The 72089-nt window shown below is 38.2% G+C and overlaps 3 protein-coding genes and 1 long non-coding RNA gene across 6 annotated transcripts in view; 1 reads left to right on the forward strand and 3 right to left on the reverse strand.

The window, feature by feature from the left end:
* LOC121631966 (cadherin-related family member 1) overlaps nt 1-4935 on the reverse strand; it is a 14186-nt gene extending 9251 nt beyond the window's left edge. Inside the window, exons 1-7 of the mRNA XM_041973080.1 lie at nt 4724-4935; nt 4161-4256; nt 3723-3868; nt 3581-3631; nt 3328-3417; nt 3111-3197; nt 2009-2125 (exon numbers count right to left, since the gene is read on the reverse strand). Of these exons, the coding sequence (XP_041829014.1) occupies nt 2009-2125; nt 3111-3197; nt 3328-3417; nt 3581-3631; nt 3723-3868; nt 4161-4256; nt 4724-4784 (648 nt within the window). The 5' untranslated portion in view covers nt 4785-4935. The remainder of the gene's footprint in view (nt 1-2008; nt 2126-3110; nt 3198-3327; nt 3418-3580; nt 3632-3722; nt 3869-4160; nt 4257-4723) is intronic.
* Nucleotides 4936-11987: 7052 nt separating this feature from the next.
* Nucleotides 11988-13511, reverse strand: LOC121632599. Its single transcript, XR_006008930.1, has 3 exons — nt 13469-13511; nt 12505-12576; nt 11988-12389 (listed from the first exon to the last, which is right to left on the reverse strand). It is a non-coding gene; the product is annotated as an uncharacterized LOC121632599 (long non-coding RNA).
* Nucleotides 13512-15760: 2249 nt separating this feature from the next.
* Nucleotides 15761-21143, reverse strand: ghitm (growth hormone inducible transmembrane protein). 2 transcript variants are annotated; one of them, XM_041974519.1, is made up of 9 exons: nt 21053-21143; nt 20508-20669; nt 18553-18655; nt 17952-18063; nt 17716-17857; nt 17458-17566; nt 17042-17230; nt 16556-16727; nt 15761-16462 (listed from the first exon to the last, which is right to left on the reverse strand). In XM_041974519.1, the coding sequence occupies exons 2-9, from the start codon at nt 20637-20639 to the stop codon at nt 16375-16377; spliced, it is 1047 nt and encodes a 348-aa protein (XP_041830453.1). In that variant the 5' UTR covers nt 20640-20669; nt 21053-21143; the 3' UTR covers nt 15761-16374. The 2 variants fall into 2 exon arrangements, with proteins under 2 accessions (XP_041830453.1, XP_041830452.1); XM_041974518.1 differs by lacking the exon at nt 21053-21143 and adding an exon at nt 21008-21025.
* A 775-nt stretch (nt 21144-21918) lies between these two features.
* On the forward strand, nt 21919-38715 carry chst3b (carbohydrate (chondroitin 6) sulfotransferase 3b). 2 transcript variants are annotated; one of them, XM_041973108.1, is made up of 3 exons: nt 21919-22153; nt 35803-36015; nt 36167-38715. In XM_041973108.1, exons 2-3 carry the CDS (start codon nt 35936-35938, stop codon nt 37380-37382), a joined length of 1296 nt encoding a protein of 431 aa, XP_041829042.1. In that variant the 5' UTR covers nt 21919-22153; nt 35803-35935; the 3' UTR covers nt 37383-38715. The 2 variants fall into 2 exon arrangements, with proteins under 2 accessions (XP_041829042.1, XP_041829041.1); XM_041973107.1 differs by having other exon boundaries at nt 21919-22149.
* Nucleotides 38716-72089: the final 33374 nt, after the last annotated feature.

Below are 72089 nucleotides of genomic sequence, written 5' to 3' on the forward strand. Positions count from 1 at the left end.
TATTGGACCAAATTGGATTTTTATAATCATTTGGATTTATTTGGATTTTAACTAAAAAACAGTAAACTTTATTGAACTGGATTACAGTTGGAGTGGATTTTATCTATAAAAGTGCCTCAATATGACTGAATTGACACTATACAAATAAAGCTGAACCTAACTGAATTTGTCATTGTCTTTTTATGTTTGTCTATCAGCTAAAGATACTGCAGAATGGTTTCCTGTTCAAGCTCAATAAGTTTAACAGGTCCTCTTTTGATTCAGTCTTATTTGAAAATGTTCACTTTAACCTTGGAGGCTATAGGATTATATAATCTTTCTGGTTTCTGGTGATGTTACATCTGTTTTGACAGGATGAATCTATTGACAGATCAATTTTAGATGTAAATATTAGAAGCTAAATGTCTCAAAAATGATAAAATAGTACAACCAAATAAGACAAAATTATGATGAAAAACAGAGAAAGTATATTTATCTTAATTTTATCATGGTCTATGGGTTTTGGTCTCAGGTTTTGCTTGAGTCTTGTTGAGTTCTTTGGTTTCTTGTTAAGCTTTAGCAATGGTTTGCTTGCTCTATTTCTTTTATCAAACTTCTAATTAGGTGGGATTATAATAATTTTTGTGTCGTGTCTTATATAACTTTACTTGCTGACCAGACCCCCTCTGCTCTGTCTTAGCTACCACCAGTGTCTTGTCAGTCTCAGGGTGTATATTTATATTTCTATCTTTCCCCCTTTCTTCATTCACCAAGCCAGCCATGTGATCATGTTTCACTCCTGCTTAATCTGCTTATGTTATTTGCTGGATTAATACTTTTTCTATTTGACTTTTTACATTGCCTGCCATGGTTTGGCTTTCCAGCAAGTTTCATTAGAGTTTCTTAGTTTTCAATCTCGTGCACTCTCTCCAACATCTCCTGCAACAAATTTGTAATTTTTAAAACTTTATCAGGCAAAGTATCTTAATGTTTGTTAGTATTCACTGGTAAATCTCTTACTCAAACTGCTGTTAAAACAACATTTCCATTTGAATGATGGAAACTGTGTTAGTCATGTTTTATATTAGCTTACATGATCAACGAGTTGAATATTTTAGGAATACTTCTAACCAAGTAAAATTACCCAGAAGTTTTTTATTTTTTATTCAATAATGAGAAAAAAGATTTAATTATTGCAGATTTTCTTGTGGCTGCAACTTTAAGTGTGGTCAATTATTTTTATGCAGTCATACTAATTGGGATTGGTATAAATAACTGAGGGCAGAGGCAGTGTGTGTTATTTCTAGTCACAACATATTTGCCTTATGAGGTTTATATTACATTAATAAGTTAAAATGTTTCCTGAGTTGCTCAAATCTATTTAACCAGTATGAATCAACTTACATCAAATGTGCTCAGTCATCTATCTTTGCAACAGTTTTAGTTTTACTACAGCAGCCTCATGATGTAGAAGAGATTCCTTTTTCAATCCCCTTAAGAACTCTTCTTTGCATATTTCCATGTTATTTTCCATCAATGCAGCGTTCATGCTTAATGCAAATGCAAAATGAACTCCATGATCCCAAACTAGTCTGCATTTATGCAACTGTGGACTTGCACTGAGAATTTGATCATGAATCTGATGTTGCGTTTAAGTGAACATATATGCACACAGGGTAAAATACAAGCCAAATACAACAATTTTTCATCAAAATATTACTCCAAGTGAGTAGTGTTGGTAATAAACAAACTTATTACATTTAACAAGAGCGGCTCATTAAAAACTTAATAGTTCCAACAGATTTTATCAGGAAATGTATGAGAATAAACATGTCAAAAGCAATACTATGTGAGAGGTTTTAAAGGTCAAATTTTCATGTTTTCTCTGATAAGATGTGATGCATGCATATAATATTGATCTTGGAATAAAATTAAATAAGTGTAAATAATACAGGGGTCAGTGAGCTTTGCAGGCCAAACTGTTTACTTTGTCAGTTTGTTTGCAGCACCAGAAGACGTGACGTCTCACCTTTGCAGTTACTGTCACAAAATGTGTCGCCGTGGTTTCATAGTCCAAAGTCTCACCAGGTTTCACTCGGAGGATCCCGCTATGACCATCAATGGTGAACTTGGCAAATGGGGAACTCTAATAAATTATCGAGTCAAAAAGTTAGTGGGACAGAAACAATCAAGAGCAATCAAGCTAATGCCAGAGAAGCTTCTCATCAATATTGACTCTCAATCTGCCTCAACCTCGTCATGTCAGCACAGTTTTATCAGACAGTTTACACATGAACAGTAAAAACTACTTCTCAGTCAGCTGCTGGCCCGCACCAAACCTAAGCTCCTATTAAGCCCTCAATGCCTTGCTCAAATGTGATTGAAATTTAATCCACTAAAGTAACACCATTTCCAGACTGCTCTCTGGTATGAGATTAATCTTTGTGCACACTGCCTCATCACTCGAATGCTCTTTTCCTCCCTCCACATGGCAACCCAACCCTCATGATGTCAGTCTGACCTTTGTTTCTACCCCTGAGTGTTAGGTTCTTATCAAACCAGGCATGAATGGGGACATGTAGCATATGTAAAAAGCTGAAATGAGAAATAAATAATAAAGAAATTGTGAAAGAAAGTTCTCTTTAGGCTTGAAAATTTGGCTTTGGAAATCAAGAGGATGAACTTGTTGGCAGACTTCAGGGTAGATTCCAAGGTATGAGTTAAGAGATCTAAAGCCAGAAAGAGCTCATATGTGATTAGTCAACTCTTACAATCAACCCTGAATTCAACTGGATGACATGTGCAAGGAGGCTGAAAAGCTGTGACCATTTTAGCCTTGGTTAACCCAGGTCACTTTTCTGAGCATGTGCTGTTGTAATAACCTGATGGTGAAGGTACATGCAACAGTTTAAGAATAATAGAACTTATGGTTTTACGCTTTGGGAAAAATTTTTTTTAGAAAATGCATTGTAAATATGTTTTTTTTTTTTTGCACTTAAAAACAAACACAAATGTCAAAAGTTCCCCCCAAAATTTAGCTGTGGGCAGTCTTGTTTGTCATGTTACCATGAAAGTTGTTTACAGGGTTACATCAGTGCATTGTCTGCATAACAGTGAAGCTGTATAATTACCTGTAGGAAATATGAAACACTACCGCCTGAGCCCAGATCTTTATCCACAGCATGAACTCTGTAGATGCTGCTTCCTGGAGCAGTGTCCTTGTAAAGTGACAAGATATTTGATCATGTTAAAACCCGCTTTAATCTCACTTGTGATCAGTCTTTATGCCTAATTTATCAAGATTTTGAGTTTGTTAACAGGCATGTGTAACTATATAATGTACTGCACCTCTGGTATGTCAATAATGAAAGGAAGGTTTTGAAATTCAGGTGGCTCATCGTTAGCGTCTGTCACAAACACTCTCACTGTCTCAACTACCTGAGGACAACAAGAAAGCAAAATAGTTAACTTTACAAATTTAATGTCTGCATTCATACAGAGAGAAACAATTAGCAAAGTCATTGCAATAGACTTTAATCATATAGCATTACTTGAAATCTTAGGTCATGACAAAAAAATGTTGAAATCTGTAAAAACGTACTTTATTGCGGCCGTCTGTTATGCTCACAAGTACTGAGATTTCATCTTGTTTCTATGACAACAAAAGAAAAAAAAGGTTATTATTATTGCTCTGAGCCTGTCTTGTTTTGTTTTCAAATAAAAGTCTTTGTCAAAAGGCTCACCTCCCTGTTGAGCTCCTGAATTAGAGTCACGTTTCCTGATTTTGTTTCCACCCTGAAAAATTCTGTGGTGCCTTTTTCAAAAGTGAGACCATATCGCACTGGATCTCCTTCTGGATCTGTGCCATTCAGGATGTACACCTGTGTTCCTATGAACACAGAAAAGCAGAAAAGGTGTCAAAGCTTCGGTTGAAATCCTTAGTGTTTTTTGTTTGTTTGTTGTTTTAGGTTAGGTCAGATGAGCCACCACCCATATTGTTTTCTTCCCGTAAGTCGTTATGCACGTCACAATCCAAAAGGTATTACAGTGATTAGCTGGAGCCTCAATACATATCTGATCATTTCACAACATGGCGCTTCTACACATAACATCGTTTCATTGGGAAAATCAGCTCTAATGTATTGCTGTTATAATTGTTATTACAAACAAGTGAGACGTACCAACAGGTGTATCCTCAGAGATGCTGAACAAGGCCATATTCCCACTTGTGCTGCTGGGACCATTGTCATAAAAATATGGAGCATAGTCTGATTGCCCTACATGACAAAAGCAGATAATGTCTTGTAAGTTACTTGAGTGAAAGATAATTAATGATAATAAAGACCAACAATTTGTGGAAGCTAATTAGTCAGATTTATACACTGTATAAATACACTGTATAAATCTGACAAAAGTCATAAATAATGTAGATTTTCTGTATTTTGTTTTACTTGTTAAGAAATATTTATCACTAACATAACTGAGGACTGAAACACTTAAATCGGAAGCAGAAGGAGGAGGAGGAGGAGGCAGATAAATCATAAATATATTTGGATTAAAGGTTCACATGCTAAAATTCTAAGAAGAACATAAATGCACATTGAATTTAATGAAGTACAAGCAGCATGAGTAGTGTACTCTAAGATGGACATGCCCTCTTTGTGTTAGAGGATTAAGGAGATAAGAGCAAGCCATGAAGTCTTAACCACACACAATGATGAATAAAGAAATAGTAGAGCTTTACCCGAGCTGTAGTGAAGCAGCAGGAGAAACAGTAAAGCATGCGTTTTCTTGTCTTTCTTCATCCTGGTGCGGAGGTAAGGCTTGGCTGGCTCATGTGGAAGGCTTGGTGGAGGGAAAGCAAGCGACGAGTGTTGTGTCCTTCTGGAGGCGTCTCAGCAGGCTCAGGAGGAAGAGGCTGGGACAGATTCTAAAGCACTAATCCAGTGACGCATCCCTTCCCTTCACAGACATCTTCTGCCACACGGCACATACTCCAATTGCTGTCTGAAAAAAACTCCACAGAGGAATGATATTTCAGGTCTAACACTTTGTGGTGTGATCATCACACCTCAGCACACAAGTGACAACAAGGCTCTGCATTTAAGATTCCTGGAAAGATTTTAGTGTTTGAAAGCAAATTTTCTCTGTGTTACAATCAATTTATTGATCAAAAAACCCGCAAGAAACACATTGTGCGACACATACTTATGCACCAGTTTTTTTTTTTTTATTTGTTCGGCTAGCTTTGGCATTTGGCTTTCCTCCCAGCTGTAATGGGTTTGAACAAACTTAGTTGCATATATTGAAACCACAGCTGGCTAAGCTTTTAGTGTACACTTTCCTTGGCAGCTCTTTGACCAACACAAGCCTGAGCTGTGCTTACGGATCTCTGATGGATTTATAGTCAAGAGGCTTTCTCTGGCCCTGCAGTTCACTTTCCCCAGTAAACCTACTGACCGATCAGGCAGTAAACCTCCAGTCGCAAAGCATGCAAACAGCACAACAACAACAACATTGTTGTATGGCAACAATGCCTGTCGTAATATCTTAAAATAGAAGCTGTATGTCATAAAACAGATTATGTTAGCCAGTTTGCACAGCCTGAAATACCTAGATATCCACTGGCATGAATCACCTGCAGCTTAAGCAGGTCAAAGCCAAAACACATGATTTGATGTGAAAATATAAATAAAAAAAAATGACACTCAGGGAGGGTGACAATTTATCTTACAACCATAATGATGGGTGAAAAATGTCATACCTTTTATTTTCAGATATAATTTCCACATCGTCCATGTGAGAGTTTTTTTCACCTTTTTAATGAATAAAATTATGACTACGCACAAGCAGGTGTCAAGCGAGTGCATGTTTGACTGATGTTTTGATGAAGTGGATTAACAGTCCTGACTCATGTTGAGCTGCAGAGTGTATTCCTCCCGTGTTCACAATATTTCTTGGCTGACTATTAAATATTTCAGGTATTGAAGACAGTAGAACTAGCTTGTAGTACCTAAAATGTAGATCTCCTTCAGTCAAGATATTAAACGTTTGGAAGCATGTTCTAACACATTAAGCAGTAAATCCACTTTCAAGTGGCTATAATCTGCCGTATACTCTACTGCAGGAAAGTTATCACTGCTTCAGAATCATGTGAACAATATTTTTATACTGGAACTGGAGAAAAAAACTTCATCTACTTTCCTAATCATTAAAGATATTTGCACAATCTGCAAATTATCTTTCACTATTAGACAGATGTAAATATAAAAACCATTTTTCTGTGTTAAAAAAAATCTATATTTGGGTGTCAGAAGTGATCAATAATTCAAAAGTCTGGAGCTGCTTTAGTAAATATGTTAACAGCTAACAGTGTCAACTTGCAGTGTTTCTTAATCTAGGTCTTCAGGACCTACTGCCCTGTATGATTTAGATGTGTTTCTACTCCAAGACACCTAACTGAGATTAATTAAATCCCTCATCAAGTTGTTTGCAAGTCTGTTAACAAGCCAGTTATTTAATTCAGCTGTGTTAAAGTAGGGTTACCTTTGAAACAGGGACATAAATATAAGGCCTGGGGGCCAAAACTGGCCCAACAGAGGGGCCCAATCTGGCCTGTGAGATGAATTTCATAAATATGAAAATGACAGAAACATTACCTGCAAATTTATATTAAAAGTAACTGTTATTTTTTATTTGTCTACAAGAAGTTGAATTTTTATGTTTAAATCTCAAAAAAGGTAAGGGGATAACTTGTATACATATATTTTTTATATCTTTCTTATACTTCCGGTGTTCAGGATTACTACACATTTAAAATTACTTCTAGATCTTGACAAGTTACTCTAATTATCATGATGTAAAATTTCATACTTTTCAGATCCAGATACCTGTGATTAAATATTTTGTGATTTTGTAGATCCATTGTGATCTTTAACTTGTATTAAAAACATAAATGATAAACTGAGACAAAATACTATTGAAAATGCACTTACTTTTCTCAAGAAATTTCAGCTTAATCATAATGTTTTCTAAAAGTATAGCCTATAGATGAATAACTATAAACATCACCATGATGTACTTGTAGTTTTTTGCACTAAAACAAAAGGAAACATGTTAAGTTTTTATTATTTGTAGATGATTATGCTGCTATTTTACTGGTCTGGGCCACTTCAGATCAAATTGCGCTGTATGTGGCTTCTGCCTACATCAGGTGATGAAGATGAAAACAAACCAGATAAGTTTGGTATTTATACGGAGTAAAAAAGTTCATCCTTTTCTATACTTCCATCTGGTCAGATTCCACTCTATCTTTACTATAACTCCTGGGTTATTCTGTTTTATTATACATGAAAGTAAATCTACAGAGTAAAATAATCTCCTGGTTGAATCAATCTGCAAAGCAGTGATGGTGACCTGTGACGGGCTGCTCGGTGGTTAGTTACATCACAGGAAGAAGGTTCCTAGTTGAATCTCAGATGAAAACTTTTTACGTAGATTTTGCATGTTCTTCATCCATCCATCCATCCATTTTCTGCCGCTTATCCAGAGTCAGGTCGCGGGGCAACTACCTAAGTAGGGAAACCCAGACTTCCCTCTCCCCGGCCACATTCACCAGCTCATCTGGAGGTGTTCCCAGGCCAGTCGAGAGATGAAGTCTGTCCAGCGTGTCCTGGGTCTTCCCTGGGGCCTCTTTCCGGTGGGATGTGCCCGGAGCACCTCACCAGGGAGTCGTCCTGGAGGCATCCTAACCAGATGCCCGAGCCACCTGATCTGGCTCCTCTTGATGGGGAGGAGCAGCGACTCTACTCTGAGCCCCTCCCGGATCACTGAGCTTCTCACCCTATCTCTAAGGGAGAGCCCGGCCACCCTACGGAGAAAACTCATTCCGGCTGCTTGTATTCGCAATCTTGTTCTTTCGGTCACTACCCACAGCTTGTGACCATAGGTGAGGGTTGGAACATAGATCGACCGGTACATCAAGAGCTTTGCCTTTTGGCTCAGCTCCTTCTTCACCACGACAGACCGATGCAGCGTTCGCATCACTGCAGACGCGGCACCAATCCGCCTGTGTAATGGAAAATTTACACATAACCCTTATAGTTTGTATTCTACACTTTGCATTGTTAAAGCTTGGCTTATGTTTTACTCAGGGAGGAGAATGACTGTGTACTCAGATAAGGATTTAGTGAGCTCCCCTTCCCCCTTTCCTTTTCTTCCTTGTACCAGGCCATGAGGGGTTTACTACAATGACCTTCGACCTCGATGTTATCAGCTCATGCTCTGGCTCTATATTAACCAAGCACACATGTACCTCCCCAGACTCATGCAGCCAAAGCTTCTTTGACTGTGTGATCTCTCATTGCTGATCAGCTCTTAATTAAATACTTTGTTTGATTCTCACTCAGTGTGTGATCTTTGATAAATAAATTCCACTACACCTGTCGATCTCCCGCTCCATCCTTCCCTCACTCGTGAACAAGACCCCGAGATACGTGAACTCCTCCACTTGGGAGCTAAAGATCACGGCCTGATGAAGCCAACAGAACCACATCATCCGCAAAGAGCAGAGACGCAATCCTGAGGCCACCAAACCGGATCCCTTCAACACCTCAGCTGTGCCTAGAAATTCTGTCCATAAAAGTTATGAACAGAATCGGTGACAAAGGGCAGCCTTGGCGGAGTCCAACCCACACTGGAAACGATTTTGATTTACAGCTGGCAATGCAGACCAAGCTCTGACACCGGCCATACAGCGACCGGACAACTCGTACAAGCAGGTCCGGCACTCCATACTCCTGGAGTACTGTGGAAGAAATTTTACTTATAATGCTTTATATATAATATTATAATCGCAACTATAATTACTTCCTTTACTATATTCATTTATAAATTGGATTTACACTGATTGTTACTATATTACACTTTTTTATATTGTACATTTTTACTCATCATGCTTTTATTCACTTTTAAGGTTTATTCTCTTCATATACATGCTCTGTTAAAAGTTCACTACGAGGGTAAGATTACCTTTATCTGGTCCTTCCTCAGACCCTTAGTCAGACTGGTTCTGGTGGAGACACAACTATGTGAGGTTGTTTTGATGTCAGCTCTTGGAGTTGTGTGTCCACCCAAGGTTTTCAGGAAGGAGGATTCTTTCTACAGAAATGTATAACTATTGTTTTTCCTCTTGCCTCCCCAGAGCCTCTCCCGACTTCATGCGAGTCAGGATGACCACTCTCATTACTTGCAAGTAATTCTGTGTTCAAGACCTTTAAATAAACCTTATATACTTTTACTCGTTCCAGACTCTTGGTAATTTTTCTACAACAGTCCCCCCACAGGAGTCCCTGGGGGACATGGTCAAATGCCTTCACCAAGTCCACAAAGCACATGTGGATTGGTTGAGCAAACTCCAATGGCCCCTCAAAGACCCTGAAGAGGGTGTAGAGCTGGTCCACTGTTCCACGACCGGGATGAAAACCACACTGCTCCTCCTCAACCCGAGGTTCGACTATCGGAAGGACCCTCCTCTCCAGCACCCCTGAATAGACCTTACCGGGGAGGCTGAGGAGTGTGATCCCCCTGTAGTTGGAGCACACCCTCTGGTCACCCTTTTTGAAGAGGGGGACCACCACCCCAGTCTGCCAGTCCAGGGGAACTGCCCCCGATGTCTATGCGATGCTGCAGAGGCATGTCAGCCAGACAGCCCTACAGTATCTAGTGCCCTAAGGAACCCTGGGTGGACCTCATCCACCCCTGGGACTTGCCACCGAGGAGCTTTTTAACCAGCTTAGCGACCTCAGCCCCAGAGATGGGAGAGCCAGCACCAGCCACCCTCTGCTTCCTCATTGGAAGACATGTTGGTGGGATTGAGAAGGTCTTCAAAGTATTCCCTCCACCACCTCACAACGTCCCAAGTCAAGGTCAGCAGCCCCCCATCCCCACTGTACACAGTGTTGATGGAGCACTGCTTTCCCCTCCTGAGCCGCAGGATGGTGGACCAGAATCTCCTCAAAGCCGTCCGGAAGTCATTCTCCATGGCCTCTCCAAAGTCCTCCCATGCCCAAGTTTTTGCCTTAGTGATCGCCGAAGCTGCGCTCCGCTTAGCTTGCCGATACCCATCAGGTGCCTCTGGAGTCCCACAGGCCAAACAGGCCCGATAGGACTCCTTCTTCAGCTTGACGGCATCCCTTACTGCTGATGTCAACCAACGAGTTCGGGGGTTACTGCCACGACAGGCACCGCCTCGACAATAGAGGCACAGAACACAACCCATTCGGACTCAGATCAGAGGGGCCATTCCTCCCAATCACGCCCCTCCAAGTCTCGCTGTCATTACCCACGTGAGCATTGAAGTCCCCCAGCAGAATGAGGGAGTCCCCGGAAGGAGTGCTCTCCAACATCCCCTCCAAGGACTCCAAAAAGGGTGGGTACTCCGAACTGCTGTTTGGTGCATAAGTCAGGACAACAGTCAAGACCCGCCCCCCCCCCCCCCCCCCCCACCTGAAGGCAGAGGGAGGCTACCCTTTCGTCCACCGGGGTAAACCCCAACGTACAGGTGCCAAGTCGGGGGGCAATGAGCATGCCCACACCTGCTCAGCGCCTCTCACCGGGAGCAACTCCAGAATGGAAGAGGGTCCAGCCCCTTTCAAGGACAGTGGTTCCAGAGCCCAAGCCATGCGCCGAGATGAGTCCAACTATATCTAGCCGGAACCGATCAACCTCGCACACCAGCTCAGGCTCCTTCCCCGCCAGAGAGGTGACATTCCACGTCAGCCAAGGATCAGACCCCCAGGGTCACCGCCTCTGGCAGCCGCCCCAGCTCACACTGCACCCGACCCCTATGGCCCCTCCTGCAGGTGGTGAGCCCACGGGAGGGAAGGCCCATGTCACCCTTTCGGGCTGAGCCCAACCGGGCCCCATGGGCAAAGGCCCGGCCACCAAGCTCTCACCTCTGTACCCCACCTCCCGGCCTGGCTCCAGAGGGCGGCCTCGGTGACCCCTGGTCCTTGCTTTGTCATCATCATAGGGGTGATTTGAGCCGCACTTCGTCTGGTCCCTCCCCTAGACACCTGTTTGCCATGAGTGACCCTACCAGGGGCATGACGCCCCCGCCAACATAGCCACTAGGATCGTCAGGACGCACAAACTCCTCCACCACGATAAGGTGGCGGCTCAGGGAGGAGTGCATGTTCTTCCTGTGCATGAAATGCTTCCTCCCATTTTCACCCCCAAAGAGAAAAGCATGTTAACTGATGATTCCATAATGACTGTAAAAGTGAATGTGAGCGTCACCAAACAGGATAAAAGAGGTATAGAAAACAGGCCTGCAATTTATCTAATAGAAAGTGGAATTAGGTATGAGGCTGTTCAACAGTGGTGGGGAAAAGTTTTCAGACATCATTAAATTTTACACAATTTTACACATTGTTATGAAATATTTAAAAAAAAAAATTTTTAAGATTTTGTTTTTTAGGATTTGTTTAGTATTTTGGCTGTAACTGTACTAAAGGAGATGGCACTTGAAGACCTAAGAGTGATTTTTAATGCAGTATTTCACAAATGCATGGGGTGTCTGAATTTATTTTTCCACCGCTGTATTCGTACATTTAGCATTTATATCATTGTATGCAGAATAAATCAAGAGGCAGGGATGCCCACAGAGATTTTTTTTAGGGGTGGCCATATGGTGGCCAGAGAAAATAGCAGGGTGGCCAAAGGTTGTTAAGTCTGCGATGCGTAACTACACAAGTCCATGTAGTCTGCTGAACAAAAACATGAAGTGGGTCAGTTTGAGCTTATGGCACATAAGAACTTCTGATCAGAAGTGTTCCAAGAAAAAGACTAAATGAAATTATCTGCCATTATATAGGGAAGGCTATTTTCATTTATTACAGCCTTGGTTGTGTGGGTGGGGGACCAAATTCAGCTAGGGGGTCTGGGGGCATGCCATACAGGGTAATATAATAATATTATATTATCCCATAATGGCATATGGGGAGGGACATTTTGGGCATATCTGAACAGACTTGTTCCTCTCAATGTATATGGCGACTACAGCGTTGACCTACTCAAACAACCTTAATGAACATCAGCACACTGACTCTTCTCTCCATTAGATTGCACATTTATTATCAATTTGCATTTATTTACATTCTCATGTGTTTATTTTATCGATATTTGTGACCAAAGACAAAATTACAGGGGCAAAATGGCAAAGAGAGGGCACTCACTCACTCAGGGATCTGTGTGACCAATAAGCAGTAAACATGGAAATTATTATACTCCAACCACTTATGAATGGAGAATCACATAGTTGAAGCCCCGTCTCCTGTCGTTGTACACGGTCCAAGGGTAAACCTTTAGATATGGCTGTTTTGGTCCATCTGCTCGTGACTGGGACATGTCTAGAACAACAGAGAAAAGCTGTCATTATTATAAAAAAAAATATAATGACAAGACCTTCTTTCAGAACTGATCTGCTAAACATCAATTCTGCCACCAGGAAAACATCATCCTCACCTACTGGTCCATGAGCAGGTCCACTACCTGGAGGCCTGGGCTGGTTGGGATCCAGCTGTTCTGAGCCCTCTACTGTAAAAGATATTGATCATCATATGCAAATTAACAGAGCCTGCTGTTTCTATAAGATGATTTAGTTTTAGCGTGTTACTACAGCCCCCAGATTACAACATCAGGATATCATTTTTAACTATTACTATTCATCTCCAGAGGAGAAATTCTTGTCAACACAGCACTACACTCTCAATATTATAAGCTAAAGCTGGAGTAATAAACAAATAACAGTTATGGAAGAAGCACAAGGACGGTAATATTACACTCCAAGAAATGGTCTAGGATTCGATCAACTCTGTGATATTGTTCTGAGAAATTAATCTAGTACAACTGACATCCGTAGAAGTCAGGGAAACATTTGCGGTTGGCTTAAGTTGCCTCCAGGTGTAGCCACAGTTTCATTCTCTCTGATTCTTTCTCTGGCTGCCTAGCATTTGCCCTGTGCTGCTCTCCTGTAACTGTCTGTCTCTTAGAGAAGAAGGAGGAAATATCTTTGGAAGACTTTCTCTTCACTGTCTGCAAAATGACATAACGTTAGCACACAGTGCCTAATTAAATCATGACGCTATTATAGCAAATTCTTTATAATGTTAGCTGCCTGGGCAGTGGCATTCAGACAGCTAACAAGGTTGTTAGAAATGTTCTCCATCTAACGAAGATAAGGTTAATAATGTTATTAACTAGCTAACGTGTGCAAACGTTAACTTATGAATGGCTTGATTTGCTGAACATTGGCTAACGTTAGCTTCGTAGCATTAGTGCATGTAAAGGTAACTATATTGCCATTCATTCCAGGTCATCTACATCCACATGTTAGCGCTAGCCATCATCCCTGTAATTATTTAAACCCCACCGACAGTTCGCAGAAAACCATTAAACTGAAGTGCTTGTGGTTTTATCATATACTTACTGACAAGTCTTTTGTTGAGCTGATTGTGTCCTTTCTATTACAAGTGGCAACATCGCTTTTTGATCTTCCCGCTTCGGTGTCCTCGCTCTAAGGCCATTTCAGTAGGACCCTACATGTGAGGTGCCCTCTGTGTGCCTGTTTAAAATACTTTTTATTTACTTTTTTTATTAGCTTTTGAAATAGTTTGACATTCAAATATAAACAAAGTGTGCTGTGCCAAGTTAATAGTAAAAAAAAAAAAAAAAAAAATTTAAATAAAAATACAATATTTTCTGGGGTGGCCAGTGGGGTGGCCAGCTTTTTGTTCAGGGGGGCACTGGCCACCCCTGGCCACCCCTTGGGGGCGTCCTTGTCAAGAGGAGCATGAGGTCACGGTAACTTCCCTCATGCCTCACGCACAGCTTTGTGACTAAAATAATATTAAAGTAACTGCTCTTCATCGTTGCTTTTAACTCATTGTCATCATGATTTTTAACCACTGTCCGTAAGGAGCAACTTTTTTCACCTCTTGAGGGTTAAGCCCCCCCTTTCTTTAAATCCTAGAGACGTCCCTGTGCAAAGGTATGGTTGAAAACAGAGCTGTTGGGACTGTATCCCTGTGGTGTTTTGACCAAAGCATGTTAAAGACATTTTGTTAAAACCTCAGGAAATCAGATAGGGGATACAAAAAATATGTTTCCTTTAGTTGCTCAGTGGATATCAGTCATTTTGAGTCATAATCAGGGAATCAACTGTAGTAGAACATGCACAGATCTGCTGTCTTCTGGGCTTATATTAGTCTCTCTCTCCCTACACACACACACAAACAATCTGCCTCAAACCTCTAAGCAGTAAAAGCCTTGGATCCTAACCAAATATGAGTCATCAATCTAAAAATGACTGGCAGAGGGTGACATGTATCCCCAGAGATGGCACATTTCTGCATACTGAACCCTTTGCCAATTTCATCCATTATTTTCCTCTTAATCCCTCCCATTACTTAGTGTTTATATACAATATGTGAAGGATTCATGTCCAAATGATGCACATGATCTGGAAGGTTTAAACTCTGCTTGGCAGCATTATACTCCACGTGTACACGCCTTAACCAAACACCTGCATATTTACAGCTGTTAGCATCTGTTGCAAGTGCCCTGGTTTGAAGGTTTCATTTTAGAGGGGCAGCCAGATGGTGGACAAGAGGATTACGACACTAAGCCTTTGTCATCTGCTGCTACACACTGACTGTTTATGGGGATATGGGCTACTGCATGCACCCCGCTGGTGTCAGTCTGGTCTGAACCGCTAAGAGTGTGGATAAAAAATATTAGAACATATAAGTAGTTATATATCAGATTACTTTGTGGTAGCAGCGGGGTCTAAGAATTAAAGCTTACACAGTGGCTCAAAACAATTAGTATTAATTAGTGTTGGACTGACTGAAAATTGGATGTTTTGCGGAGAACTTAACTGTAATACTGAGTTTAAAATTTGACAACTTATTAGTGAGATCTTTCTAAAACACTGCAAAATAAATCCTTTCCCAAGTGCCAAACTGAACATGAAACAATTACTAGTAAAACAAAGTACAAGAATTTTCTGTTGTGTTCAACACTGAACAGTGTTCCTCTATGGATCAAATAACAGTTGGATGGATTATAAAAAAGAAAACCTCAAATGAGAATTATAGATATGTAGACAAAAAATTTCACCACTTTTGAAGAGTGACAATAATAACATAAATGTTTGAGAATAAGATGAGTCTTACTCACTGTCATGGTAGTATTAAAATAAATTAAAACACCAGAGGTTTATCTCATTTGGTTTAATTTGTGCCTCTCTTATCATGTCCCTGGAAGAGTGAGAAGCTGTGAGAATATATCAGAGAAAATCTTTTCAGTGTCTACACGGACCAGTTGATCCCAGAGTGAAAACTGTTCCAAAGCAAATGTCTCGCGTTTCATCTGGTTAAAAGTCTACTATCTTGTCTCCTCCGGCCTTGTGTCTGTCCTCAAGCTGTCTGATCACGTCTCTCAACAGAGAGACTGATAGATGAGGAGTTGACATGAGGAACAGGATGTTTCCTGATGGGAAACAACATAAGGGGTATAACTCTAAAACCCAGAATCTGAAAAATAATTAGGATGTCATCAGTTCAATCATTTATGCGTGTTTGTGTGCTACTAAGGAAAATTAAAGATTTTTTTACATGTCTACTCAATATTTCATTTAAAGACCACATTTGAAAACTAGCCCCCCGCCCCCCCCCCCAAAAGAAAAATCAAAAACTCAAACATCTTACAAAAAGACATCATCTTCACATGTTTATTGACTTCATTGTTGAATTTACTGCATTTTCTCCCCCAAAAAGAGCTAATGTCAACAGAAATGAAATATCACTAAATTCCCAAGTTGTTACAGCTTAATTTCTTCTATTAATTCAGAGAAGTCTGTGGTTGACACATGTGGCATTTATGTTAATATATATTTCTAAACTGTAATCTTGAATGACAATAAATAAAAAAAAAAGATTACAAATGATACCTGAACAGAACAGATTTAACACACCTGTGACTCCCTGGATAAACAATAAAATTCCAAAATAAAGCAAGAGCTCAGTCTCGAGTGTTATGAATGTACAGTACCAGTAAAGGGTTTCGACACACCTACCTATTAACTTTGAATGAGTATGCATGCCTAATTTTTTAACTAATACTGTACATCAATTCATCTTCCTTGGTTGCACTGGCAACACACATCTCAGAGTGCGATTCTCATATTCACGCATGTACAAAGCATTTGTGTTCATCTACCAGCTACATAAGACTTGTTTCTAAAAGATAACATCTGATGTACGCTGATAAGAAGAAACAGGACCGTTTTCAGCTCTGTGGAACAAAAAACTGTAGCAGAACTCATCGTGGTATTCACTTCCGTCTTCCACTTCCACCATTAGCCAGAATCATCACCAGCCTTATGAAAATGTTCAGTGTGTCCATGTAAATCCCCATACACCTGTAGGATTAATCCACACAAAAGAATTTTTAAAAAACAGTACACCACCAACAGCACACTGCAGAAATAACGGTAATCCCTGGAGTTACTTACGCATTAATGGGGTCATATTTCTGCACTCCATAGAGAGGGTGTGTCTCAGCCCTCTTGATGACCTTCTGTGTATCATAGAGGAGGAACATGCTGAAGAGGACCAAGCCCCCATAGATGGCAACAGAGTACAGGCCTGCCCCTAAAGCTGAGGTGGGTGGTAGGAACATCGACCCTGAAGAGGAGAAAACACTTCCTGTTAGTCTCCAGCACAGATTCTGTGTGCAACTTCTTTTTTCCACAAATATACTTTCTATATTTACATTTACATTTATAACACCATCTGCTCTAATTTTCTTGACAGGACTACCTATAATATTCACAGAGAATGAGAATTGTCATAAGTGCCAGATTTCTGCCTAAAAACTGCAACCAAATAGGTGATCTTATAAAATGTAATTAAGTCACATGATGCTTGTGTCAAAGTATGGAGACAAAAAACACTATCAATAAACAGTACCTTATAAATTGCAAATTAGTTGTACTAACCAAGAGAGGAAGCAAACACCACTCCAAAGCCAACAGCCAATGGTCCTCCCATGTTGAGGAACTTCTCGCTTGGAGCACACATGGCAACAGTAGACAAACCTCCCACAATGCCTGCTGTGTACCAGGCAGCCCTAATCATCAGAGGTCCTCCAAGGAGAGTTAATGGAGCGATGACGGCACCCATCACACCTTATTGGCGAACGAAGCAAAAAACACAACAGAGTATTCATTTAAAAACAAATGGCAATAAATAAATAAATAAATAAAAGTCTTGAGTGTAGAAGTATGAAAGACACCTTTACATGACTGCCCTCTAGTGTTCAACTAAAGCAACTACATAGCAGAAATAAAAAGTATGTGAGGGACCAAGTACTGTAGAAAAACAGGTTTCTGAAAGGCATCAACACATTACAAACCTGCATGAAGCATCCAGGCAAGATGTTTGGGCATTGGGCTGTGCTCATATGAAATGGACCGAACCAACATCCCTGCACCAATCATTGCTGCAAAAGTTGCTCCAATTGCCTGGGTTGGGAAAAAATAACTCATTTAAAAATGAATACATTCATTAAAAAATGTAAAAGTGCAAACATTCCTTAACAGAATACAGTGTTTACAAGGTTCTATTTTCATTTTAAATAAATGCTGCATTGAACCAGAGTCGTCAAGCTCACCAGCCAGGATCCTCTCATCATCAGACCCATAAGTGCTGGAGTCCTGCTCACAGCTACAGCCGAAAGAGCTGTCAGTCCAACACTGCCTGCAAAGTACATGTAAGTGGAGTGGATCCTGTCCTTCACATACTGAGGCCAGATCCTGTTCAGAGACAATAGTAGGAAACATATTTTCACATGTTCAGGGGTTTAAATTTAAGAACAGTAGACACTAAAACTCACAGACTGTTACTCACACTGCTTTTTCAATTGCACCGATTTCATTGGACATGCCAAGGCCATAGTAGCACAGAGCTCCAAGGCCAACTGCTGCACCTCCAGCCAGGATCATTCGCCCCATGCTGTCAACTATTGATAAAACAAAACAAAACAAAAAAAAAAGAGATTTTTTTATTTTTCCATTACATCATATTACCTATTTATTTTTAAAAAAATTTTCTACTTATTAATCCCAACCGGGAAATTCTTTCTCTGCATTTAACCCATCCTAGTTGCTAGGAACAGTGGGCTGCCAGATTCCAGCGCCCGAGGAGCCTTTTATTTGATGGTTAGCTTTAGGGCCTTGCTCAGGGGCCCCCAGTGGACTTGAACCCAGGTTCTCCAGACACAAGCCTACCTCTGTAACCACAAGGCTACCACTGCCCTCACCTTTACTTTTTTTATGGTAAAATACACATAAAGCTAACAATCAAATAAAAGCCTTCAAAGCATGTTATTACATTTTTGTTAATTATGTTCTAGTAGCAAATGTAGATGAGAAAGAAAAAAAAAAAAAAACAGTGCAGAAGATGCAACAATATATTTAGGTATACAAGCTAAATGTATCATAGCATTTACTTTTGATGGCCGTCTCTGTTGCTGGCTCAAAAGCAGCTTCTTTAAGCTGATCCCTGGTGGTTTTCACACGCCGGAATCCAAATCTGGCCTTAGTGGAATAACCCTGGTGAAAGAGGACAAAAACAACTTCACATCTTCCTGAGATTAGTGCCATCCACACCACCAGCTGTCTGTGGGAAGCGCACAGCATCATAAGCGACCAGCACCACCCTGCTCATCATCCTTTGCCCTAGGATCAAGGTATAGGTCCACCAGAATGGCTCACAGCCTGTTCCCTCAGGCAGTGAGGTTGCTGAACAGTGCCCCCTTCCCCACTCTGCCCGCTGGCACGATGTATGTAGTATGACTATAAGTAAAAACACACTCATTATACATTGGTGCCTGCACTGTATATGGCTTTGTATTGCACTTCTGGCATCAGTGCTACACAATGTTAATGCTCCAACAAAATTTCGCTGTTATGTATGGCAATTACAATAAATCTCAAATGAATGAAAGAAATGTTTAGGAGCTGTGAGAGTGAGAGCAATGGATGCTTGGCGACTGTCAACTGTCAGACCTATTTAATGATAAAAGTGTGGATACTAGCATTTAATTAAACTTATCACTTTAAATCTTAAATATTTGGCTGGTATAATTAAAATAAATGGGACTTTCACCAAGACAATAAAAGGTCAGATGTAGAGGCATACACACACAACACCACATGCAGCCATTAAAGCTACAGATGAAACCATCAATTGCTGCCATGTTTCTATGATTGTATGACACTTGTGATAAGAAACATCTTCTTCTATGAAAAACACTTAAGATCTTTTGTTTGATAAGTTAGAGGCTAAATGCATGTCATGTTTGTTTGTTTCTCCCTATTGTTTGTCTTTATCCAATTTGTAATCACAATGTTTACCTCTAAAGGCAGACAAAGCTCTTAAACTTAGAACTAGGTTTATCTGTTGGATAAAAGCGTACACGTCCCCAAAGCTAAGCCATTACTTTCAGAACCTAATCACCTTTACCTTACACAGGCGTCACAGCTCTTATTCTTGAGGGCAAGAGTTCCTGAATCCTTGAAATAGTATAAATGGACCTTCACTAGACACTGCTGAATTTGCCGATCAGTACAGTGCAAATACACCCACAGCAATTGTATAGTGAGTGAACTAAGACCAGTCTTGATTAGAAGGAACAATGATTAATCTTACTAGACTACAGCTCCATAACTAATGTTCTTATAACATAAAGGAGTTGTGTTTTGTCTGTTTTTTTGTGATTTCAGTTTTTTGTTTAGGTGTCAAGAATACTTTCACTGTCTTTGGTTTAGAAAATATATATAAGTCGATGATCAGTCATGATTAATTGCCATTCATTTACTACATTGTATCAACAGAAAGAGCCAGTGCTTACCAACATTTACTCTTAACTGACCTTCCCCTGGGTGAACGTCAGATGTCCAATCATCAGTAAATGTAGCATGTAATGTGCTTCTATATGTTGTCCTAAATCATCTCTACCATGTGCTAGATCATAATCCAGAATTCATATATCATCATCTCACCAACCTTCTCCATGGTGAAAAATTTCTGTCTTAAAACCGCCAGATGTGAAGACTGAAGTTAAACAGCCGACATTGATAAAGAAACTCTGATAAAACTGATGATCTGGCTAAAAACACGTTTTTCCTTTCATCATTTAAGTGTAGGTGTTTGTGCAGCAGGGATAAAAGTCCTACAGCAGCATCACCCAAAGAAAACAACTGGTGATAAAATAGATCATTGATTGTTTTACAAGTTTTTCTTAGTTCTAATAATCAGTTCAATATTTCATAAAACTAGACCTAAACATTATTACCAATCCAGTAAAAGAAAATAAAAGAGAGAGAAAGTTTTCCCAACACGTTCAGCAAACTTAAAATACAAAGGAACAATAGAAGACCATGAAAAAAGACATAACAGTACCTGCTGTGGCCTGAGTAGGGGTGGACAGGCTTTCAGGGTGTGCGCTCTCATGGCTGAGGAGCCCTGTGACAACACAGGACGGAGCCCAGCAAGCGGGAGACTCCTTAAACATGCCAGCCTCGCCACTAACATGGTCGCAGTGTATTTCTAACCTGTATCAGTCTGAAAGACAAGGCACAAATCAGCAACAGAGCCAGAAAGAATCTTGTAATGTAATGAAATGCTACGTGCGTAAATCAAACATCCATCTGTTTTCTTTTTAAACGTTAAACCAAGGTTAGAGTAACAAAACCACTAAACAGCTTTAAATTATTCCAAGAATAACCAATAGTGACCATTTAAGAAAACAAATAAACGAAGACAGAAGAATGGATAAGTTATTAACATGTCGGGCTAGCCAACGCTAAGTAGAACCATGCCGTAACATAAAACAGGCAGCTATATTTCTTGGATCAGCCTGTTTAAGTATTCGAACTAATTAAAAAATAACAATTACATACGACAGATAACTGTAGATTTTGTAGTCGTAATTAAGCAGTGCTTACGAGAGCAATACACGCAGTTCACCTTTCTGGAGACAAATGCGCAAGTTTCTGACGCAATTGTTTTGTAACGTTCGCAAACCTTCCTGAAAATTCGCTTGTTTACGTCATCAATAAGCGACAGACCTGGTAAATGTAGTTCAAAGAATGTGACCGTTTTATAACTTGAATTATCAATGTTTTAAGGGAATTGTGATATAATATCAAAACCAATAAAAACATAGACTCTTAATATTATCTACTTCACTGTTTTTGCATTTACTATATGTTATATTTCTACGAATAATAGTATTTATTTTTTTTCCTTATTTTAATTCTTGTATATTTCTTTTTTACATTTTTATGTAATTACTTCTTTGTAAAACTAATAAAGTACCGTAATTTTTAATAGTGAAATAACAACTTTTAATTTTCGACATCACATCACCTAAAGACTTTCTAATATATTATATTATATTAAATTATGTTATATTATATTATATTATATTATATTATATTATATTATATTACCTATGCTATATAGAGTTGTGTTTTATTAATACAGTCTTCCTTCAAATGATCTGCAGTACGTGCTTTTGTCCACTAGGTGGAGCGCTAGTCCTTTTATTAAGACTAAATAAATAACTTAAAAAACTTGAAATTGCTCTAATAAAGCTTCATCTTGTTTAAGTTTGAGACCAGTATCACTATATTTGCCCCAAACATTGTTTACTATATTGTAAAACTACGTCTGTAAAGTTTACTTTGTTATACAGAGAGTCTTCGTGGGCCGTGGCAGCGCGCCTACTCCTTAGCTCCGCTCCTCTGGACCAGTTCCCCGTGTGTCTGAGTGGACTGCAACTGTTGGACAAACTTGTCATACAGTTCACCGAACAGCCTGACCTGCAACCTACTCAACATGATTCCATCTGATGCACGTGTTTTACTCACTGAAACCATTGCAGCTACTCATTTTAGACTGGATTGTTTTCTGTCACACAACTGAGGTAGTTTTTGGAGAAGTAATGGAATTAATTTCACTCTGGAGTCGCACTTTGAGGAGAGGCTGAACAAGTGGATGGAAAGCGGGACGCCTTCAGACACCGCATCTCATCACCATGGTTGGTATGGAAGTTCTTTACATATATGAATGATAGTCCATAACACCTGAAACTATCATGCTAGAGCTTCATTGTGAACAATTAAAGAGTTCGATAGTCCCCACAAATAAGATACTTGTGACTTTTCCTTATGGCTTCAATTTGTCCCCGTGACCGATAAAGAAACACAAGATCCCCAGGGACCTATCAGTTTCTTTTATAAATTTCATTTCTCCATACAGATTTTAATTTCGATTTACCCCCCCCCCCCCCCCCCCCCCTTTTTTTTTTCAAAGATTAAATGTAAAGCTGCGTTTAAACTTTCTCAACTCAAGATGCAAACTCATGACCAGCTTGATCATCAAAGAGAAATCTTGCCCTCAATCATTTTAAGGGCCCATGGCATGATTTTCCATGTAAATCCGCACCTATTTTTTAAACTAAAAATAGAAGTATATACTTATTTAAATTTTGTATTCATAAGGAACTTTTCAGAACCAGTTCATTGGGTAGTCTCAAACTCTCATTTGTAAGATGTTTTTCAAGGAATTTGTCCACTATTCTGTCATAGTTCCTAGATTTTCTTGTACAGTCAAATTCTCCATGGTACTGCCCTACATTTTCCACCATGACCCCCCCCCCCCCCTTTTTTTTTTTTTTTTGTCACAGCAAGAAATTATTTTTGATTAGTGAGGTGCATACCTCCTACAATCATTATGTATGGTGTACACTTACTTCATACTGGGTCCAGGTGAGTGAGTGAGTGTTAACTTAAATCCATCTTGAAGGGGCAAATGAGCAAGCATGTGATGGCAGCCAGTGGTGTTCAGGCTGACTCCGATACCAAGTAAATACAGTCAAGTATCGCCGATATCGATAGTTTTGTTGTCCTGAAATTTCACAATCATTTCATGATTTTGCCTTTAATTATTGATTATTATTATCATAATCAAACACGATATTCCTCAATCATGTATACTTTCATTCCACTTTAAATTATTTCCAGTCATTCTGTGTATGTTTGTTCCCTTGTCCTGATGCGATGACAGAGCGTTACTCTATCTCCCTTCTTCTCCTCAGCAGACCACAGTGCAATCAAATTAATAAACACCATGTAACCAGGCCATTCTTTGGCTTTTTGCCCTCACAGCAGTCTATAAGAAAAATATTTTGCGCTGGTATCGATCGATCCCGATACTCGCCTTGTTATCAATAATATTGATACTTGGATTGATCCGCCCCGGCCCTAGCTGTTTCTCTAGTGTCAGGGTCCACAACCCACAGCTCTTCAGCTCATCTGCACTGGCTCCAGAGGGAAATACACAAATTGTGCACACATAAAATTTAAAAGTCAAAACGGCTTTGTGGCTCTAACTTATGTTTATTTTGCGGTACAGATGGTAAGAATGGCTCTTTTATCTATAAACGTTGTAGACCCTCACCCTAGCGCCAACCGGCCTTAGTCCTTAGCCACTATTCAGTGAGTGAGCAGTAGCCTGAATGCCACCACCCAACTACTCAGTTGGGGAAGTTCCACCAACCTCTCCCCACATCCTGTACAACCCTCTTACTTCATGCTATGCAGCAATTTGATTAAAGTTTGTTTAACCTAAATATGTTTTCCTGAAGCATTTTTACATGGAAGTATGTATTTAAAAAAAAAAAAAACAAAAAAACATTTATAGCTTTGACATATGTCCTTCAAACCTGCTAAAACATGGACAGGAAATGTCTGGTCTTTGGTGTCCAGTCCTCATTTTGTTGTAGAAATTTGAAAGAAAGAGTAAAACTCTGAAACTGTTTGAAATGTTTTATTGACTGATCACAAATCAGGGAAATTTGCAGAGAAAAGAAAGAAAACATATCTCTCACAAAGCAAAAAAAAAAAAAAAAAAAAAAAAAAAAAACCGTCACAGTCAGAAAGGTCAGTGAAAATCTTTGCATCTGGTGCATCTTAAATCAAAACCTATTTTTTTGTGCAACATTTATGTCGTCAGTATGTAGTGCACATATGGGGTGGGTCATTGCAAAATTTCACCGCCTACTACAGGCCTGGCATTCACACTACATAGTTTCCAGTCCTAATAGCATTTTCAGGGAGGTAGTTTTCAATCCCCTGTTGTGTAAATTTCCTTTTTTTTCAAATAGTCAAAGGAAACAAATGTGGGGTTTTTTATAGAAACTTTGTGTAAACAGGCAGTGTGAATGTGCAAGCAAACTCTGGTCTGCCTACAAACGTAGCTCTCAGTTACCTTCAAGTGAACCAAATGAAGGATGTGGACTACAATGCAAAGGACATTGTGAGTTCATCACAGGGCATTGTAAACACATTCAAAACAAACACGCGTGTCGGATGATAAGTGGCTCTGGCTTGGAGAAATGTCTCAACATCAGACATGGAAGAATGCAGTAAAAGTTCTGAGAAATATGGTCAACCCTAGGATTTGATGCAGCTCCATATTTTGCTCTAATGTGGTGGAAACAGAAGTTGTCTTGCATTAACCAACAGATGGGCAAGTTTTCTTTATTTGTAATGACAAATATGAGAACCCATGTAGCACTTTCCACTTGTGAAGTAGTAGTGGTCAAGTCGTGACACAGACAAAAAAAAAGTGCTATAATAAGGTATAATCTTATAATCTTTTTCCTGAATGTAGGAATGAGTCAGTCCTCATTGTTACGTCTGCAGCTGGTGCAGAACGCCACTGCAAGACTTCTAATAAGCACCAGTAGAAGCGAACACATTACCCCTTTGCTGGCTTCACTCCACTGGCTGCCTGTACATTTTAGAGCTGATTTTCTGAACTTCTTCATCCCTACTTACCTTCTTGGTCCCTGAAGTCAGCTGACCAGCTGCTCCTGCAGGTACTAAAGGTCCAGGAGGAAGCTGAGAGGAGACAGGGCCTTTTCTGTTGCTGCTCCCCAATTGTGGAACAATCTGCCTTTACACATTGGAGAGGCCCCTTCACTGTCCACTTTTAAATCTCTTAAAGCCCATCTTTTTCTTTGGCTTTTAACCACAGGGGACTTAGTTTTTTTTTAATTTAATTTAATTTATTATTTGTTTTAATTAGTTTTTATTGTGTTGGGTTTTGCTGTTCTTTTGTCTCATGTTTTGATTCGTATTTATATTGATTTTATTTGTGTGCAGCACTTTGTTTCAGCTGTGATTATTTTGAAGTGCTTAATAAATACAGTTGGCATGGTATGGTTACACCTTAAGGCCAATTTCCATTTGATCCATGTGGGCGTGGGGTGGTGATGTTGATATTTACCGGAAGCGTTTACACTGCGCCCATGTCTGATTTCTTGTCTGGCCTTATCTGAACAGCTGAGCTTGATGCATTCTGGATGCATGCTTCGTCAAAAATATACTTGACACATATTTTTAGCAAAGAGCTGCGACAATACTGAAGGAGACCTTGTAAGATGGCGCCGAGGCAAGGCGCCATCGCAAGAGCTCTCCTACTCATTGTGTTTTTTGTATTGTTTGTTCTTGTCTATGAAGCACTTGCCACTGTTAGATACGATCGTGAGTCACTTTTACTTATTCGGGATAAAGTCTGTGGACTCTTAAATGTAACACCCGAACTAAGGTGCAATGACTTTAATGTGTGCCCCACTCAAGGCAGTGGAGGCCGGGAGTCGAGCCACGGAGGCCGTGAGCACAGGGACGGGACTGGGCGGAGATAACGCCGTGTCTGTCGCCGGCCTGAGCCCCACGGCGGGGACGTTGCATACCACCAGCGTCGGAGACGCCAACACAGGGGAAAGCGAGGAGGACTGCTCGTTAAACTACGTGGCCCTCTCTCGAAGATCCCACCGCCGTCTATCTATTTGGCAAATGTGCAGTCCTTGTCAAACAAGACGGACGATCTGCTGAGCCGTATCCAGACCCAGCCCGAGGCTAGAGACTGCTCCGTGTTCTGCCTCACGGAGACGTGGCTTCACAGCAACGTGCCGGACTCAGCTTTTCAACCACCGGGCTTCTCTGTCCACCGCTCTTACAGATTGAAAGAGCGTACTGGGAAAACAAAGGGAGGAGGTGTGTGTTTTCTTATAAATGACAGTTGGTGCACGGACAATGTCATTGTGAATCAAACTTGCACTGCTAATCTTGAATGTCTTGTTTTAAAGTGTTGCCCCTTTTACCTCCCTCAGGAGTTTTCATTGTTGTTTTTATGCGTTGTATACATTCATCCATGGGCTGACACTTCAACTGCTCTCAATGACTTAAGTGACATCTTACACAGATATGAGAGCTCTCATCCTAATGCAGTAGTTGTAGTAGCAGGTGATTTTAATAACAGTAATTTTAAGAATGTCTTCCCCAACTATTACCAGCATGTGAAATATCCTACCAGAGGATCACGGATTTTAGATCACTGTTATAGTAATATTAAGTTAGCTTATCGTTCCACTCTCAGACCAGCGTTTGGCAAATCTGATCACTCTTCCGTTCTTCTCCTTCCTACATACATCCAGAGGAGCAGACAAATAAAGCCAACAACATGTACTGTACAGTGCTGGACTACAGAGAGTGGAATTCAATTACAAGGCTGTTTTGATGTCACAGATTGGTCTGTCTTCCAGTCAGAAGACCTGGATGAATACTGTGATGTCTTGACTGGATATATAAACTTTTGTACAGACTGTTATATCTCACAGAAGGTTATTAAAAAACATTCCAGTCAAAAACCCTGGATTAACTATGATGTGAAAATGAAACTAAAGGAACGAGCTGTGGCCTTTAAATCTGGTGATGTTGCTGCATACAGGCAGGCCAGATATTCATTGGAGCGGTCAATCAAAGCCGCAAAACGTTCTTATGGGGACAAGATAGAGGGATACTTTAAAGAGGACGACCCTCGCCGCATGTGGATGGGTCTGAACACCATCACCTCCTGGAAAACAAGAGGAGGGAACATTACTGCATCTGACCCCTCTCTCCCAAATGAACTAAATCAGTTTTATTGCAGATTTGAAACTGAAAATAACGAGTGTGCTGTCCTTTCCTCTCTCTGCTGTGAGCAGAATGGTTTTACTGTTGCTCAGCAGGATGTCGAGAGAGTCTTGTTCAGGACCAAGGTGAGGAAAGCCCCTGGCCCGGACGGCATTCCTCCTCGTGTTCTTAAGCTGTGCTCAGAGCAACTTGCTCCTGTCTTAACTCATCTTTTTAACATGTCACTCAGGTACTGCACAGTGCCACACAGTTTTAAGAAGTCTGTGATAATACCTGTGCCTAAGAAGACACCTGTGACAAGCCTTAATGACTATCGGCCAGTGGCCCTAACCTCCGTCTTAATGAAAACCTTCGAGCGTCTGGTGTTGGACTACATTAAAGGTCAGATTCCTGTGTCTGTGGATCCATTCCAGCTTGCATACAGACAAAACAGGAGCCTTGAAGACGCTATTTCTTTTGCTTGGAACTCCGTTTATGAGCATTTGGATAAAGGAAAATCTTATGCGAGAATGCTTTTTATAGATTACAGTTCTGCTTTTAATTCTCTTGTTCCTGTGAAGCTCGTTCACAAATTGAAATCTCTCGGACTGGGCGATGCCATGTGCAAATGGATTTTTAACATTTTAACTTGCAGACCACAGAAGGTCAAAATCAATGACTGTGTCTCTGAAGAACTTTGTGTGAGCACTGGCTCTCCTCAGGGTTGTATTTTAAGTCTCTTGCTTTTTACTCTGTATACATACGACTGTACTGCTACTCACTCCAACAATCTGATTGTCAAATATGCAGATGATACCACTGTTATTGGACTTATTAATTCAAATGATGAATCACATTACCGTGCAGAGGAAGAAAACTTTGTTCGTTGAAAGGAAGAAAATAACCTTGTTCTGAACATTTCAAAAACCTGTGAACTGGTTATTGATTTCAGCAAAAACAATTTGCCTATTGTCATCTATGATTCGGAGGTAGAAATGGTTGAGAAATGTAAGTTTTTGGGTGTGACTCTCTCCAGGGATCTAAGCTGGCATTCAAACACCGCTAACATTGCTAAAAAGGCTCACCAGCGTCTTTTCTTTTTACAGAAACTAAGGGAGTTTACTCCAAACAAAACTATTCTTTTAAACTTTTATCAGTGTGGTATAGAGAGTCTTCTTGCCAGCTCTATTACTGTGTGGTTCAGTAATCTCACTGTGAAAGAGAAGAAAATTTTAAACAATGTGGTTCGCTCTGCTCGTAGGACAATTGGCTGTGACCTACCAGTCATAGAGGTCACCTACAAATCCAGACTTTTAACCAGAGCTTTGCAGATCATCAGTGATCTCTCTGGCCACCCTGCTTCCGAGATGTTTAACCTCCTCCCCTCAGGGAAAAGATATCGCTCGGTTAAATGCACTACATCTCGTCATGCAAACAGCTTTTTTCCACAAGCTGTGAACGCTTTGTACAATGAACCTTGAATACCTCGAACAAGCACCTTATTGTATTGCTTTTATTACCTTTTTATTGCTACTTATTTATACAGTGTTTTATTGTTTTATTATATTACTGGCATCTAGGTGTTCTTATGATCTATCCATGTGTGTCTTTTTTAGTCTTGTGTTTTTATGTTTCGTCTGTTTATATGTGGACAATGCTTTGAGCTTCTTGCAACTGTTTTCCAATGTGGTTTTTTATACTGCAAATGGCAAATAAACTGAACTGAACTGAGGTGTTTCTGGGATGTTTCTGACCCTTGAGTTCCCTTGAGAGCAGAAGCGCTGCAGAGCGGCTAATTGCAGCACCTTTAGTCAACCAGAGTTGTTCCAACAGGTGTGCCGTGCAGCGTTTCTGAAACACACCTGAAGCGCCGTGACGCTTTGCTTCTCTAAAAATATGCGGCTTTTCTATTTTTGCCGCTTAGGGCTGGGATATACTTGCTATTAGCGATAAGACAGGCTTGGGGCTAACACAATGGCGGATAGTTTTGAAGTCCGTCTCTTGGACCTTGTCCACAGCTACCAGCATCTGGATCAAATTCCCTTCCTGTTGCACAGTAATAAACACTTGTATCTTAGTTGGCAATACACTTGAAGTGTTTTATGGGGTTGATAACCCAGAAATACAATGTGACCGGTAGATTGATCATTTTATTATTTCAAAGTCTAAGTGATGTGTACTCCCCTTTGCGGTGACCTCCAGTATTGAATGTTTATGCTGCGTCATGCTTCTGTTGTTTGCAGCGAGTATATATACTAATAAATCGGAACATTGACGTGTATGCTTGCATTCACATATCCCAGCCCTTACAGCTTGGAGACCACATCAATCTAGAGCAAACACATCCCTACTATAAAGAAATAAAAAGCAAGCATGTGAGATCCAGTCTGACTGGCAGAGGATTTGGTGGAACAGAAGGTGTGCACTGTGGACTCTGGAGCTAGTTCAGGGATCACCAACTGTCCTGCAGGTTGTAGATGTTTCCTTGCTGCAACACACCTGATCCAAATGACATCTTGTTGTCAAGTTCTGCACAAGCCTCTTAATGTATTACAGCAGGTAAACACATACAATCTGCAGGACAGTGGCTGAAGAGGTCCAAAGATGGTGATCCCTGCACTAGTGCATCACAAAAATCTTATGTTTTTTTTTAAAGACTTGAAATAACTATGTGAGATAAGAACAGAAAATATTAATTTTACACATTTTAACATGAAATAAAACTCAATTATTTTAGATCTAATACTTGCAGGTCTAATAAATATTCCTTTCATTCCAAAATCAACAACAACTGTACTTTTCTAATAAACAGACCCAGTAAAACCACATTGTTTACAGTGGGTTTGGTCCCAGTTTACCGTGATCATGGCAAAGTCACCGGTACGGAAGCATAGAACTGTCACCAAAATGAAAAAAAATTGGGACCATATCACATTATAACGTCACAGTTTTATTGTAAAAATGTGAAATGTGTCACGTCATAATGTAATACATTTTGTGGTCAAAACATGAAATATAATGAGTTTTCGTCTTTGAATGAGGAAACTGTGCAAGCAGTAGATAGGAGGGTCTCATTTACCAAATGGGATTAAGCAGTATTTCATACTAGGCTGAGAAAAGTTTGAAGGACACTGTAGCACACTGTTGCTCATTACTGTCCTGCATTCCTGTGTGTACAACAATAAATCAGAGCAGGACAATTAATCCTTGACAAAACGAACTGAAATATTTCTTCTTGATGAAAATAATCTCCATAAAATGTATTTTGCATCAATATTTCAAGGTTGCAACGGCATACATTACTTTTTGTTTCACATTCTTGCAATAAAACTTATCACATTATAGCGTTATACATTTCACATTTTTAGAATAAACTATCATATTACAACGTGATTAGGTCCCACATATTTTTTTATTTGGGTGACAGCTCTATGCTTCCGTACAGCAGTTTATAAAATGCCTCATTCTTCTTCTGAACACATTCAGTGGAGCCGATCTGGTGGTACAAAAGTAGGAACAAGCTAACGTTTACGCTGCTGTGGCTCTAAGTTCGTTGCTAACATAAATGCTAACATTAGCTTTCATATTGCAGTAACTAACCTCTCCAGGTGTGTTTTAAGGTGGGCGAAGGTAAATGTGATGAATCCAGCATCCTGGATTCCTATACCACAGACGTTCCAGTTTGCTGCTGTTATATTGGTCCTGATAAATGCCATCAACGTTTTGACTGATTGCACGTGCACTGCAAACACATCTGTGTTACATCTGGGGAAATGACAGCACACAACACAGACATCAGTTCCTACTCTCAAATGTAAGTCACTTTGGATAAAAGCATCTGCTAAATGACTGTAGAATAGTAGAATGTAGAATAGCAGACAGGAGATTGAACAGAGAAAATCATGAAAAAAATAAGATTGTTCATGAGTCACAAATCACGAGTCTGAGTCGACTCTTAAGTCTTTTGAGTCCAAGTTGAGTGTCATTTCCACAGCCAACAGTACTCTTTAGTTAGCGATAGACATGTCAGCTGTCATGGCGTGACGTCTTAGCAACAGGATGCCTTCTTTGAATAACAAAGATGAACATGACACAGAAACAAAGGAAGAAAACGGTGGGCATCCAGCAGTTTGTGTTCTTCTCAGCAGTTAGGGCTTTAAAGAAAAAAATAAAATTAAAAATCACTGTATATTTAAACATGGTTTTGTTCCTGCTAATTTGTATATGATGACCATTATACCTAAAACAAATGTCTATTATGTGTTAACATCTTGATCTTTTCTTTTAAAGGTTTCATGTGTCATTTGCATGTGTCAAGCTTTACCCAATGTATGCTCCACTCTAACCTCCCCTACCCCTCACCTCCGCCCCACCCCCTGGCCCCATAAAAGGTTTTCTAGACTCACTTCTGACTGATGTTGTTGAAGAATCCTAGTGTGGGCTTGCCTCCCTATATTTACTCAGGCCTTATCTAATCCAAAATCACTTAATTAATGTTGCCACCCTTTTTTCAGACCCCTTACGACTGCTTTCTAAATGAGCAACCTTCTATCAAAAATTACACTTAGTTTTTGACACTGAAAAAAATATTCATTGAACTAATGTTTTCCACAGCAACAGTAACTATAGTTATTAGAGTTAACCTTCCTCATACAGACCCCAAAAACTTTCCCACAAATGGATGAATAAACACTGCTCAATGAAAACACAAATACATAACACATAAATTCTTAACCATGGTGTACATTTTAAATACAGTCTCATGCCAAATAGGCTCTGGTGGCTGCTATTTAATTTGTAATTCAGAAAAGCTTTACATTAAATAAGAGGCAGCTATTAAAAGCATTTGGAACCAGATGATAAATGGTGCAGTGGCGGTTTTGTTATGAGCAGATGATCAAACGTGTCATATGCCTCAGTGGTTTGTGAATATTCACGAATGTCATCTCATGTGGGCTTTTTTTTCTTTACACAGCAGATGCAATAAGCTGGGATAATTGGTGTACATCTAATTTACTATATAAATGACAAAACATCAGACTTACTTTTTTTGATGAATTGTTGCTGTGAAATATATATATATATATATATATATATATATATATATATATATATATATATATATATACACTACCAGTCAAAAGTTTGTACACATTTACCCATTAAATTTATTTAAGCAAATATTGTTATGTCTAAGTAACTTGCTCTAAATATTTAAATATAGTCTTCATCAGACATTAACACATTGTCACTTTCCATACCTTGCATCAATGCCTTCAAATGTAGGCAAATAAGTCATTGCTGTAACAAATTACTTGTATATAACTATATCAGCTTATACCTATTGTAAATAAGTACAGATTGACTATATGTCATAAATATAATTACAAATGCCCGATCTTTTGAAGTAACATATTTGTACTGTGTTTGTACTGTATTGTAAATAAACATTTGAAAATAATTTGGTCTATTTTGTCCAGATTCTGAAAACTGTGTGTATTCTTTGCTGTTTAGGGTTGTTGCAATGAAAGTTTTTGACAAAAGAGAAATGCGAAGATTATGTTTAACTCGATTTGAAAACTATGCTAACAAATTATTAATAGCCTAGAAAAGAGCAATTTTTCATTTTTAAATAAATTATGGTGCGGTACTGCACTTTAATTTTCTTTGCTCCCCACATTTTAATACTGAATGTGTTCACTGTTAAAACAATGCATCAAATTATTTATTAACAGTGCCAACAGTGTCGTTTGTACAAATTGTTTAATTCAAATTAATATTTGAGGTCCAAAATTATAAAATAAAGAGAACAATCAGGAGTTACGTACTCTGTCCAATATAGAGTTGTACTTGTCTGCTCATGCCTGATTGGTCGAACAAAATCATTTTTGTAATTTGTTTAAGTATGGTCATTATAGAATAAAGAACAAACATATTGTTCTATCACAGTATTTCTACTCTAACTTTTCTAACTTCCCTCGGTGCAGTCAGATATCTGACCAGTTCTACATGATTTGTAACATCTACAGGCTTAGTCACTGATAGTGTGACGTGTGAATGAGCTAGCAGTTTATGTTCTGCCATCTCACTCATAAGGGGGTTCAGAGTCATCGCCATGTAAGGAGGCCTTTGTGGTTGTGGCATGCGGCAGGGTGGTGCAAGACTGAGCTGACTTTTCCTTCCAGTGTAAATATGTCTCAGTGCACAGGCTGTTCACCTTTTCATTACACGCCGTTCCACGTCAACAGCACTCTACTGGAGCTACAAACTTCCTGTTCCCACTCAGAGAATTTCACAGTCAGTGTTCAGTCTGTCCTTGTGTTTAGGCTGCAGTCATTTGGACCTGTTTTTCTGCTCCAAACTGGACAAGGACAGAGGTAGCAATAGGATGTGAGAACTGAATCTCACCAGCTGAGCACAAACACTCAAAGATATTCTGGTTCAGAGAAATTTAGAAATGAAAGTATCAGGCTGTTATACATAGTGTTGCTTTTTTTGTGTCAAACTCTGGAGTATCTTCAGTGGAAAGGCTGTGGTTTAGCATGGGGCTCCGCTGATTAGCAGCAGCAGTCTGTTGATGCTTTGCAAATTTCGTCTGGGTGGATGCCGTCTCATTAACTGTAGCAGCGTTATTGACCCATTCACTAGCAGCTAAGGTAGGCAGGATTATGCTAAACTCTGAAGATTAGTCAGGGATCTGAGTCAAGCTGCCATTATCTTCAAAGTGAACTAATATTAATCTTCAGGAATGTGCAAGATATTCACAAATAGGTGCCATTAAATCCACCCGTGTCCTCATTTGACTATCCTCCATCTACAGATTTGTAAAAGTACTAAATGGCTCCCAGGTTCAAGGTGCAATATTCAGTTTATGGCTCTGTTACAAACAGGCTTTTCTCTTGAAATTCACCAGTGCCAACCATACCTGTCAGCATGCAGAAATGCTATCTGTTTTATAGACACAGAAGTAGTCCAAAATCAGTGAGGGCTATGTTCAAAATCTCCCCCCAGTGCTGAGGAGGAGGAGCAGCTAGCAGTTAGGACATTAGGCTGCTCTGCCACCTACATCTGTGGGGGGTAGAGAGTATCACTCTGAGTCAGACCATTTGTGACTTTTTTGGCAGTCAGTTTTGCAGCTGTGGTATTACGGTTTAATTGGTAAGATTGCGCTTGATTGCAGCCTGTCACTCATAATTCACCACGCTCTCGTGGTTGTTTTTGTGCTTATTTTTTAAAGGGACTTCCACACAGGCTTACTCATAAATACAGTGTCTCTAAGAGCCCCAGCCCTCAGTCTAGCATGGTGGGTGGGCATGTTCCTGAAATGCACTGGCGCACTTAAAGATAACAAGGAAATTCCCAAGAGGAAAAGAAAATGAGAAGAGATCTAAAAAATGTTTCACTTCTTTCTCCTAGACAAAAGTGAAATCTGTGCAAGCAAAATGATTCCGTTGCTTCTTTCTTCACTTTCTCATATTTGTCTCCAAAAGTGAAAGATGCTGAAAGACTCAAATTAGTCTTGTTTTAAGTTTCAAAAGAGATCTCATAACCCTCTCAAATAATTCTCAGATTTCCTTAACTTTTTGATCTCATAGAGTTCTCCTTATGAACTCAATCTGTTCTCCTTTCCACCCTCTGTTAAATTTAATTCACGAATCTCATGCTGAGCTCAGGCAGAACAAATCAAAGGTTCTTCACAAATATTCACTTTTTTTCTCCACAAGATTAGTTTTTTATTTTGTTTGCATTTTCTAACCTTTTTTTCCAATACACTTTATTGTAAACTAAAAAAAGTGATTAAATGATGAATGCACTGCAACAAAGTTACTATTTTAGTGTAACATGAAAATAAATTTCTTCTGTATTCTAAGTTGTGCTACCAGCTATCATTTACAGTGGTTTTCTCTGCAAGAATTTATAATATTTTTAGTTTTTAACGTGTCTTACTGTCTAAGCATTTCAACTTTTTGGAGCTGAGCCTTAATCATAAAACCTCTGGCTGTGGTTTTATGACCCACAGCTTCCAATACTGGACACATGCAGACCCTGGTTGGCAGTGACAGCTAAGACTACAGTATGGAGGTTATGGTTACAAAAATGTGCTTAAACAAAACCAAACAAAACACAAATAAAATATACACAGCTCTAGCAATATCATCTATAAAAATATATATTTCTCCTAAAATTCACTAGGAAAAATAGGGTGAAACATAATGTTAGCAGTATAACGCCTGCTGCTAACATTATGTCTCACCCTATTTTAGGTAAATTTTAGGAGAAATATATTTTAAGTACATGAGAATATATAGAAACTAAAATCAGGTTGAAGTGAGAATCACAATTTTGTCTCCTGAGCTTTAAAAGGGAAAGCAGTGAAGAGTAAAACTTTCCTAGATTATCTAAAGTTTAACACTAACTTGTTTTTTCTTGTCCACTTATATAGGATTTGTTCTTTTCTTTAGTAAAAGCTCTTTTTAGTGTTTTGCTGCAACAATATGGAGAACCATGAGTCTTGAAAAAGGGAAGAGGTTTCGTGTAACCAGTTCTGTGTCTCAGCATTACAGTGCATTTTTATTTATCGAATAGAAAAATGTGGTCAACTTCCTCTTGTTCATTAGTTTAAGTTGAAAGAAGTATTCTAACAGAAAGAACTGACCCAAAGTAGTAGTCTCAGCTGCCATCAGATGTGCAAAATGTGCAACTGACAAGTTGGTTTTCATTTTATTTCACAGGATAAAAGATTGACAACAACGGCTACAAATTACTGGAAAACCTTTTGAAAAGGCAGGTGGAGAGCTGCAGGATTGCCAGAAACTACCAAGAACCAGTCTTTTGGATCATATCCAAACACAGCAACATTCAAGAATGAGGATCAAGTACACAATATTCATTGTATTCTTTATGGCACTTGTTATAATGGAGAAAGAAAACAAGATTATCTCAAGGTGAGTCAATTTCAGGTCTAGCAGTTTATTTTTTTTATCACTACAGAGCTCCGTGAGCAACGCAAACGCATTGTAAATGTGAGGTCAAACAACTATCCTAAAGCACTGTTAATTTTCAGACATAATATAACTATTGTTCTTGTATTTTTAGGGTGTCAGATAAGCTCACTTTAAAGCAAACTCCCCGGACCCCTCTACATCCTAGTGGTTTCTCCCACTTAATGCTGAAGTACGGTGTTTCCTTCCCCGCACTCAGCAAGGACTTCATGCTGATGAAGCGTCGCCTGGAGAACTACAGCGAACACCAGGAGGTGATGAAAAGGGGCAGGAAGCACATTCTCCTGTTAGCCACTACCAGGACAGGCTCCTCATTTGTAGGGGAGTTTTTCAACCAGCAAGGTGACAACATGTTTTACCTGTTTGAACCACTGTGGCATGTGGAAAAAATGCTTACTTTGGACACTGGGGGCACAAATGCTACAGCAGCAACTAAAGCGTACCGTGATGTGCTCCAGCAGCTCTTCCTGTGTGACTTCTCCCTCCTGGAAAGCTTCATTGACCCCGTACCAATGGACCATATTACCCCTGCCCTCTTTCGCAGGGAGTCCAGCAGCTCTCTTTGTGAGGAGTCTGTCTGCAGCCCTGTCATCAAAGGGGTCTTTGAGCGCTATCATTGTAGAACCAGACGCTGTGGTCCCCTGAACCTTACCATGGCTTCTGAGTCCTGTCTCCAAAAGGCGCACAGGGTTATCAAGTCTGTAAGGGTGCGTCAGCTGGAGAATCTCCGTCCTCTGGCTGAGGACTCAAGACTCGACATCAAATTCATACAGCTGGTTCGAGATCCTCGGGCTGTGCTTGCCTCACGTATGGTGGCATTTGCAGCCAAATACAAGAACTGGAAGGAGTGGGCCAATGGTGGAAATGTGCCCATTGATGATGATGAGGTGAGGAAGCTAAAAGGTAACTGCGACAACATCAGGCTGTCTGCAGAAGTTGGCCTCAGGCAACCGCCATGGCTGCGTGGTCGTTACATGCTGGTGCGGTATGAGGACATTGCAAGGTTTCCAATGAAAAAAGCAACAGAGATGTACAGGTTCTCTGGAATCCCCTTCACTTCACAAGTGAAATCCTGGATCCTGCAAAACACCCAGGCTTCTAAAGAGACCAGTGGTGTTTATTCTACGCAGAAAAACTCCTCTGAACAAGTAGAAAAATGGAGGTTCAGTCTGCCATTCAAGATAGCCCAGGTTGTACAGAGAGTTTGTGGGCCAACGCTGAAGCTCTTTGGGTATAAATTTGTGAGAAATGAGAAGATGTTAACAGACAAGTCTATTAGTCTGATTGAGGACAAAGTGTTCAACTTTTAATAGACTTTAACAAAGATTAACTCCAAATACAAATGCAAGAAAAGTAAACTTTTAAAAGTGTCCATTGCAGGAAATTATATTTATTGGGATCTTTTGTTCAGATACAAAGCTTTATATTTTCTGATAGTATGCTATTTAATTTTGTTGTTTTCTTGTCTTTACTATTTAAAACAGTTGGATGAAGAAATTTGAGTTTTTTTGTAGGACTGAAAGTAAACAAAAAACTATTAAAGCAAGAGTGTTTAAAAAACTTCAAATATAGAAACAGCACATTGAAAACAGAAACATATCTTTGTCTTTGCACTCCAGACTATTTTATGATACAATCCAAACTGTGCTGTTGGCTCAGCTGCAAGCCTATCCTACTTTTTATTTCAGAAAGACCAATGGGTTTTGTGAGCAATGTTTAAAAAACTTCTATGAACCATTATTAAATTGTTTTGTTTTTTTTCTTGTTGGCCCCACAGTTGCAAAGTAAACTGCTTTTATACCAAAGAAACTCATCATCATCATCGTCATCTCATTATACTCCATTCATTATACTCCATTAATTGCACTGCAATAAAATAGTTTGAGTCCTATTTATAAGACAGGGACTCCTTTTGTTTTTATAGGTAACTATGAATCTGAGCAAACAAAAAACACTTGTGGAGTTCCCCAAGGCTCCATCTTGGGGCCACTGCTAATCAACATCTACATGCTCCCACTCCCTCAAATTATGAAAAACAACAAAATAAGTTACCATAACTATGCTGATGACACGCAAATCTACATAACCATCTCGCCAGTCCGAACCAAACACTGATCAAATTCATTGATCAAATGAAAGATTGGATGTGTCAGAACTTCCTTTAGTAATATCAAGACGAAACTGAAATAATAGTTTTTGGATCCCAGACAAAAACTATTAAAAGTCAGCACTCAGCTTCAAATAGTTACGTTAAAGACTAACAACCAAGCCAGAAATCTGGGAGTTGTCATAGACTCAGACCTGAATTTCAGCAGTTACATTAACACAGGTGTAAAGTCAGCATATTATCACTTAAATAACATAGATAATTAAAGGACCAATGGCTCAGCAAGATTTAGAAAAACTTGTCCATACACTTATCTTCAGTAGACTAGACTACTGTAACGCTGTCCTCACAGGTCTCCCTAAAAAGTCCATCAGACAGCTGCAGTTAGTCCAGAACGCTGCTGCTCGAGTCCTAACTAAGACTGAGAAAGTGCATCATATAACTCCAGTCCTCAGATCTTTACACTGGCTTCCTGTCAAAGAATTGTCTTCAAAATCCTGCTGTTCGTTTACAAAGCACTGAATGTTTTAGGTCTAAAATACATTCAGGATCTTCTGGTTTGTTATGAACCAACCAGATCCTTCAGGTCATCAGGGTCAGGTCTACTTTCTGTTCCTAGAGTAAGAACTAAACATGGAGAGGCAGCGTTCAGCTTTTATTCGCCTCACATGTGGAACAAACTTCCAGACAACTGCAGGTCTGCTGAAACTCTCAGCAGTTTTAAATCAGCGTTAAAAACTTTTCTATTTGCTGCATTTTATCAAAGCAACTGTTAATTTCTCACACTGGAACTTTTATTTCACTTTAAGTTTTTGGTTTTTATTTGATTTCTTATTTTTCTTTTTAGAGTTTGTTTCGATGTACTTTTTAATGCTTCTCCCCTCAGCTGTAACGCTTTTAATGTTTTATGTAAAGCACTTTGAATTGTCTTGTACATGAAATGTGCTATACAAATGAACTTGCCTTACCTTACCTTGCCATGAGATTAAAAAGGAATGTCCCATGAAAATGTATGTTCATTTTACTATTTGGTTATTATGACTCCAGGTCTGATTGTGGTGCTAAAGCTGAGCTCCCCACCTCTGTGGGGGTAGGTTTTGGCATGCTACACTATACTGTTGTTAATATACATGTTTGTAATTTGGAAAGAAATAGTATGAAATTGCCTTGAGAACTGTAAGGATCCATCAGGTAAAACAGATGTTTATATTGCTACTGCTAACATTCCAACTGCAGCTGGTTTGCAGGATTGTGCAAGGTTTGTCGGCAGGTCTCTGTCTGTTGACACAAGTCTCTTGGCTGGTGATGATAGGAGGCCCTGATATTCTGGGCTGCCAGACTGTTTGCTGATGTCGAGTCTTCTTTTTGCATTTTGTGTCTTGCAATAAATTGACTTTTTACATGACATGAATGAATTTATTTTTAAATAAACAAATCTACGCCCCCACCAAACACATACACGATTAAGGTTAAACAGCATCTTTCTTACAGGTAGGCTACAAATCTATTAAAAATACACAAACTGTAATATTCAGCGCAAATTAAATATTTCATTTAGTTTTAGTGTGGATTTACTTTTAAATACAAGCTGCACTGGCTCATATACTTCGTCCAAATTTCATCAGTGCTTTGGAAGATTGAACAAAAAGAGCCTAACTAACTGGAAACTCCTTCACAAGCTATTTACTTCAAAATGTGACTAAATTCACAGTGAAGAAACAAAAGAGGTCCACTTAAGGATATTAAATGCATACAAATATATAAAAATGGCATCTTTATAGCTATATTTTTGTTCTTAAGAAATGAATGTGTATGCAAGAAATTAGGGGGACCAATGCATGGGCATCTGTATCACAGATGCAAAACTTCATTCAAGTTTACACAATTAGCCTCTAGAATAAGAGGTGTTTCTCTTCAAGTCACATAATTCACAAGAGTTGTTTTCCTGCTCTAGGAGATCATATTATGTATCATTACAATTCATCTTCATAGTTTAACTGGTGAAATACAAGTCGCTGCTGTTGGCTGCAAACCTCCTATGTCCAAAACTGGTTTTTTTCAAGAAATTAATAAAACTGTATGGTTTTTGTAATAATTGAACATAATGTCATCAAACTTGGTATTGTGTTTTACATCATATATCTTTGGTTAAATATTTTTAAAACTACAGACAGACACAAAGGGTAACCAACAGTACTGATTTATGAAGGAAAAACAAAATCACGAATTTTGGACATAGGAGGTTTGTGCCCGACAGCAGTGAAGTGCTAACTAACTTCTTCTTTTTGTTTTGGGAGTTTTATTTCAGTTATTCTTTGAAACTGAATTTTTGAGTTTTCCACACTGTCTTGGTTTGTCTCTAGAAGCAACATGCAAGGATAGTGCAAAGGCAGCTGCACTGACTGCCAGTGTGTTTACCACTTTGGGCCTGGCTATTTAAGTCTCCCAACCTAGTAATTACCCCTAACTTTACATATAATGTGGTCTAAGTAATTTCTGTCCACCTGACCCCACCCACAGGCAAAACTGCAGCATTTATACAGTCTAAGTGTACCTTATTTCTCTTTTTACACAAAATACTGACTCTTTTGTCCTAACATTTATTCTTTCATTGAACCATGCTCTCACACACTGCAAGTTTGTTCATTCAGCACATTGCTCATTCTTCACAACAGATCATTGTTTGGTAAGACTGGTTGTTCTATTTTTGTTAAAAGCGCTGCCAGGTCTTCAGCTTCAGATACAAAATCTAATGAGGACAGTTGCAGTATTCATAAACTTTTTTACTAAAGTCACTTTATGTGGGACGTGTGGAGGGTGGAGTCACTGTATGGTTGAAGCAAATATAACCACTTTCCACTGAATTAAAGCCTTCTCAGCCCCCCTCCTCAGCAGTAAAATGAGGGCATTTAGGTAACCACACCCTCCTGCTCTGTTATATGGTGCTTTACCACATCAACCATGAGGGGTTTGAAATATGCAAAGCAGCCTGAACCAAGGATCTGAATGATGTTGTGCTGCAAGTTCTGTGATAAACACACAGAAAATTGAGGTAATTCCGACATGTCTCGAAGATGCATATAAACTGATGCTGCTGTAGAAGATAATGATGGTTGAGGAGGAGACATGAATCTAAATACATACCAAATTATCTCCCATGGAGGAATGTAATTCATAAAGCTCAAGTTGTTGCATGCAGTTATGAGTGACAGCAGGAGGCGTGGGAACAGGAATTCACACACAAGATTCATGGCAGGCGGCTGAGATATGTGGAGACAAATTAAGCAGTTTAATCTGTCATGTAAAAGTTGCATATGGAATTTTGACTATGGTGACAAATTTCCAGCCACACAAGATCCACATGGGCAGGTTTCCAAGTTTTCAGTGCATCAACAGAAGCTGTTTTATGTTCTGCAGTGAAGTTTGCATAGGGAGCAGTGTCATATCCAGTATGGTGCCTGCTCAAAAAACAAAAACAAAAAAACAAACAACTTAACGGTTCTCTCACTGATGATGGATCAAGAGTATATGATTTGCTTCTCTGATATTAAAGCCAGATATTTACATAATTCTTGTACAAAAAATTTCTACCAGAGGTCTTCTCGGTGTTATTTGATTCTTCTCATACAAAAAGGGAGCGACCTCATTGGTCTTGGGCCAGAAGAAACTGTTTAGCCTCATGAAAGGTTATCCATCTAACTTAGGACACAAATGAGTCGGTCACAGCTATCAGAAATTGCAGCAGGGTGAGTTCAGCTAGACTCAAATCCAGGTCTCCCATTTACCAGCCAAACACGTAACCACAGGACCAACAGGGTAGGTAGGGCCTGCAAGAAACTCATGAGCAAGTAGTTGTCCAAGGGTTCTCAACAGGCTCTACAAGTTCACTGGAGGGGGAAACACAAATTCCCTGCTGATGGAAGTTCTTATGGAAAAAGGTTTCGGTGAGAGTTGGGTGCAGATCCAGACCAGGGCTAAGACATGAAAGTAGTGGTTGGAGGGAGGCAAGTCGGGTTGATAACCAGGAGAGCTGTCTGGGAATAAGTGCTGAACAGTCACGCATGAATGCAAAGACAGTCTGGCAAAGAGTGAGTGAAGTGAAGCTGCATATATACTGGCTTGATTGGCGATGGTGAGCAGGTGACAGCAGAAGGCTGAAGCAGTTAAGCCGATGGGGTATGGCAGAGCAGCAGAGCATACTGTGTCACAATGCATAGGCAAGAAAATACACATTTATGTGTAAACATGTGAAGAAGTTCTGTTTTCAAGGTAATAGTAGCACTCTTGTGTGTAGACAGTGCTAGCACCACCAACCCCTTTGCCATGTATACAAAACTGGAGCACATTTCTTGTTTCAAATCAAAGAAATATTGGTACACGATCTGATGTTGCAAGCCAACACATAAGTCTGTGAAACTCTTCTCCTTTGAAAGCACTTTCCAAAATGGTCCATTTTACTGACCAAAAACTGTGTTTGCATGGTAACGATAAGTGCAACTGAATAGAGAAATCTGTGGTTATCAAAATACCTGTGTTGTGCAGCAAATTGTACATACCAATTTCTTTGCTTGATGGATACTTAGGGTTCTTCTTTATTTCATTCATCATGCAATAGTATGTATGTATGTAAGTGCATAAACCTGGTTTTCTGTGCCATTTTTAGTCTTAAATAGATGAAAAGACTTCCCTTAAGCAGGTATTTGCATGTTTGTACCAAACATAAATAGACATGACAATGAAAGAAGAAATGCAAACACCAAATATAAAATTAACTGATAAACTCATAATGAAGTAGAGAAATTTGTTTTATTTGGTGGCCTCAATTCTGGAATCATGAAAAGAATAAAAGTGGTGAATGAAAATATCAAAATCAGTTCTACAAACAGAGGACTGACAACTACTTTAAACTAAACAAACAAACACATAGCCTGTACTGTACATGAGCCAAATAACCACAATCATAATACTCAAAAATAAACAAAAATTATACCATAAAAACTTTTAATTAGTTTGAATTATAATAGCTTCCTGTTTTACGGTTCAGTTGCTCTAAAAATGTCTGAACACATAGTCTGAAGACTGTCTGAAGTGCTTACATTTTAAAAAGGCATACACATGCTTTTTGTAGGAACACATCGTAAATGCATCTGGCCCCAGATGTGGTTTAGATCCCAGGGCACAGCTGCACCAATGTGTCCAGTGTTAGCAGTTTCTAAAAGCAGTTTTGCAATGAGTGTGAACTTCATTTTTTCCCATTATGCACCAGTAAACATTTTGAGAACAGGCGTGCATTTTTTATCACCATGTATGTGCCGATTCATCCCATAGAGAGAAGTCAGTAGCTATTTCCTCATGCCGAGCCACAGAAGACTTTTGAAATCATGATAAGCATCTCTGTGCTTATGTAGCTAAGATGTTCACATTGCTGCTCACTAAGTTGCCAGTTATTGTTTTAAATTTTTAAATAACAAGACAAATAAAGTAACTTCTTTTTTTTCTTTTTTATATTGAGGCTTCACTGTGGCTGACCAAAATTTAAAGCCTTTGACAGAATGGAAATGGATGCCTGGATTTAAACTCTGTAAAACATGTAAGAAGTGCCTCAGGATGTGGGCAAAGGCTTGTGCTGTCTGACCACTACAGCCACCAAAATTTTAAAAAGACATAAATAGCAATAAGTATGAATGATTGTGGTAACTTTAGAATAAAAGAGAAAAGAAGAGAAACCCAGTTAAAAACCAGTGTTCCATGTCTTCTCACTTATATGTTCTGGCTAAAATTGTACTCTTGAAAATAATCTGGAAAAACCACTTCTTGGGAAAAACCTAAATTTATGAAAAGATCTAAGTTAAAAGTGTTTTTTTTAAGTTAATTAATAATTTTTTTTAAATTATGACTAATTAGTGTTTTTACTTGCTTTATTTTTGAATGGCCACCAGTTCTTGAAATGATTAAGGGTGATAGATGTCAGGCCTTTAACTTCTGTCCTTGGTTTTCTTCTGTTTGTACTTGCTTTCACTAAAACCCCTATATCATTTTCTAACCTCAGTATTCATGTACAGTATTATAACCCCTCTACCCAGTCTCACAGGGAGACATAAAGCTTTACACCCTCTCTAAATTTAGATGTACATTCTTTAGAAAACTTCCTTGGTTTTGTCAAACTGGCGTGACATTTAGTTCCAGTCGGGCCCCTCCAAAACTAATAATGACTTTGTGGATGTGGGAAGGAAAAAAGTAAATACGTAGGGTTCGGTCAGTAGGTTGTGCAAAGAAAACAAGATGACAAAGTGCAGCTTTGATTGTCAGTGAATAGGTGTCATTCCCATGGCTATTTACCATTTCCTTTTTCTAGATAAAAGAAGGCTCATTGTGCATTTCAAACCTAGATTCAGATTCTTTTGTGGGTAAAATTAAAGCCACAAGATGGATTTCTGGCATGCCAGAAAACATAGAGCTTGTATTTTCTATTTCTGTGTGTTTCTTCGGGTCTCTAAGAAATATGACCCCGAGCCTAAACACCAGGCTTGTGGTAGACTGCAGGATTGTGCAGGGGCATGTATTCTTGCTTACTGACCATACTGGACATTACAGATTATTCTAAATACAATAAACAGAACTGTCAACAGAACGAGAACTAAAAAGAAATCCTTCAAACTTTGACTACAGCAATAAACATAAAAGTAATGGCAGACACTGCATTATTTTTTAAAGTTCTGCACTGTTTGTAGCTGAAATACAGTCAAGCTAAAATAGAATAGGCCCACTGTAGATGCAACCATTTGCATTTTGAATTGAAGGTTGTGGCAGAAAAAAAAAAAACCTGCTTCCCTAGCCACAAAGCTTCAGTCTGTCCTTACATCAATACCTCCTTTTGTGTCACAACCAAGCGGGAGCAAAGAGCTCTTTTAAAATTTTTTTTAGAGCTACTGAATGGGTCACACCATTTGTCTCAGTCTGCTGGCTTTGCTCCATGTACAGACTAAGAGCTTTTATACTCCCACTCCTTGTGACAATAAAGCAAGCCTTATGTTTTGGGGCTTAAAAAGGAGAAGAGGGTTCAGGAGTGGCTAATGAGAAGCATTAGGCATCAGCACAGAATCTCCTCATTTCCCATAAGATGTTGTGCTGATGCAATTACCAATTATAGATTAATCTCCAGCCTCAGCGGTATAATGACAGGCCTTTTTCTTTTTGACATGTGATAACCAACCATGTGATGCTACAGCATGGCTGCCACTGATGAGAAGATTTAATAAAGACGGTAAAAAATGTTGGAAGAAGACAGAAAGGGAAAAACATGAAAAAATAGAGAGCACATTAGTTCCCACAGTCTTTTAAAATAGTTTTATCTTTTGTCTCCTATGGATTGATGCAAAAAAAGGAGACTTTATTTTGATTTTAAGCTGAAAAATAACAATAAAAAAATCTGTATTTAGAGCTTTTATAGGAAATATAAAAATATTAATTAGGCTAAATTACTTTTAACATATAGCCCTAATAAAAATAGAGCCATGAATACCATTGATCATATCACATGAATAGTTTAGCCTGCAATCTGAGGTATTTTCAGGCATCCAGTCATATTCAATCCACACAATGAAACTTTAAATAAGAATGTATAATTAAGCTGTTTTTCCGTCCCTTTTTATTTTGTTCTGCTTTTTCTCTGTCTCCTCTAAATATACCCAACATAAAACTGTGAGGAGTCAACACAGAAGGAAACAAGTCAGTCCTTCCCACAGTAGCCACTCACTGATTGCAGCAGCAGGAAGGGAACATTTTCATACCTTTAGCTCTTCTGTTTTTAGAGCACAAAGCTGCTCTATTTCCAGCACACAGGTCTGTGGCCTTATATGGTTGGTGGATGCAGACAGAGTATGCGAAAATTCCCTGTGGAGACAAAAAGCGATATAAAGAGGCCAAAGCTTTAAGTGAGAAGTTTACCTTCTTTTATTACAAGATTATTATCAAAAAATTGAGGCCCCATTTTGACCACAGGCCTCAATTCTGATTCAGTTCTGTTGTCGACAAGCTGGTTAATGGCTACAGATTTAATTCCCTCACAAATACAAATAGGATAAGTATTTTTTATTATCACAGCTGCCATTTATGTATCTATGTACTATCATTGCATTTAATGTTTTCCTGCGATCCAAGCAAAGGAGAAATGTGTTGGTGTTATTATTATATAAACGTCATGAAAGCTGAGATTAGGTAATCGAGGGACCAATCGGTTTTAGCTATTTTAGCTAATAAGAAGGTATATAAAGTTTTCTTATGATAAAAGACAAATTTATCATTTTAATTTATTATCTCATCTCAAGTAAACCAAAGCTGAATTTGTAATGTTAAATATCTAAATCCATTTTCACCAAACAAGAAACTTAATCTTTTCTAGATCACAAAATAATCAGCAAGGACCGCCAATTTCCAGCTCCATGTTTTTACCATTTTAATATTACTATCGTCAAGTTGTCTTATTAGTACCAATTAAACAAACTTGTTTTGAATTAAAGTAGCTAATGATATCAAATATAACTTGCATAAGAAAGGTGTGTGCACTGTTTAGGTTATTTACATTACAAATCATAAAAATAATGTAAAACCTTGTGTTATGGCAAAATAATGAGTATGTGATCAAGATCAGGGGCTTACAAAACTTGAGGCGGGCATCTCCGGAAGGTTTCCAAACTGCTTCTGTGGAGGCTCAGTAAATGTAGAAGAGAAATTAGTGATTAAAATAAAATGAAGGTTTCTGATGTGGGTGAAGAGCTGACATGGAGGAGTTTTCTTTTTTTCTTAAAAAAGTCAGAAATTAATAAAAACCTTAGGAATAAACACTTATGAATTTGGCATTTGTCTTGTCTGACTTGATGAGTGTGTTTCAGATTAACAACACAATCATGATCCTAATACAGGAATGGAGGAATATAGCAAACTAAAGGTGGTGTGGTGTCTTTCTTTTATCTGAGAAGAGATTGACAGTCTCTAGTTTTGAAAACCTCTGATCTAGATGAAATCAGAGAAAGTGCAATAAGTATTCATGTGTGTTTTTTTTTCTTTCCTGTCACTGCACATTGGAGCATATTTTTGGGTTTTATTTGTATCGTGGCACCATCAGTACCATCAGGTTGGCACAATCAGTATGGGGTGTTGCCTGAGTTGACATCAGCACACTCAGTTACCAGTGAGTGAAGCTCTACTTCTAAAAGCTTGGCAAATCACATTGGTGATCAGGTGTATTCAGTTCATCCTGAAGATTTGGTGTCTGTACTAAAAGGCAGGTTGAACAGCAGTTATCTTTTGGTTATCTGATCAGCAAACCAACACAAACAAAACCATGCCAACTGATAGTTAAAATTCAACTCATGAATTGATTGAATACTTTAAAACTGCCAGTAGACTTATCTGCTAATATATAAATTAATTTAAAAGATATCAGTTTTGCATGTGACAATAACACTAAAATTCTGTAGTTGAACCCAAACTTGGATGGAAAAGCACAAATTATTCTCCACGGGACTTTTGTTCTTTACACTCAAGTTTAAGCAGCTAAAGAAACTGACTTCAGGATACTTTCAAACCAAGACCATAGGACACCAGTTAGCTAGCAATGGTTAAACTAAAATTTAACATCCTTACCTTAGTTGTATTTGTATAATTGAGTATGTTTATTTCTATAAATCAAGAACTTGGTTCAGATAATTTTCTTAAACTAAATGAGCTTTTTTTTGCCAAATTCCATCATTAAAGATAAAATAAACTAAGATTAATTCCTGCTATGGCTAACAACAGCAGCAGCTCACAGTAGCTAACTTCAGCGCACCATGCTAGCTTCTGTACTGACAGTAAATTGTTTTGTTAAAACAATAATTAGTTTGTAAAATAGTAATATAATAATAATTGTTATTCAGTTTGCCAGGAAGCCTGAAAACATCTGTAGTTACTGCTCTTTTAGTAAAAAACATTTTTTGTTGCTGTGCACCTGCATGTCCCTGTAAGGTGAGATTCAGGTGTGCACTTTGAAACAAAGAGCAGACTATATGCATTAGTATTATTATTGTTGGGCAGATTGGAAGGATCCTGCACATACCGCATGTAGACAACCACTAAGGGCCTTCGAGTGATGTCCCCTCAAGCTACAAAAACATCTGTGTGGCTCTAGAATTTGCAGAACAGGTGGTAAGGCTAGGACCCGTCATTAATGCCTGACGACAGATGAGCACTGACGTGATTGGACTTAAAGCTCTTCTCTGGTGATAACTGAAAAAGCAGGGTTTATGTGAACCCTGCGTTTTAAGTCTTTTGTAAACCATAGTGGAAATATTTAAAAGAATGAATAGCTTTGTTTAAAGAGAGTTCAAAATGTGGACAGAAACACCCAATGATCATGTCACCAACCCAATTAATTGATAACTTTCTATACTACCAGTGGTTGTCAAACATTTTGAGCCATGACCCCAACATAACATGTGTTGGTGTTTTTGGTTGATTTGGATCACAAAGAACCTACATGCCCAAAATCAGCTTCTCTTGCCAAGATAATGCCAAATTGAGATTTTTAATATGCCATATGAGTAATAACTTTGTTGTTTATGCATTAATGCATTAAAAAAAAGTCTGTGCTAATTTCAGAAATGAATCTTTTTGCATTAACACATTCATTTTGACAGCCCTAATAAACCTTATTATAATTTTAAATATTTTTTACAATGATCTGGTAACCCCCAAAAATGATCTTGAGACCTCCATGGGGGTTGGGATCCCCAGTTTGAGAATCACTGCTCTACATTATAGTTTCCTTACTTTTTGATGTTACCAAAAAAAAGTTAAGAGGATCTTTTCCCGCTACTCTTATTTACCTAGTTTTAAAACCCTGGTAGTTAGTTTGTGTAGAACGATGGCCCATCTAAAGGGGAAAACAAACCTCTCTTTACTTTTCCACAGGCAGGAGATGGACTTTGAAGATGAAGAACACCTAAAGTATTTTCCTTGCATTTAGAGAATTTGGTAAAGCTGATCTGGGAAGGTAAAACACCCTTCCCCAGGGTTTAAATAAACAAAAATAAGTTTGAAGTACACTGCAAGGACTATGGCATCATGTTAGATTGCTTTAACTCTTTAAGTACCATAGTATGAGTGACAAGTGGTGTTTTGCGTCACCGGCAAAGCAGTAGGACTTTAAGGGTTAATAAATGAAAATCATAAAGTAAAAGCGCAAAACTGTGGTTAAATGACATGTTATGAAACTGGAACAAAGAGCCAGCGATTACCTACAGTCCTCACACATGGCTTGTAGTAAATGGCCAGTTAATCTGAGGCAGATAAGTCAGTTCCCATGCCTACCCTCAACTGTTCTCTTTCACACATGCTGCTATCAAAGCTGTGGCAGACTGACGTGTGACACAACGGCTGATAATCTAAGGGGGAGGCTTGATGCAAAAGGAGCTGTGACCGTGGCTGCGATGCCTCTCTGGCTGCGTCACATAGCTGGTATCTGTCAAAGAGAAAGATAAATTTTCCCATGATAGCAGGGATGGAAACATTACATTGAAAAAAAATAAAAAGTTAGTCACTTTTTGGCCCAAAACTCTTTACAATAATGTTTAATGTGATACTGCAACATCTATATGTCATTCAAATATGTTAGTAAATTAAGTATCTGCTTTACACAAAAGTTATTTACTGAAATAAAAGCATCAACTACGCCTAAAATTATGCATAAAATTTCCCATCAATAATGTAAAAAATATAATCCAATGATGTGTGAAGTGAATAATTTCTCTTTTTTCTCTTTTCTCTTTTTCTTTTTGCATGTCACACAATTATACATTGAACAATTTGAGAATGACAGAAAATGTAAATGTGAAGTTATTTATTTATTTGGTCATAACTGAAAGTAAAAATTTTGCTGGGATGAATCACCACAAAACACACACAAAAAGCAATCATGGAGTTGCCTGCATCTATTTCCACAGTAATACATACATACACCTGCAGGGAAATATAATATAATAATATAATATAATATAATATAATATAATATAATATAATATAATATAATATAATATAATATAATATAATATAATATAATATAATCAAAATCTATTTATAAAGCACTTTTAAAAACAACAATGGCTGACCAAAGCGCTGTACATAACGAATATAAGACAGACATAAAGCATTGTCACAACTCCCAATAACAGCCATACAACCAACCAGCTCAAGTATGTTAAACACCAAGGAGAAAAAATAAGTCTTTAAATAAGATTTAAAAGAAGACAGTGATGGAGCCTGCCCGACACGTAACTTGTTCCATAGTGTTGGTGCCCCTACTGAAAAGGCCAGGTCCCCTCTGAGTTTCAATCTCGTCCTCGGAACAACCAATAGCAGGTGACCTGGGAGACCGTAAGGGAGAGTAAGAATAAAGCAAGACTGAGAGAGAGGCTAGGGCATGGCCTTTAAGACATTGTAATTGTTAAGACAATAGAATACAAAACTGTCAAATTTTCTTTGATGTAAAACTTTAGCATGTATTGCCACTGTTTTAGAGGTGATTTGACTCTACAAAGCATGCTTAACATAGATCAACTGGGTGACTTTATTGACTCCCTACAGAAAACTATGAATGCCTAAGTGCACATCATAAAAGAGATAATTCATATGTTTGTGTTGTGACTGCACGTCAAACTAAACTGAATAAACACCCACTGCAGTCCCCCAAAACACAACTCTCAGTTTACGTGCAAACTTTAAATAAGAATGCAATCTCCAGCCTTCAATTTCAGCTACCTCTGGTTTTACAAAGTCAGTAATTTAAGAACAAAAATACAGAAGCAGCTTTGTGAGAGAACAAACCCTCAGAGCTATATACAACACTGCATGGTTGGCTTCGACAACATGCTAACAGTTTACCAGTGAGACCACCAGAGGAAACCAAAAAGAAAGCTGCTGTTTTCACTGGCCTTCACAAACGCAATGCATCTTTCCTAAGAAGTTAGTGAGTTATTCAATATCCACCGATCGTGTTTCCTATTTGACCAATGTTGTAAAAAAAAAAAACAAAACTTTTAGTGCGTGCAAAGATAATCATGCTCCATCACGAATACCTAAAATGTTTTTGTTTTTTTTTCCAAATAGTAGTGCAATGATTTAAGAGCACACAACTCTTGCTAACATACACTGCATACATTCTTGACTTCTAAAGGTGTCTCCCTGAGACATCATGATGATCTTCAACAACTTTATGGTGTAATTTACAGCCCCGCACGCGCTCAAATATATTGCGCTGACAGATATATGGGAAACTGAAGTGACTGTGTTGCGTTAGAGCAGCTTCGCCAGCTTGTAAACAAAGGAAAAAGAAAAGAATCATTTGATCTGAGCGTCACCATTTCCCTCCTTCATTTTTAAGCATGACTGCATGACAGGCTGTTAATTCTGATGTCCCATTAAATTTTCTGATGTGCTAAGTTTACACAAAGGAGGCAGCTACACCAAGTCTTAATTGTGACTGAATAAAAAATGGCCATGAGCTTCCCTGCCGGGCCATCTGCATGGTTTCTTCTATGATTGCTTCCTGATTTTCTATAGCAAGGAAGTGTTAGGAATTACCTCTTCAAAGAGATGTAAGCCCCACCAGCACTAATCCCCAGTTAATGGCCAGCAAAAGCAACAGACCCAAACAACCTCACGGCCTGCAGAGGTTTCATGTAGATAATTCCTTTGCAGGTTAAAAAACAGTACCAGTTTATAAAAACACATGAATGACATTAAAGCTTGATTTAGAGGCTTTGTGATCAGGAAGAACGAGAAACAACTGAATATAATTTTCATTCCTGATGAGATTTTGTAAAGAGTTAAAAGTGGAGAAGTTATAAAACTTAATCTAAAATAAAAAGTGTAAATTTAAAAGGCAAGGATGATCATTAATGTTATCATGGTGAGACTGGTTGCTGTTGGAGTGGTTTGTTTTAGTGACTCAGACAAACAGGCACAGCTCTCCCTGGTGGCCTTGGGCTCAACCAACAGACCATAATTGGACTCACAACTCTCCAATTTAGAAGTGAATTTAGAAGAAGCATCAGTCTCTCTTTAATCTGCAAATTTAAGCTCAGAACAAACACAAGAAAAACTGAGGCAGAGGTTGACAAAAATATTCTGTTTCTGCATTTTAGGCTGGGGGATGAGTTCCTTCACTTAAATACCTCCCATTACTCTAATAGCATAAAGATTTCTATGTTTCATTCCTCTCAGAGAAACTCTTGCAGAAAGGGGTTCCAATTAACGGTTTAGCGCTTCAAAGTCAAACATTTACTCTAATACAGGCACAATTAATTGGAATTAATACAGTGAAACATGGATGTTTTTGCTGCACACATGTAGAACAGATGCCACTGAGCCTTGGGGAAGCGCAAACACTTCACTTTCACGTCGCTGATCTCTCAGGCTGCTTTGCAATGATTTAGCATTTGTTCAAATTATTCAGACATCTCAGTTTGTATCATGTGACCTGTCAACGCTTGTTACCGGACGGATAAGGTTGAGGAGGTTTGACGTGCCTAGTTCTCTGTAAGTAGTGGGAGGAGGTTAATTATGCCAGTATTTAAAGACTAGTTTTGCTCAAACTCAATATGATGTTTGACAAAAATGTATAAAATAAAATCTGAAAACAAGAAAATTGTAAATGTTTCCACAATTTCATGAAAAATAATCCGACATTCACGCAGTTCAGTGCTTTCCAATGTGCTGTTTATTTATTTATCTATGAACAAACATGTAGAATGTACTGTTGATTTTATTTATACTGATGGTAATTTTTCTCTGAGGACTGCAAAACGCTTTGATTGGTAATTTCCAGATTATTTTCTCTCCTCTTCCAATATTTATGCCACCTGAAATGGATAGCAGCTGAAGAAACCATCTATTGGTCAAACCACAAAATGTTGAATCTTTAATCACCTAACCCTTCAGCTAATTCATAATTCAGGGAACTGGGATTGAAGCGTTTAGCTTTTCCTGACTGTGGCCCGCTAAATGAAATGGTGTGGAAAGTGTGAGGTCATTAACCTGTTACAGGTATGTTTCCTCCTCATATTGGAGATAAGGTATTCTACCCAAGTGTGACAAAAAAAGAGGAAGCGCTTGCTTTCAGGTGGGTGGCAGCTATTCATTTTTTATAAAATACTTCATCTAAGAATATTAAGTTATAAAAAGTTAATATCATATTTAATTAGTAGAGATATGCTTATAAGTCTGGGGGAAATTTCCACTCTGCTGCATGTGGACCGATTGAGGAAGAGTGCAAGAACATTTCTTTGTCCTCTGGTGCATTTCACAATGTATTCATTTTTAGCACTAAATTTCTATTTTTGATATTAATTTTAAATGTTAAAATCCATCTGTGCATCTTTATTTTGGAATGATTTCAACTTCTCAAATAGCATTACTCTTTTTAATCTTACTTATAGCTTAAGATACATATATTTCTCTCTTCTTTATTTTGCATCTTCTCTTCGACTATCCTTGCATACATCTCAATACACTTGATATTTTCATGACAATCCCTTTGACGCGTTACGGACGAGACCATAACTCCAGATGCTTATCGATCCTTCATCCTCTGGTGGATTTATTTCTACAAGTCTATACAAATCTGTTTCTGTACAGCCTATTGTTCCAGAGGGGTTAATGTATTATACAAAGTGTTCAGATCAGGGATTAGATTTTTTTCCCCAATTCCATCAGTCAATTCTCGGTGCTCTCCAGGGCATTCATCATTTTGACAGTTGCAGATAAGGCAATTATTTTCCTCAAGCAACTACAAAATGTAGACAAGTGCTTCTGTGACAGTGTGTCTGTTTGAGGGCGAAACACAAATATTATTCCACCAGTCACTGATGGCATGTATTGCTTGCTACAGAGCAATTCCTTTGTATCACAAAAGAAACAGATGTTAGGAACGTTTTTGCGCCCTAATTTCTCATTTTGGCGTGTATTTTCTGAGAAGTCAAGCTCCATTCTATGGTTCAGTAAGATGTCTTTACAACTGATTTGTTGTAAGGGCCTTGTTCTGGCCTTTGGTCCTGGACTAATTAATTACCCAGTAAGAGAGCCTGGCTTCTAATAAACTGATGCTCTAATTGCTATTCAAACCCCAACTGGATGTACTTGCAAAAATAAATAAATAAAAAAGTACAAATGAGTAAAATAAAGTAAAATAAAAATATAACAAAACATGTATTAAAACACTAAAGCACGACAGTGCAGGCATTATTTTTCATGGGATAAAACTAATGATATAAAGAAAAAAAAAAGCCTTGAACAGTACAACCCTAATAACCACATCTGATTATTGGTTTAAACCAAATATTAGAAGAAAAAACGGACTTTATATCAGGTAGCCTTACAATAATCTGAAGATAAAAGTGTATAATGTCATTACCACTGTCTTGAGATCTGTTCCTTCAGCCTGACCGTATACACGTTAAAGCCCAATCAAATCAGATCAGTCTCTTATGAAGCATTCACCTTGATGCCGTCTCCTCTCTGAGCCCCTGGGGGGCAGCAGAAGACCTCAATTCCTACAGCGCTGCAGCCGTTTCCTGCTGACTTACAACAGTCATCAACTGCTCAGGCTCAAGTCAGGACACCTTTCAGGCTTCTGATAATCTCTTTAAAAGAAACAATAGTTTTTGTTTGATTTTCTAGCAAACCAGCAGAAATTTAAACTCTTAATCTGTTTCTGCATTTTACAGAATTCATTTGTTTGCAGCAAACTCTGACTTAAAGTTGACATCATCATTAATGACAAAGGACGGGTTGAAGCAGATATTCAGAACATGTGCATGGACTAATAGTCTGCTGTTTATTTTATTTTATTCATTTATTTATTTTGTTTTGACATATATAGTAGATAACAAGGTCATAAATAGGTGTGTGAGTTTCTCAAGAGTTCATCATCTGCTTTCACTTGTGTAAAAACAAACAAACAAAAAATAAATAAATGATAATAAAAAGAAAATAAAATGGTCCAACAGTAAAATGCTCTCGGATGCAAACATGTTTAAAATGAAGAAAAACATTTTCTAATTTTGCAAACTATTTCCCAGTTTTTATGGTAGGAACAACAAAACAATACAGTTGTCAGTGCACACACAGATTTTTCGTTTCCAATGAAAAAAATACTTTTCATACGAGGCTTTTAAATCCACATTTGCCATATTTCAAGGAAAATGCATTTAAATGCTGAAAGTAAGAGAGAAAAGAAAGAGCTGAAGGATGACGTGAAGCTCAGGTCTGTCAGCGGATCAAAGTGGGAACTTGTTCTCCCATCGCTGTCAGCACTTTTTAATGACCAAGCTGTTCCTCCCTAAAACTTTCCCATACCAAGTGTCTGACAGATTCATAGCTTAATCATTAACTTGCACTTAATTCTTCTGGAACAAACAATGAGCTCAAATTACAAGATGGTTTTGGTAAAGGTCAGACATCTCTGTCAACTAAAATTAAATGAAAAAAAAAACCATATATATATATGTATATATATATATATATATATATATATATACATATAGCAAGACTGACTGAAAATGTATTTCATTTTTTACAATTACAACTGAATGCTACACATAAATTAGCTAATTTAAAAAAATACCAAGAATATTTTTAATCACACCTACATCCACTGTGTTAGAAATATGAATGAAGTGCAAATACAAAAAAGAAAGGCCTTTTAAGATGTGCCATTATCTAAAAAAAAGAAACAAAAAAAAAAAAACCCCAAAAAAACAAAAACAAAATTAAATAAATCGTATTCTTGAATATAAGCGTCACATAATTATAATTTAATTAATTAAACAAAAGTAGTATTTCCCAACTAAATATGAAAGGTTCAATCAAATCCATAAGTGTAGTAATCTAGGACCCTGTACCCCTTAATGGATCTATAGTTTCTAGGTTCAAAAGACAGCTACTAATTCTAAAGCTATCTTGTCAAGAGGAATGTATATGGAGATACAGAAAAATTTAAATTAGAAAATTCGAAAAAGACAAAAATGTTTCTGCTTTCAGTAGCAAAAACAGTATCATTAGTGGACTGACAAAGGTTTCATGAGGCTGTCTGAGCTCAGCTACTGTGATAATAAATCAAAAACAGAAAGAAGGCCAAGGCCTTTATGGGGAGTGCCACCCATATATTGACTGCACATCATAGCAGCCCTCATGTTGTAGGCTGGATTATAAATCCATTTTCAAAAGATATATGAGACATTTGATGTGTACCTGGCTTTTCTTCTTTTTTCTTTTAAGCTGGCCATTGTTATTCTCAAAACTCTTTCAAAGTCTAAAAACCTTAATTTACCATTTGTACTTCTAAAATAGCTATTTAGAACGGTATAGCGTTAGCTATAAACTTAAAGAAACAGTGTACTTGAAATTAGCTTACCCTTTTTTGTCTGAAAATGTCTTGTCCGCCAGTGTGTCTGACAGGATGCGTGGTGCATGTAATGAATGAGATGGCTGGTGTAGACTTCTGTAGAGATGAAAAAGTAGTTTCAAAGAGAGGGAGAGGAAGAAAAGGATCAGTTAACTAATGGGGAGAAGACAATCCAAGCTGAACCAGGGATCATCCCCCTTTAAACTGCCCCGAAACAGATCTGTCCCAGCAGATACTCTGATTTTTCTGCCTGCCACTACCACCATACTAACATCAGGTATACAAGATCAAATCAGTTTATCAAAAAGTGGATGTTAAAAGTGAGAAAACTGGCACGGAAGGCTTATTTTGAATCTTGGCTTCGTAAAATTTGATGAGAAGTGCTAGAATATCATAAAGAAACTCAAAGGTATCTCATGGGATAGCGATATCAAAGATGTCCAATGACACATTTGCTTTGCCATTAAGATTCCTTCTTTAAAATGTGTGAATATGAAAAATATAGATCCATGCTGCAAAATACAAAGATTTTCACTAAATAGTCTTTATCTTGTACTCATCACTCTGCTGACTTCAATATAATGTAGTCTTGTGGCTTTGATTTACATCATGTAAGTTTAATTATGCCTTGAGGTTTTTCGATATTTTAGTTTGTTGATCCTAAACAAGCAGGTTAAAAGTGTCAGAAAACAGCAGCAAAAAAACAAAACAAAACAAAAAAAAAAACAGAATTAAATGGGACACAAACCCCAATCGCTTAGATGAACATTTATTTAAATGAGTTGTGCCACACCGAGCTCTTTAGAAAAGAAATATGGCAGTTAGCTTAAGTGTAAAGCTTTTGCAAAGCAGTTTTTGGCTAAATAAAGCCATTACTGACTTGCTTATTTGAGTGTTGTTGATGAAGGAGGTGTCCGTTCAATTTATTAAAGTATACTTCTTTAATATTTCCTAAGAACTGATTAACTAATGCTGAATAACACTGATATGAATGATCTATTGGATAACTATACAACTGAATTATAATTATAATTACAAGCAGAAACAAACAAAAAAAAAAGTTTTTGTGAGTGTGGTCACAGTTTTCTATGTTTATTTCCAGTGTGAAAAGTGGGTGATGTGAAGTGATTTCTCCCTGTAGCTTCTTATTCATGTAAGTACTCAGCACAAACTCTTGGGAGGTTGTCTACATATTTTTCATCAGACAGAAACACTCTGTGACAATTAATGCCTCTGCATTGTCTTCGCATAAGCAAACATATTTACATTTCCACTGCATGGATGGTGCTGAAACTATTACCATGTCTACAATGACTTATGGAAAGTTTACAGTGAGCAGCACAAACAGATACACTCACATATATCTAGATAGAGATAAACAAAAACACACAAATACAAGCAGATGACCATGCACACACACACACACACACACAAACAAACACACCACCCCTCAGAACCATTGATTCTGTTTTGAATAGTGTATTTTCTCCTCAGTCTAGATAGTCTTGCTACTGCCCATGCTGTTAGTGCGCCAGGCATTTTCAAACTCTTACATCCATTACATTCCACTAGGTAAATACCTAATGCTGGAAACATTTGTCAATGTATGCGCCTGGCTGAACAGAATAGATTATTGGAGTCTGAGTAAAATACACTGCATTTCCAAGCAGCACCATGCCTGTGACATATTAAAAACTTCACACAAAACCCTGTGCAGTTTCCCTCTGCACCAATGTTTGCAATATTTCAGGAAAATAAAGCTCACAAATAATAGTGGGCATTCTCAGTAAGAAATAAGAATGTCACTCTTTAAAGAAATATCGGCATCTGGCGTATTTCTGCTGTTGTAGCAACAACACGCCATCCTAAGACCTTTTTCATGCTGACTTTTAATGAGAGTAACAATTACGGAGACCGTTTTGTTCAAACAGAAAGCAATTTTAAGTGTAAGATCCTTATTCAGCTGAAACACACCTACAAGTATGGTGTGATTATTTATCCAAAGTGCATTGTACTGCAATTCTTAGACTTATTTTTGTGTGATTATTCATAGGTATTTTACACTGCACTGTGGCTGAAATGGAAAACCTTTCCTGTTGTTTAACTTGTTCTATCCCATTTAATCTTATTTCTTTATTTATTTTATTTAACTGCACTCTAAATTCTCATTGTGTCTTTGTTATGTTTCTTGGATATCATTATGCAAAGCACTTTGAAATGCCTTGTTATGAAAAGTGTTATAAACTGGCTTTGCCATTAACATTGTGACTCTGGATTGCAGAGGAATGCGATTCTGTCCATTAAAACTGGGTCAGAGGAGAATTAGACCCTTTTTTTATGAAAAACATTAAATTTTCTTTTCTATCTATCTATAAAACTCTAAAAAAATACTTAAAGATTATTTCTTGGATTACTATTACAGTCAGAGAGGGATAGCTGGCTCATTTTGCTGTCTTAATACACCTATTTGGGAAAGGACCCATTTTGGTCTTATTGGATTAGGATTTTGCTGAAATATCAGCTATGAATATGCATAGAACTCTAGAGTATCTTAATGTAATCTACATATAGCTAAGTTTTCTTTTAATATTTGTTAACCTCAAATTTTAAAAATCAGTTTAATTTTTCACACAAATTTCGAGCTTGTAGAGTTGTACATTAAAGTCACAATAAACATAAAAATATATATATATATATTAAAAACTGTCTCCTGGAGGACAAGTACAGTTTTCTTTAGGGATATCTCTGAAAGTTTGGAAGGTTCAGCAATCGGCCTATTGATTTATACTGCAACAGGGTGTAAATATTTTGAGGGGCAGTGTTTTTAAACATCTGTCATGTTCTGCATTTGGTTGAATAATTTGAATCCTACATATGTAGACCTTTTGTTTTTGATTTGTTTATTTTTTATGAATAATATTGTGAATTTTAATAATGGAGTCCAGATTGCAGAGACATTTTTCTACTGCCATTGCAGCATTTGAAGGATCAGGCCGCCTTTTAGACAGCCTTAAAAACATTTTACATGAGACTAAGTGGTTCACATTTGAGTGTGTCTAAACAGACTTTCATAGAATTGTTGCACATCATTTAAAACGCATTTCTAGAAATCAGCATGCCTCCTCTCTTTGCCTCTTTGATCCTCAGTAATTAATAGAGAATTGGACTCCTGTGGCAGACCCTCTTCAACAAAGATACACAATAAAGAGCAGGAGCCAGGAGAGGACAGGGGTGATATTGGGTCTCTTATTTGGGTGCATTTCCATTCATTCCTTCAATATTCCATTCCTGGTTCTGCTTCATGGGTTTGTCTATTGTGGAGCACTGAATGGGAGAGCACAGGAGCGTCTCTGCTTCCGTTAATTAGAGCTTTATCCAGCTTCCGCTCCTTGAAGAGTCAAAGTTAGAGCAGTGGGGAAAAAAACGAAACCTTCTGTGTTGCTCCAACCCCAGTTGTCCATTGTGGCTTCAAAGACATGAAAAGGTATAGTTTACCACCGGTTTGGGTGTCGGTTGCTGGAGTGTTGGAGTGGTCAAAGGAAGAAAAGCAATAAAAACATAAGATTCTGATTCTCACTGCATAAATGAGAAACTAAGATGAGGCTTTACAATCTTGTTTGATTGGTTTTCAAACCTCGTGTTGAGAGTTCAGAGCATTTCGCTAATGATATTTCAGTGCTTTACAATCTTATCTTGAAGTTCATGTGGAGTTAAAAGTGATGGGACATTCCAAGGACTATTATATGCATAGTGATTGTGCAGGAACCCCTACTTGTCTTTACACATGAAATGACCAATTGTTCATGCAGGCTTAAATGATGCGCGAGGAAAAAGAAAAAGAAAAAAAAAAAAAAAAACGTCCTGGGGTCTGTTATGACATGTGGCTATGGGTGTCCTTTTATACCTTGAGATTCCCTTTGCCTCATTAGTTAACACACTTTCTTAGTTTTGAACAATACCTTAGCTTGAGTTCTCCCAGCAGAGATCCCCCTGCTCAGTCGATATTTTCAGGGCCTGCAGCAGAGTTTCAGAGAGAGGGCCCTTTCCCCCCCTGTCCTAACAGCTTTAATACTTGTAATTATCTCTTGCTGGGGGAGGCTGGAAATTGGATTAGGGTGGTGAGTCTCAGCTGAATGAATTACCTCCATCTCCCCACTTGGTGGGCCACACACTGATAAAGTGCGGAAAAACGGATTTGGATTCAGCCTTTGCATTCATGGCTTCCTTGTGGAAAAATGAAATTTTCCAACAGAAGGGGCCAGTGTGCCAGTAGTATCTGTCCACAGCATGTTTCATCTGCTCCTGCTCTTCTGGAAATGCAATTACCTGCGTTATCAAGGCCTAAATGGTGACAGTTTGGCAGGGGAGCAGTTCCACCTGCCAAAGGCATCATTCCACACTGTTTTTGTTGCATTCAGAATCCTTTCAGTTTGAAATTTGTCCCCTTTATTTTTACCTGTCAGAAGTAAAACAATTTGTTGTTTTGTTTACAGATAGAATAATGCAACAATGAGTTTTTATTAGCATTAATTTATTTATAATTTGGCTTTCTGATAAAAACATAAAAAGAGATCATCAACTCATATGGCAACTGCGTTGGTGTTTTCTCAGGTTAAAACAAAGGAGTAAAGATCTTAGGGGGAGAGAGGGAGAACTATGCAACACCTAAGACAACAAACTGGAACAACCAATGAGACTGTTTAGTTTCTGTAATATTCTTCTGACTTCACTTGAATGACTTAGAGCAGAGATTGGTACTAAATTATTTACAAACATCAACTCAGCTAATGTTCTACACATGCTATTTCTCTCAAAGGAGAAAAGACATGAGTTCTTTCAGGGGATCCCTTAAATCAATATGTGAAAGTTTGCCACTGTTCACCTAAAACAACATAGTGAATAATTAAACTTCTGGATTTACAGTATTTTTTTACACTATAAAGCTTGCATATATTTCATGCACATTTCATGGTTGTGGAAATGTTTGCAAAATAAATGGTCTGAAATTAGAATTTTATTCCAAATCATCAAATTTTTTTCTAAATACGTTGTCTAAATGAGGCAAAAATTACCTCAGATTAAGCTGAACTAAAGCGATAATGCTCTGAGAAGAAGTTAAAAGCTTTCACTTAGACTAAAATGAAGCTAACGTTGCCTTTCCTGTTGTTCATCAAACAGTGGTTTAAATTCTGCTCTCATATTTTATTTCCCACTGTGTCGTTGTAAGGAATCAGATCCAACAGAGGACAAACTAGCCCTACAAACCCAGTGCTTGCTAACAAACACACCCCCCCCCCATGTCTTTTCCACTTCCCATTCTTTTAACCCCCCACCGAGGACAATCCTGGAAGGTAGATAAAAAGAACAACAAAAGATAATTAAATCTAAAAAAGGAGGGAACAATCTCTGCTTTCTTACTCAAACAGTTGGGGATAGATTTCAACACAGTAAGGGTTTGGTTAATTTATGCAATGGCCTGATGGGAGTCCTTCAATGTTTATACTCTTCTTGGGACATGGATGGGTAAAGACAATGCACTTTGTTGTAATTGTTGTGTTCCTATTTTAACTGCTTCACCTTATCACTCTTTCCAGCACAAAAAAAAAAAAAAAATGAATACCGAGTCCACCAAAATGAAATTACTACTAATCTAAGATTATCAACTGACAGTTCAGTTGTTATCAGAGGTGTAAGGTCCCCTCTGACGTGCCTTGTTGTTCCAACTCAAACCTGCATCTCATCAGAGACAAATCTAAAATTATAATACAGTTATGCTTCACATAGACCCACCTATTTAAGTGTGAATTTAATATTCATTGCTTTTGCAGCTTGGTTGATTTTAAGGTGCTATCACCCTCATCCACCCTCCTCCCAACCCCACCCACTCCCAACATTGCTGCCATCTACACTACTACATCCACCAAACAGGAGCAAATGGCAGTTACTGGGACAGACGTGCAAACTCACACATCTAGCCATCTCTTTGTCCCTCCCTCAGTCATTTTACCCATTCTCTATCTTGGGCTGCCTCTCTCTGTCCCCCCATCACTCTCCCTGTCCTTGTTTTTGATCTTCAAACGCTGGTAGGGATAATGACTACAAATCAGGGATGAAGGTGAGTGATCACAATGTGGCCCACCCATCCCAGCTGGCCCTTTTACTCCCCTCACATGATGCATCTTGATTCTTTTTGAGAACCCGCTGAACTGCACAGTAAAGGTCTCATGTGTGTTCACAAAGGGCTAAGGACAGCTACACATTCTCTAAAGGAAATATCCAACTTTACTAAACCTGTCTGGCCAACTGGTTTTAACCATCAAGTACTTATTTCATTATGTCAACAAAAAAGTTAATAAAGTGAGGAAGCAGATTGTTGCCTAAACTGTGAGCTTTCCTGTTAGCTTGCTGCTTTCTTTATGTAGATAAAAGGGCAGTCCAATGATGCATCTGGCTTTAACAAAACCAAGTCAAATGTAGACAATTAAAAACAGAACTAATATGCCATAAGTTATGAAAGATGCATCTTATTAGCAAAGTTTCTGAGCACAGCAGAAATTATTCGAAGAGGACAGAATTATTCAAATAGAGAAAGTTGTGCTCCTGAAAAGATGGTAATTTTATGAAATCAGTTGAGTGATTGCTGTCGTAATCATTAGAGGGTGCTGATTTTCTAAATATAATTAGAAGTTTGTAGGTATTTTTTTAAGTTTCTGTCAGGAACTTCATGAGTACAAATGTTAAAAAGAAAAACATGCATACAAGTACACACATTCATACAATACCACACAAGCCATTCAGCAATCTGGTTGATGAGGGCACAAAGCTTGCCATGTGTTTTATTTGTCATATGTTGGCCTAAATTTTATGTCACAGAAATGAAATACAGTTCAGAGTGCTGCGCATATTTGCACCAACCCTGTTATCCTCCTCCTTTGTCCACATATGATTATGTGACTTGTTGACAAAAAGAGTTAAGAATGATGTCCACTCCAGAGTGGAAACAGTTAAGTGAGTTGTCTTTCCCTCCTGCGCTTGTAGGAGCTGTAATTTACAGGCTGCCTCTATGAGATGTACATAGGGGTATGAACAAGCAATCTACAGTGTATGCTGGTTTTACTTGGAAAAAAGGTGTGAATAAAAACATCCTCTTCTTGCCCATTCGACTGTACTGATAGTGGACATTTAACCACTGAAGTTTAACTAATAATGCAGCAACTTAGAGATCTTCTTTCTGTTAGGCACCAAATTAAAAAGTGTCCGAGCACCAGGAGTCCTCCCATTTCACATCATAAGTTTCTAATGGGCAGTTTAGATGATTCATGCCAATCAAACATCTGTTCCCTTGTCAAGAGGAGCACCTGTTGACCTCCACCTGACCTCTACTGGTAAGCGATGTGGAGGGAGAGAGGGGCTATGGTTTCCTGTTTCAAGCAGGAGAATAGAAAGGACCAGGAAGAGGTAGTTTTATGGCAACTGTTTACCTTGGTAAAAGCCAGCCTCTTTTTTCCTCTTTTTTTTCTTAATGTGCCCTGGAAAAAAATGTTTCACTAGGGAGCAGGAGGTGAAATTTTTCTCATCCAAATGGATGGCAATTTCCCACCATTTAGCACCTGAAGGTAATTAGCTTGAAGAGATTGCAGAGTGAGAAACACGTTCATGGAACATTAACTCTCGTACATTCTCCAGTTGCAGAGAATTAATAGGAAAGATTAAAGTTTAAAGAGAGCAAATGCCATTACCACACAAACCACCTCTCTGTGGCACCATCTTGGGCTAACTTTTCCCCCTCTTTATAATAAGTCTGTATTTCATGATGGCATCAGGGTCTGGATTACAATAGCAGGTAATAAGTGGTAGCAATGACAAAGTTTTGCAGGTTAGAAGTATGGTTGCATGTGAGACAATGGAGAGCCTACAGCTTCATTTTTCTCCATAACAGCTTGCAGCTTCCTTCCTCTATCCTCTGATGCTGTATGCCAATAACCAATTCAGCATCCTTTCTCTCATCAGCATGTTAAGCAAATGCAAACCTCAGTTTAATTAAGAATTTAATGATTGTGACTTTTGATTGCACATTTCTTAATTACAAATCTTTGAAGTGTAATTTTCTATGCAAAACAACATCTACAAATAAGCTATTATGCGTTAAAGAGTATAACATGGAAATGTGCATGTGTATTTGTTCTTGCTTTCCCCAAACTTTGCTACAGTTAGAAACAGTGTATGGTAAAGAGGTTTAAAATCACACAATAAATTATGCCTTCATATTTGAGAGCTGAAAGAAATTAAATTGAGACACGGTGGGATTTATTGCCCAGAAAACCCCATTCTATGTGATTTGAAAAGTCCAGTCCTCCAAGTTCTAGAAAATCTATTTTCCACATTTTAATACCCTGCATAACAGTCCTCATAATTCATTCGAGTGTGTTAAGCACAGTTTTATTAGATCTGAAACAAATTTTGGTGGGGGATCCTATAGGCCATTAACCATAGAGTAATTTTATCCTTGTTTCCTTAATGATGCCATAATGGCGAGTGAATTTCTTAACTAAAGACCAAAGAACATTTTGAAGGTCAGCTTCATCTGCAGACTCCTTCATGCGCTTCTCTGAGAGATTGGAAAAGTCTGAGATTTTTGAAGAGTCATTAATAACGCTAAAGCTGAAGACCTATTTGCATTCTCGCTTTCTACCTTTTAATGTTACAGTTTCTTCCTGTTCCTTCTCTCCTTTTCCCTGCTTCTCTCTGCTTTGCAGTTTCTCTCATGCAGAAAGAATGGAGTGCTGATTGAGAGGGTGAAAACGGCAGCACAGTGACATACATATCCCAGATGTGGAGCCTCAATAATTTAAATTTTATGCCTTTGTTATCACTTTAATCATTTTTTTTATTCGTTTTGTCTCAGTGATTGGAGAAACAGTTGATAGGCCAAAATACCCTGGGAACAATTTTTATTTGGTGTGTGGTGCAAAGTCTAATTAGAATTAGAAATTTGCTGAGCCTTAAAATGGTTTGGCACTTTATCCTGATCGCCTTAGATATTGTTCGAAGTCAGTCATTTGTCATAGCAGAGCATTCTGGGAAGGGTGCTGCTAATCAAGACTCCATCTCCTCCACTCTTTTTCTGCTGCCATTGCACCTCTGTCCAAATAAATGCTGTTAGGTAAGGATGAATGCAGTCTTGGCTCTGACACTAATGTTATGGAAGCCCTATAAAACAGCTCTCAAGTCACGTTAAACCAGTCTAACTTTCAAAGAAATTAAAATTTTAAATTTGTTTGGCAAAATTTGTGACTTTTATTAAACATTACTTCACATTTTTTGCTGAACATTAACTGTAAGTGATGGATGGGATGTGGATTTAAACAGTTTAAATGTATTTTATGTACAGCAATATGAACTTTTCAGATGAAAAAGTACCCTTCTATAATCTTGTTTATGTGACTGAACAAATATTGCAAAGTATCTGCAAGGTCACTGATCCTTCCTGTGGGTCCCCCCTTTTGAATGGCATACCACTGAGCTGGACTGCTCTCCATGCCCTGAAGATTAACCACATAAATAAATTAGAGCCATGGACAAAGGAGCTTCCCCTCCTACGTGAAACCTCACCACGAGCACAGCAGAGGCCATAAGCAGCGACATTTTTGTCATTGTCTGTCAGGAATGGAGGAGTAATTCCCCAGAACTGCACAAGCCTTTTATCCACCAGGTGAGCCAAGAGTCTTTTAAGAAATTGAAGCTGACAACCCTTAACATTTAGAAATGTACCAATAAATGGCTTTTATGCAGACATATCCCAGTGCCTTGGTGGCACACACCATCAGGACAAGAGCCACTGTTCAGGGATGTTACACTGAGTGAAGCTGTCAGAGAGGGAGAAACCTCACAAAAGTAAAAACCCCTGGAAAACCTAAAGCATCTATCAGTGACTCCCACATTGCTTGCTGCCAGTGAGGAGCAATCTGGAATCACATTATATTCATTTCTACACATACAAAAGCTTTCTTTGATTCCAGCTTTAATAAGCTAATAACTGAGATGATTAATGAAATGTTGCATACATTCTTTAATGTGAGTATTATAATTTAACATAAGAATGCATTTATAAAATGTGGCATGCATGCAACATCAGTTTACTGCAGGAAATGATAAACCAGTGGAGCTGGTTTAAAAAATAATTAAATTAGTTAATTAGGTTAATGCAAATGCATTTATAGACATCCAATGGTGATCTCAAAAGGTCTACTTTGTTAAAATCAGCTTTACATGGGGGATCACCCAGCCTGAGGCTCCTTTCTTCCAAATGTTCTGAAATTACCTTCGGTGGAAAAAGACCTAACATGGCAAAATGTACCTTTAATAGCCAGAGACATTTTCTTTTTTCAGCAACAAGTTTAATTGGAAAGAAGTAGAATTCACTTTGAACGGGCAGAAAAAAATAAATCGGTGTGACAAGATGATCGATTACCTGTAACTCTACCTGACACAGAAATTAGGGTTTTTTAATGATGGGCTGCCTCTTCTTGGACATGAAATTCAAATGCTCTCCCAAAGACTACCTTCAGCCATCACTTGTCTCCTGTGCTTGTACGCTCCAAACGCAGGCACTTTGTCTTTGTCACTGGAGAAAGGACATTGTTATTACCGACATGCCTTTGTATTAGCCAATTTCATTCCACTACAAGTAACATCTCATTGGTTTTACCTATGCTGTTGGTTCACATTTATACCCAGCAGCCAAGATGTATTGTACTTTTATAAATTTTTTTTAAATTTATTGACATAATGTTTTTATTTAATTTATATATATATACTTTTGTTTTTGTTTAAATATATAATATATATGATTTGAAGAAGAAATTGATGTAATAGTATTTACTTAAATAAGTGAAACTTCAAGATACACACCTAACTGTAGTGCTGACTGTATGGAATCAGTGACCAGCTACAGCCTTTTCCTTCCTATGTATTTAATATATTTTGACACTAAAATAACCATCCATGAAAGGACACTCATTTACAGTTCATAAATTCCACATATTTCTCATTTATGACCTGAGATCTGCTTAATGTGATACTTTTCTTGATCAAATTATAAGATGAAATGTGTCAGAGGAATTGTGAGGCTGAGCAAGGCTGGGGGTGGAGGAGGTGTTGGTGGAGGTGTGAGGTGTTTGCAATGCGGTCGGCTGCAAGAGTAGTGATGCAGCGCTCAGCCGGCTGTCCACATGGCTGGAGGTATTGATCCAGTTATCATTGCTAGATCATCACTATATAGACTCAGCAGCAGAGAGCTGGGACACTGACCGGCCGAACTGACAGGAGGCTCACTGACTGAGAGACTGCGTGAAGGAGTACACTAAGCTGCTTCACTGAGGTCTGAAATAAAATTAATAATAAAATAAATACATTTTATAAAAGGAGGGGGGAAAGCTGTATTCAAGCCAGAGATGGCCCCACTATGTTTAGGGGCTCTAGCAGCAGCATAATCTTTTTTTTTTTTTTCCAAGGTTGGAAATAAAATTTAAAAAGTATCTAACTCAATGATCACAGACTGTTAGACTAGCATAAAAACATGGAAAACATATAAAATGGGAAAGAGCCTGTTTTGCAGTCGACTGTTACAGCAGACTCTGATCTGGAGTCGCTGCAGTTGGTCAGGTCTACACTGTGTGCCCAAAGAATGAGGTCTGCTGACTACCTGAATATACTAAATGACCAGGTTATTCCATCAATGGATTGTTTTGGCACGGGCATATTTCAAGATGACAATGCCAGGATTCATCGGGCTCAAATTGTCAAAGAGTAGTTCAGTGAGTATGAGACCTCATTTTGACACATGGATTGAACACCCCATAGTCCAGACCTGAATCACATTGAGAATCTTTGGAACTTGCTTGAGAAGGCTTTGTACAGTTGCTGGACTCTCCCATCGTCAATTCAAGATCTTGGTGAGAAATGAGTGCAACACTGGATGGAAATAAATATTGTGACATTGCAGAAACAATGCAAGTAAAAAAGAAACATTGCCACAGCGAAAGTGTGCCGTAATTAAAGAAAAAGGCGGTCCAACAAAAAAGTGTGAGTGTGAGCCAGTCAGTGTACAATAAAATGCATGTTATATATTTGTGGAAGAGTGAGTGAGAAACACATTAATCCACTTTTGAGAAGCTACGAACATGGTTAACAGTGGGCTATGTGTAACCAGGTGGTTAAAAAATGGTGTAGAAATAATTTATTGAATCCACTTCATTGACCATTCTTCATCAGACTAGTCCAGTGGTATGTACTGCTTTGTGGAAACAGCAGGGGGCGAATTACTTTCTAAATGGCGATCTCCAGGTTTAGAAGGTGAATTGGGAAAATAAATATAGGAAGTATAACAGAATGTGCTCTCTGGAGGGAATGACTGTCATGTCAGCAGTGGGGAAAACTAAATGATAATTATTTTGTCATTTAAGAACTACTTAAGATAATACTGTCACATGCTGTTTGAACTTTGTCTGATATACTGACTGAAATCCATATTTTGTAATAATACGGAGATAGAAAAGATTATTTATGATTACAAGACTTAAACCTGATTTACACTTAATGATTTTTTTTTTTTGCCTAATTTTAAGAGGTAAATTGCTGTTTACATTTTTGGTCATGAATAACTTAATGTGAACACTCCAAAGATATGCTTTTTTTGGCTCAGTCTGTTCAATATTTTCATGGAGATATATTTGAAAAGGTTGTTAACAGTTTCCAGAAGGCGAAACTTGTGTTTCTCTGATCCTTCCAATGTGCAATATTGTGACAGACTAGAGAGAATAAGCCGTGGAGAAAGACAGACATTTTTCTTAAAGGTAAGAAAAGGTCCTCCTGGAGTTATTTGTATTATGTGTAGTGTAACATTAATAACATAAGATATACTTGTCTGTAGCAACTCTATTACTATTACTCTATTATGATAGCCTCAACAAAAAAATCCATGAAAAACAGCAACAAAAAAATTAAATGTTGTCTTGTCATGATTCCTAAGAACTGCTGTAGGACTCAAAATCATTATTAGATGTTGAGTGTATTACAGTAAAATCCGGTGGTGTATCTTTTTATATTTAAATCTCAATAAAAACCTCCACACACAAACTAAACAACAGTTTTACTTCTTATTCATTTGTGGCTACAGACCACCTCCACTAATTAAAGAAATTTTTTTCCAGCAGTTCAGCCACCACTTAGTTGACGAACAAGTTTAGCACAGAGAAATATTTCATGCTAGGAGGCAAAAAAGAGATCAGGTTCCAGCACTTATAAACAAATCCAATCAGTATTATAACTTTATCCAAAAGAACAACATCAGCAAACCTTAAAACAGATAATGCTCCAATAGACAAATCCTCTCAAACTAAAGAAAGAACATGCAATAAGAAGAGCAAATTGCCCAGTATGGCTCCCCTAAAGTAAGGGCTATAAAGCTCACCTCACCTCACTGAGTTATATGCTAAAGCCCAGATATTTCATTTGCTTGATCACTTTGCCTCAACATAATCACTTTTATACAGATTTATTGCATCATGGGTCACAGTGCAGTGAAGGTGCTGCATTCTCCAGCTGTTTATGCCTCCTAAGAGCTTTCTGCTCACCGCCTCGCATCGTCTTTGTCTTATTTTGAACGGAGAAAAAGTGAAATATGACAGGTGATAGTGCCCTCATTTGTTCTGTATATTGCCTCACACACACCTCCCCACATGTTGGTGCTGGTCTCGGTCTACCAGCAACTCCTATTTCTCCCCCCAACCATGAGAAACCCCCCTACTCCTCACTTCCACTCCACTACCCCCAAATCTCCCAAGTGTTGTGTTGTCCCTGGCCGCACCGTGAGGAGGAGGTAGGCACAGAGCTGTGGAGCACAGCCGCCACCACCAGCATTACCTCTGAAGGATAATGCTGTTTATTGCATTTGTCAGGCGAACGCGGCAATACTTTGTAAGTCTATTGCCCACTTACTGCCATGTACTTTAAGCTAGCACTGATGTGCCTCTTTCGTGTGGTTCTGGTTGTGCAATTTGGCAAATTGATTCATGGCACAGCTGAAAAGAATTATAACTTGTTACATTCTTTTTTCCCCTTTTCCCTCTCTTTCATTTAATTCTAGCAAACAGTTTCTTCTTTTTACCTCTTTCTCCGTTTTCACTCAGCTAGAGACCAAACCAGGACTGATGATGCAACATAAGTAATTCCATTAAATGTTTTTTAAAGCCACAGGAGCCCTAGTATGAGTCCCATTGTAACATTATTGATGAGATCATTATTATGTATAGAATCCCTCAGTGAATAATAACCCATTATCTTTCATTTTTCCTGTTTTTGTCAGTGGATGTTGGAAAGGTTAGGCAATTTATTTTAATGTTAAAACTGTCAGGCACTTACACAGCCATGTCTTGGTTCCCAATACATTTAGCATTTGTGGCCATGATTGGTTTTAAACTAGGTTACATCTTTGAACAAGCTATTCCCACAAATCTCAGTGCAATTCCTTTCTGCGGGGGTTTTATTTCAGTTGACTTCAGGTCACATTAAGACAAAGTACTGAAGTTCTAATACTAAAGCTTATCTTAAAAAAATCTAAATTTCACTCATGTTAAATCCAGAAAGTCCAAAGTGTGTTGGTGAATTCTTTATTTTTAATCCTATAGTGTTACAAAACATAAGGCAGTCTGATAGTGATATAAATATACTCCCACCCATAGACAAAGGAAGAAGAGGAAAAAAAATGCTCTGAACGCTTCAGTGCATTTAAATTTATACAAACTCTCTCCTTGACAGTGATGAATGTTACACTGTATACTACAATATGTTTAATGCATAGGCCTGTTAAGTTTTCTATTCCAGTGCTGTGCCATAGAGTCACCTTCTCTATAGTTTACGAGATACCAGATAATATTACCAGAGCCATAACAAAGGTACATCAGTCAATATCTCCATGGATGTTTTTATCATGTAGATCATGAATTTGATGGCTGATGTTAGATTCATAGGATACATCGTTTACATGAACTATTAGAAGAAAAATACAGTTGTTCTGGGATATACAGAACTTTAGCATACAGTCACCTCAGTTTTTATTTTCTTTAATATGCTGGTTCTCCAACTAGATTATTCTCATTAACACTAGTTGTTGCAGGCCAAAACATGTTGGTGCTATTAAGATGCATTTTTGTAAATTTTTGTATGAATGAATGAATGACAGTGTATTTTGAACATGTGAAACGTCTCAAGCTCTGTACTTTAACCCAACTCTAACCGTTTTTTAATTAAATTATATAAAATGCTTAAAATGCAAATGAATGACATGGGAAAAGTGTCCAACACTCTGTAGTTGTGTGAAGTACTTGTGTATTCTTTTCTTAAGTATTGTTATTATAGTAAAATTGTGCTGTATTCATATTTCTACCACATTTAATTTAACTTGTACTTTAG

Source organism: Melanotaenia boesemani, chromosome 21 (genome assembly GCF_017639745.1).
Source record: "Melanotaenia boesemani isolate fMelBoe1 chromosome 21, fMelBoe1.pri, whole genome shotgun sequence".
Taxonomy (NCBI): domain Eukaryota; kingdom Metazoa; phylum Chordata; class Actinopteri; order Atheriniformes; family Melanotaeniidae; genus Melanotaenia; species Melanotaenia boesemani.

Excerpts from the sequence above, each read along its gene's own strand:
- chst3b (XM_041973108.1), top strand. The coding sequence starts at position 35,936 with ATGAGGATCAAGTACACAATATTCATTGTATTCTTTATGGCACTTGTT. Across the intron at positions 36,016-36,166 it reads GAAAACAAGATTATCTCAAG|GGTGTCAGATAAGCTCACTT; the intron begins GTGAGTCAATTT and ends TTGTATTTTTAG.
- ghitm (XM_041974519.1), bottom strand. The coding sequence starts at position 20,639 with ATGTTAGTGGCGAGGCTGGCATGTTTAAGGAGTCTCCCGCTTGCTGGG. Across the intron at positions 18,656-20,507 it reads CCCTACTCAGGCCACAGCAG|GGTTATTCCACTAAGGCCAG; the intron begins GTACTGTTATGT and ends CTCTTTCACCAG. Across the intron at positions 16,463-16,555 it reads AAATATGACCCCATTAATGC|GTGTATGGGGATTTACATGG; the intron begins GTAAGTAACTCC and ends TTAATCCTACAG.